The sequence below is a fragment of the Triticum aestivum genome, chromosome 1B, assembly GCF_018294505.1.
Source record: "Triticum aestivum cultivar Chinese Spring chromosome 1B, IWGSC CS RefSeq v2.1, whole genome shotgun sequence".
NCBI lineage: Eukaryota > Viridiplantae > Streptophyta > Magnoliopsida > Poales > Poaceae > Triticum > Triticum aestivum.
In genome coordinates this window covers 508,873,389-508,945,477 of record NC_057795.1, presented here as the reverse complement: position 1 = coordinate 508,945,477, position 72,089 = coordinate 508,873,389, and the positions used below count along the sequence as shown (strand labels likewise).

The following is a 72,089-nucleotide window of genomic DNA, read 5'->3' as shown; positions in this document are numbered from 1 at the left end:
CGGATTCAGAGGCTCTAAACCCGGTCAACAAAAAAAGCCATTCAAAAGAACAACTCAGGATCCGTCCAATTTGGACCTAATTCTCGACCGCTTGTGCCAGATACATGGCACCCCTGAAAAGCCAGCTAACCACACCAATAGGTACTGTTGGGTGTTCAAGCAGGCAGGCAAGTTAATTGCCGGAAACAGCGACAAGGGGCTACATAGCGACGACGAGGAAGAGACCCGACCGCTGAACAATAGAGGACAGAAGGGTTTCCTCCCACAGGTGCGGACGGTGAACATGATATATGCCACGCACATACCCAAAAGGGAGCGGAAGTGTGCACTCAGGGATGTATACGCGATGGAGCCAGTTGCCTCGAAGTTCAATCCATGGTCCTCTTGCCCGATCACCTTTGACCGAAGGGACCACCCCACCAGCATTCGCCATGGTGGGTTCGCTGCATTGGTTCTAGACCCAACCGTCGATGGATTTCATCTCACCAGAGTCCTGATGGATGGCGGTAGCAGCCTAAACCTGCTTTATCAGGACACGGTGCGCAAAATGGGCATAGACCCCTCAAGGATTAAACCTACCAAGACGACCTTTAAAGGCGTCATACCAGGTGTAGAAGCCAATTGTACAGGCTCAGTTACACTGGAAGTGGTCTTCGGATCCCCGGATAACTTCCGAAGCGAGGAGTTAATCTTCGACATAGTCCCGTTCCGCAGCGGCTATCACGCCTTGCTCGGACGTACCGTGTTCGCAAAGTTCAACACGGTGCCGCACTACGCATACCTCAAGCTCAAGATGCCAGGCCCTAGAGGAGTCATCACGGTCAACGGAAACACTGAACTCTTCCTCCGAACAGAGGAACATACAGCGGCTCTCGCGGCAAAAGTACAAAGCAGCCTTTTAAGGCAATTCTCGAGTCCGGCTGCCAAGCGGCCGGACACAGCTAAGCGTGCCCGGAGTAACCTACAACACGACCACCTGGCACGTTCCAAGCACGCGTAGCAGTGCGGCCCCAACCCCAGCCCCTGTAAAACATTAAGACAGACCCTTCGCGTACTCCATTACGCTCTGAAGATACCATGGGCATGGGGCAAGGGGCTCGACCACGATAAGCCCAGACTGCGGCTCAACCGCACCAGGGGCTCTTAAGTGTGTCGTTTCTTTTTCTTTTCCTTTTATTTTTTACCTACAAGACTCTGTACGTCAGAGGCCCTGTCCGGCAGTAGACATGCCGCACCCACGATGCAACATCCAGGGAAGGAGAAAGGCTACAACGAAAATCCAGGTGGTCTCCATCATGAGCATTAAATCTGTTTTATGCATTATTCCGTAGCCTACCCCTGGAGGGGGACATGTTAAACAGTCCCATCCCTTGCTTACCGCACCACTTGTATCGTCCTGCACTTACAACAGTTTTTATTGAATAAAGCAATGCAGCACATTTTTGCTTCCAATTGCATTTCTTTCTTACACACATGTTCATCTATGACATGTTGCATCCGTACGTTTTGGTACGGCTAAATACACCAGGGGCTTATGTTTCCCGTGTTATGGTGTGATAAGTCCGAACACTTTCACAAGTGCGGCACCCCGAACTTATAGCATTATATGCATCGGCTCCGAATCGTGTTCTTGGGTCAATAGTTGGGTTTGCCCGGCTCCCATGTTTTGGTACCTTACGTTCCGTTTTATCGGCTAAGGTAGCACTGGGAGAACCACTGCGATTGCGCCCCAGTTGAGCTGGGTTAACGCCTCAGTGGAGAAAGCTAAAACTGACCATCATGATGAGGCGAGAGCTGGTCGCTGTTCGAGAGGTTCTTTGCGAGTCCCTAAAGACTTATGCCGCTTCGAGCGAGGAGCCGGATTCTGTCCGGCCAAGGCGTGGATAGCGCCCCCAATTCGGCCTTCCGAAAAGTAGGGGCTTCGCCGAAATTTAAAATTATAGAATTCTATGGCTAAGTGAGAGTGTTCAAGCATTATAAGTCCGGTTGCCTTGTTCGTTGTGTTGAGCGCCTCCCTCGATGGACCCAAATATGGGAACAAGAGTGCCCAAATTTATCCCGAACACCCCAGCACTCGTGGCATGGGGGCTGAAGCCGACGACTTGCCATCTCTCAGATTTGATAAACAGCCGCACAGAAGGTAATATTTTAAATTAACAAGTGTTGCTTCGCGCATATGAACTTAGTTTTCAGCGCACAGGATAACAAAACGCGAGTCTACTCAAAAACTTCTTCTTTGGAGCACTCACCCGCAATAATGCGGGCGCCCTTTAGCACACTCCTATAATACATCTCGGGCGTGCGATGCTCCTTGCCCTCTGGTGGGGGGTCCATCACAAGCTTCTGGGCATCCATCTTGCCCCAGTGCACCTTTGCGCGGGCAAGGGCCCGACGTGCACCCTCGATACAGGCGGAGTGCTTGATAACTTCAACCCACGGGCACGCGTCCACCAGCCGCAGCACCAGGCTGAAGTAGCTCCCAGGCATAGCCTCCTTAGGCCACAGCCGTACTATGAGGCCCTTCATGGCCTGTTCGGCCGCCTTGTGGAGCTCGACCAGCTGCTTCAGCTGGTCGCTAAGGGGCACCGGATGTTTGGCCTCAGCATACTGAGACCAGAAGACCTTCTCCGTCGAGCTCCCCTCCTCGGCCCGGTAGAATGCGGCAGCAACGGACACGCTGCGAGGAAGATCTGCGAACGCTCCTGGAGAGCTCCGAATTCGGGTAAGCGACAGGTAATTAACACTCACATGCTTACTTTGCATGAAAAATGCCTTACCTGCTGCTATTTTCTTTACCACCTCTATCTCCTGGAGGGCCTTGTAGGCTTCGGCCTTAGCGGCTTTGGCACTCTCAAGAGCCGTTGCAAGCTCAGACTCTCGAGTCTTCGAGTCACGCTCCAGGCTCTCGTGTTTTTTCACGAGATCCTGGAGCTCTTGTTGTACCTCCGCCACCCGCGCCTCCTGTTTCTCTCGCGGAGTGCGCTCCGCAGCCGCATTGCGTTCGGCCGCGGCCACCGCCTCCTTCAGGGTCGCCACCTTGTTAGTGGCCCCTGCAATACCCCAGTTATCCTTGTCATTTTTCTTGCAACCAAATCCTTTTCTGTAAGGTACAATTTTCATAAGGTATTACTCACCTTCTTTTTCCTCGAGCTGCTTCTTGGCATGGCCGAGCTCGTTCTCGGACCGCTCGAGGTTTTCCTTCAAAGTATTGACCTCCGCAGTCAGTGCGGCAGAGGTCAGCAGCACAGCCTGCAATCCCATATTGACATATTTTCATGACTCCTGCGTTTATCTTTCTAATGATCCTCAGTCCGGCTTTTCTTTCCGAACACCGAACCGAGCATCAGGGGCTACTGTCTATGCGGTACCATTTTACATATATTGAAATTCTTACCTCAAAGCCTGTTAGAAGGCTGCTGCAGGCTTCGGTCATCCCGCTCTTGGCGAGCTGAACCTTCTGAATCACCGCACTCATAACAGTGCGGTGTTCCTCTTCGATGGAGGCGCCGTTGAGCGCCTCCAGCAAATTATCCGGCACCTCCGGTTGGACGGAGGCAGCCGGCGTCGCGGTCTTGCCCTTCTTACGAAGGGGTTGCCCACCGGACTCCGAAGCCACTATGGGTTCCGGGCTGAGTCCGGTGCAAAGTCCGGGAGTTTGTCCCGCGACACCTCCGGGGCCCTCTCCTCCTGGTGGGTCCCTTCCTGGGATCCCACCTCGGCATCATTCGCATCACGGAGGGTGGAGGCAGTTGGAAGAGAATCCATATCCGACGCCCCTAAGGACCCGCTCGACGAAGTGGGGAGATCATCCTTAGGCGGACTGCAGGGTTGTATGCGGCATTAGAAAGACATAACGTGGCGGAAAACGAAAACCTTGAAGTTATTCGGGAGTCCGGATACTTACGATCTCGCTAGAGGCTTGGCCCTTGGAGGCCAGTCCTCGTCGTCGTCACTGGCGTTGGCGGAACAGTCCGGGGGAAGAGTTTTTCCCTTCTTGGACCCTTCGGCCTCCCTTGTTGGGGAGGCCTTCCTTTTCTTCCCTCCCCCTGCTGGGGGAGAGGCTTTCTTCTTCTCCTCCTCGCCTTGGTGGGAGGAGTCGGCCTCGGATTCATCGTCCGATAGCACCTGAAAACAGGAACTCTTACGAGTCCCCGTGGCCTTCTTCTCCGGCACCACGTGGGGTGCCGGAGCCAGCAGCCCCGTTAGGCGGGCGTCACCTAGGTCCTCTAGAAATGGGGCCGGACAAATAGCCTGTGCGGCCTTCTTCAGCCAGTCCTGTTAAAGGAAAGGGAGTTTAGATCCCGCATAGAGTCAAACTATGAATAACAAGCGTCCCGTAAAGGACAATATCACTTACCTCGTCAGCTGGACGCTGCGAGCTGAATCCACGATCTTTGGTAGCGGATGCGGGAGCCTCGGCGCCTTTGAACAACACCTTCCAGACCTCTTCGTACGTAGTGTCGAAGAGCCCATTCAAAGTCTGGTGCTGCACCAGATCGAACTCCCACATATTGAAGCCCCGTCGTTGGCACGGGAGAATCTGGTGGATGAGCATGACCTGGACTACGTTGACAAGCTTGAGCTTCTTGTCCACCAGCTTTTGGACGCAGGCTTGGAGTCCGGTCAGCTCCTCCGAATCGCCCCAAATCCGGCCGCTCTCTTTCCAGGAGGTGAGCCGTGTGGGGATGTCGGATCTGAATTCGGGGCCGCTGCCCATTCGGGATCACGCGGCTCGGTGATGTAGAACCACCCCGATTGCCACCCTTGATGGTTTCCACAAAGGTGCCCTCCAGCCACGTAACATGGGACATCCTGCCCACCATGGCGCCTCCGCACTCCGCTTGGCTGCCCTTCACAACCTTCGGCTTGACACTGAAGGTCTTGAGCCACAAGACGAAGTGGGGCTGGATGCAGAGGAAGGCCTCACACATGACGATAAACGCCGAGATGTTGAGAATAAAATTCGGGGCCAGATCATGGAAATCTAGGCCGTAGTAGAACATGAGCCCCCGGACAAAGGGATGAAGTGGGAAGCCCAGTCCGCGAAGGAAATGGGGAAGGAATACTACCCTCTCATGGGGCCTGGGGGTGGGGATGAGCTCTCCCTCGTCGGGGAGCCGATGCGCGATGTCGCTGGACAAGTATCCGGCGTTGCGCAGCTTCTGGATATGCCCCTCCGTGACGGAGGAGGCCATCCACTTGCCTCCCGCTCCGGACATATTTGGAGAAGGTTGAGGTGAGATGTGCGGGCTTGGGCGCTGGAGCTCGAGTTCGCAGAGATGGATAAGCCAAGGAGGAAGAAGGCGCAGATAAAAAGGTTGGATCTTTATCCCCTTATATGGGCGGACAGAAACACGCGTCCCCACCGGCCTGGTAAAACTCGCTTATCTCCCAAGCGTCACAATCAATGGCGCGGTTGGGTTACCCACGTCCGTATTGATGGGAATCCCGGAATAAGGGGAACACGATCTCTGCTTTGACAGACGTGCCAAGGAAACCGCCTCGCTAAACGCGCTGAGGTGGAACAATAAAAACAATTCGAGTAAAGGCTTGGAAGTGGTGTGACGTCACGCCGCAAAATACGTCGGCAGATTGATCTTGTGTAATATTATTCTCTCTACGGTGGTATGTGGAATTTATTTTTGCAGAGCCGGACACTATCCTGGTGTTCACGATCTTCTATAAATTATTCGGAGGAGGAACCCGCCTTGCAATGCCGAAAACAATATGCGCGCCGGACTCATCATCATTGAAGCCTGGTTTAGGGGCTACTGAGGGAGTCCCGGACTAGGGGGTGTCCGGATAGCCGAACTATCATCATCGGCCGGACTCCAGGACTATGAAGATACAAGATTGAAGACTTCATCCCGTGTCCGGATGGGACTTTCCTTGGCGTGGAAGACTAGCTTGGCGATACGGATATTTAGATCTCCTACCATTGTAACCGACTCTGTGTAACCCTAGCCCTCTCCGGTGTCTATATAAACCGGATGGCCTTAGTCCATAGGACGAACAACAATCATACCATAGGCTAGCTTCTAGGGTTTAGCCTCCTTGATCTCGCGGTAGATCTACTCTTGTAACCCACATCATCAATATTAATCAAGCAGGACGTAGGGTTTTACCTCCATCAAGAGGGCCCGAACCTGGGTAAAAACATAGTGTCCCTCGTCTCCTGTTACCATCCGCCTAGACGCACAGTTCGGGACCCCCTACCCGAGATCCGCCGGTTTTGACACCGACACCCACCAAGGCCCCCCAAGCCCTCCGAGCATCCCGGATCTAGGATTAGGTCACCAACTGCTTCTACGCGCGCCGGCGCCTCCGCCGTCGTCGGCGACGGCCCCGGCCGGGGACCAGGAGAGCAGGGAGGAGCACCGACTGGAGAAGCCAACCCACCCAGATCAGGAACCACAGCAGACCGGGGAGGACGAAGGAGACCTGAGAAGAAGCCAGATCCACACCAACCACGCGACGGCGGCGACCAACCCGCGACCACCCAGGAGACCCCGACGGCAACGACACCGGCCTGCCCCGACCGCCCGGGGCAAACTTCCGGGAACGACCAGCCATAGGCCCCAGAGCCACCACCGGAGCCACCACCAACGGCGGGGCACACCCCTCCGAGTCGGAACCAGAGGCCGAATCCTCCAAATCACCGAGCGCCCAGAACCGTGAGCCTAGGAAGGGTGCCGACGCCAAGGGAGCCAGCGGCGAGGACGGCGAGCGCCCGGAGCAAGAGTCACAGGCCCGCCCCGCAGAGAGCAGGAGGGGGGGTGGGGGAGAGGGAGGGCCGGGGGGGCATGGCCAATGGCGGGGGAGGGGACGGAGGGGGACGAGGGGAGGGGCGGGGGGGGGGGGGGCATCCATCAGGGGTATATGGGCATAAATTGGATGTTCCATGCCCTGTCCTTTTTAAAACCTATCAACTAAAGTTCTAGAAATAATGGTGGAGTAGCAATTCCAGGAAATAATGCATAAGTCTGCCAATTTACATCATACTGCCAGAATAAAGAATGCAGACGATACAATGGATGGCATCACAACAAATGAAGCTTATGGAACATGCAAACTGGAAGGAAGAGAAGCTGTAAACTCGGCAAATTTATTTAATAACCAGTGCATAAATGAAGGAAATATGCCCTAGAGGCAATAATAAAGTTATTATTTATTTCCTTATTTCATGATAAATGTTTATTATTCATGCTAGAATTGTATTAACCGGAAACATGATACATGTGTGAATACATAGATAAACATATAGTCACTAGTATGCCTCTACTTGACTAGCTCATTAATCAAAGATGGTTATGTTTCCCAACCATAGACATGTGTTGTCATTTGATTAATGGGATCACATCATTAGGAGAATGATGTGATTGACATGACCCATTCCGTTAGCCTAGCACTTGATCGTTTAGTATGTTGCTATTGCTTTCTTCATGACTTATACATGTTCCTGTAACTATGAGATTATGCAACTCCCGTTTACCGGAGGAACACTTTGGGTGCTACCAAACGTCACAACGTAACTGGGTGATTATAAAGGAGTACTACAGGTGTCTCCAAAGGTACATGTTGGGTTGGCGTATTTTGAGATTAGGTTTTGTCACTCCGATTGTCGGAGAGGTATCTCTGGGCCCTCTCGGTAATGCACATCACTATAAGCCTTGCAAGCAATGTGACTAATGAGTTAGTTGTGGGATGATGCATTATGTAACGAGAAAAGAGACTTGCTGGTAACGAGATTGAACTAGGTATTGGATACCGACGATCGAATCTCGAGCAAGTAACATACCGATGACAAAGGGAACAACGTATGTTGTTATGCGGTTTGACCGATAAAGATCTTCGTAGAATATGTGGGAGCCAATATGGGCATCCAGGTCCCGCTATTGGTTATTGACTGGAAACATGTTTCGGTCATGTCTACATAGTTCTCGAACCCGTAGGGTCCGCACGCTTAAGGTTTCGATGACAGTTATATTATGAGTTTATGAGTTTTGATGTACCGAAGGAGTTCGGAGTCCCGGATGAGATCGGGGACATGACGAGGAGTCTCGAAATGGTCGAGACGTAAAGATCGATATATTGGACGACTATATTTGGAGTTCGGAAAGGTTCCGAGTGATTTCGGGTATTTTCGGAGTACCGGAGAGTTACGGGAATTCGCCGGGGAGTATATGGGCCTTATTGGGCCATACGGGAATAGAGGAGAGAGGCCGAAAGGAAGGAGGCACGCAGCCCCCCTCTGGTCCGAATTGGACAAGGGGTGCGGCCCCCCTTTCCTTCCTCCTCTCCCCCTCTTTCCCCCATTCTCCTACTCCAACAAGGAAGGAGGGAGTCCTACTCCCGGTGGGAGTAGGACTCCCCTTGGCACGCCCCTCCTAGGCCGGCCGGCCCCTCCCCCCTTGCTCCTTTATATACGGGGGCAGGGGGCACCTCTAGGCACAACAACACAAGTTGATCTACGGATCGTTCCTTAGCCGTGTGCGGTGCCCCCCTCCACCATATTCCACCTCGGTCATATCGTCGCGGAGTTTAGGCGAAGCCCTGCGCCGGTAGAACATCATCATCGTCACCACGCCGTCGTGCTGACGAAACTCATCCCCAAAGCTTTGCTGGATCGGAGCCCGGGGATCGTCATCGAGCTGAACGTGTGCTGAACTCGGAGGTGCCATATGTTCGGTACTTGGATCGATCAGATCGTGAAGACGTACGACTACATCAACCGCGTTGTCATAACGCTTCCGCTTATAGTCTACGAGGGTACGTGGACAACACTCTCCCCTCTCGTTGCTATGGCATCACCATGATCTTGCGTGTGCGTAGGAATTTTTTTGAAATTACTACGTTCCCCAACAGTGGCATCCGAGCCAGGTTTTATGCGTTGATGTTATATGCACGAGTAGAACACAAGTGAGTTGTGGGCGATACAAGTCATACTGCTTACCAGCATGTCATACTTTGGTTCGGCGGTATTGTGAGATGAAGCGGCCCGGACCGACATTACGCGTACGCTTACGCGAGATTGGTTTCACCGTTACGAGCACTTATGCTTAAAGGTGGCTGGCGGGTGTCTGTCTCTCTCACTTCAGCTGAATCGAGTGTGGCTACACCCGGTCCTTGCGAAGGTTAAAACAGCACTAACTTGACGAACTATCGTTGTGGTTTTGATGCGTAGGTAAGAACGGTTCTTGCTAAGCCCGTAGCAGCCACGTAAAATTTGCAACAACAAAGTAGAGGACGTCTAACTTGTTTTTGTAGGGCATGTTGTGATGTGATATGGTGAAGACGTGATGATATATTTCATTGTATGAGATGATCATGTTTTGTAACCGTAGTTATCGGCAACTGGCAGGAGCCATATGGTTGTCGCTTTATTGTATGAAATGCAAACGCCCTGTAATTGCTTTACTTTATCACTAAGCGGTAGCGATAGTCGTAGAAGCAATAGATGGCGTAACGACAACGATGCTACGATGGAGATCAAGGTGTCGCGCCGGTGACGATAGTGATCACGACGGTGCTTCGAAGATGGAGATCACAAGCACAAGATGATGATGGCCATATCATATCACTTATATTGATTGCATGTGATGTTTATCCTTTATGCATCTTATCTTGCTTTGATTGACGGTAGCATTTTAAGATGATCTCTCACTAATTATCAAGAAGTGTTCTCCCTGAGTATGCACCGTTGCGAAAGTTCTTCGTGCTGAGACACCACGTGATGATCGGGTGTGATAGGCTCTACGTTAAAATACAACGGGTGCAAAATAGTTGCACACGCGGAATACTTGGGTTAAACTTGACGAGCCTAGCATATACAGATATGGCCTCAGAACACGAAGACCGAAAGGTCGAGCGTGAATCATATAGTTGATATGATCAATATATTGATGTTCACCGTTGAAACTACTCCATCTCACGTGACAATCGGACATGGTGTAGTTGATATGGATCATGTAATCACTTAGAGGATTAGAGGGATGTCTATCTAAGTGGGATTTCTTAAGTAATATGATTAATTGAACTTAAATTTATCATGAACTTAGTCCTGGTAGTATTTTGCAAATTATGTTGTAGATCAATAGCTTGCGTTGTTGCTTTCATATGTTTATTTTGATATGTTCCTAGAGAAAATTGTGTTGAAAGATGTTAGTAGCAATGATGCGGATTGGATCCGTGATCTGAGGTTTATCCTCATTGCTGCACAGAAGAATTATGTCCTTAATGCACCGCTAGGTGACAGACCTATTGCAGGAGCAGACGCAGACGTTATGAACGTTTGGCTAGCTCAATATGATGACTACTTGATAGTTTAGTGCACCATGCTTAACGGCTTAGAATCGGGACTTCAAAGATGTTTTGAACGTCATGGACCATATGAGATGTTCCAGGAATTGAAGTTAATATTTCAAGCAAATACCCGAGTTGAGAGATATGAAGTCTCCAACAAGTTCTATAGCTAAAAGATGGAGGAGAATAGCTCAACTAGTAAGCATGTGCTCAGATTGTCTGGGTACTTCAATCACTTGAATCAAGTGGGAGTTAATCTTCCAGATAAGATAGTGATTGACAGAATTCTCTAGTCACCATCACTAAGTTACTAGAACTTCGTGATGAACTATAGTATGCAAGGGATGACGAAAACAATTCCCGAGCTCTTCGTGATGTTGAAATCGAGGAAGGTAGAAATCAAGAAAGAGCATCAAGTGTTGATGATTGACAAGACCACTAGTTTCAAGAAAAGGGCAAAGGGAAAGAAAGGGAAACTTCAAGTAGAATGGCAAACAAGTTGTCACTCCCGTGAAGAAGCCCAAAGCTGGACCTAAGCATGAAACTGTGTGCTTCTACTGCAAAGGAAATGGTCACTGGAAGTGGAACTACTCCAAATATTTGGTGGATAAGAAGGATGGCAAAGTGAACAAGGGTATATTTGATATATAGGTTATTGATGTGTGCCTTACTAGTGTTTATAGTAGCCCCTGAGTATTTGATACTTGTTCGGTTACTAAGATTAGTAACTCGAAACAGGAGTTACAGAATAAACAGAGACTAGTTGAAGGGGAAGTGACGATGAGTGTTGGAAGTAGTTCCAAGATTGATATGATCATCATCGCACACTCCCTATACTTTCGGGATTAGTGTTAAACCTAAATAAATGTTATTTGGCATTTGCGTTGAGCATGAACATGATTTGATCGTGTTTATTGCGATACGGTTATTCATTTAAAGTTAGAGAATAATTGTTATTCTATTTACATGAATAAGACCTTCGATGGTTATACACCCAATGAAAATAGTTTGTTGGAGCTCGATCATAGTGATACACATATTCATAATATTGATGCCAAAAGATGCAAAGTTAATAATGATAGTGCAACTTATTTGTGGCACTGCCGTTTGGGTCATATCGGTGTAAAGCGCATGAAGAAACTCCATAAAGATGGATTTTCGGAATCACTTGGTTATGAATCATTTGATGCTTGCGAACCGTGCCTTTTGGGCAAGATGACTAAAACTCCGTTCTCCGAAACAATGGAACAAGCTACTGACTTATTGGAAATAATACATACCGATGTATGCGATCCAATGAGTGTTGATGCTCGTGGCAAGTATCGTTATTTTCTGACCTTCACAAGATGATTTGAGCAGATATGGGTATATCTACTTGGTGAAACATAAGTCTGAAATAGTTGAAAGGTTCAAAGAATTTCAGAGTGAAGTGGAAAAATCATCGTAACAAGAAAATAAAGTTTTTGCGATCTGATCGCGGAGACGAATATTTGAGTTACGAGTTTGGTCTTCAATTAAAACAATGTGGAATAGTTTCACAGCTCACGCCACCTGGAACACCACAACGTTATGGTGTGTCCGAACGTCGTAACCGAACTTTATTGGATATGATGCGATCTATGATGTCTCTTACTGATTTACCATTATTGTTTTGGGGTTATGCATTAGAGACAGCTGCATTCACATTAAAAGGGCACCATCTAAATCCGTTGAGACGACATCGTATGAACTATGGTTTAGAAGTAAACCTAAGCTGTCGTTTCTTAAAGTTTGGAGTTGCGATGCTTATATGAAAAAGGTTTTCAACCTGATAAGCTCGAACCCCAATTGGAGAAGTGCGTCTTCATAGAATACCCAAAGGAAACTGTTGGGTACTCCTTCTATCACAAATCCAAAGGCAAAACATTCATTGCTAAGAATGGATCCTTTCTAGAGAAGGAGTTTCTCTTGAAAGAAGTGAGTGGGAGGAAAGTAGAACTTGATGAGGTAACTATACCTGCTCCCTCCTTTGAAAGTAGTTCATCACAGAAATCTGTTCCCGTGATTACTACACCAATTAGTGAGGAAGTTAATGATGATGATCATGAAACTTCAGATTAAGTTACTACAGAACCTCGTAGGTCTTACATAGTAAGATCCGCACCAGAGTGGTACGGTAATCCTGTTCTGGAAGTTATGTTACTAGACCATGACGAACCTACGAACTATGAAGAAGCGATGGTGAGCCCATATTCCGCAAAATGGCTTGAGGCCATGAGATCTGAGATAAGATCCATGTATGAAAACAAAGTATGGACTTTGATTGACTTGCCCAATGATCGGTGAGACATTGAGATTAAATGGATCTTCAAGAGGAAGACGGACGCTGATAGTGTTACTATCTACAAAGCTAGAATTGTCGCAAAAGGTTTTCGACAAGTTCAAGGTGTTGACTACAATGAGAGTTTTTCACTCGTATCTATGCTTAAGTCTGTCTGAATCATGTTAGCAATTGCCGCATTTTATGAAATCTGGCAAATGGATAAACAAAACTGCATTCCTTAATGGTTTTCTTAAAGAAGAGTTGTATATGATGCAACCAGAAGGTTTTGTCAATCCTAAAGGTGCTAACAAATTGTGCAAGCTCCAGCGATCCATCTATGGACTGGTGCAAGCATCTCGGAGTTGGAATATATGCTTTGATGAGTTGATCAAAGCATATGGTTTTACACAGACTTTTGAAGAAGTCTGTATTTACAAGAAAGTGAGTGGGAGCTGTGTAGCATTTCTAATATTATATGTGGATGACATATTGTTAATTGGAAATGATATGAAAATTCTGGATAGCATGAAAGGATACTTGAATAAGAGTTTTTCAAAGCAAGACCTCGGTGAAGCTGCTTACACATTGAGCATCAAGATCTATATAGATAGATCAAGACGCTTGATAAGATTTTTCAATGAGTACATACCTTGATAAATTTTTGAAATAGTTCAAAATGGAACAGTCAAAGAAGGAGTTCTTGCCTGTGTTACAAGGTGTGAAGTTGAGTAAGACTCAAGACCCAACCATTGCAAAAAATAGAAAGAGAATGAAAAGTCATTCCCTATGCCTCAGTCATAGGTTCTATAAAGTATGCTATGATGTGAACTAGACCTATTGTATACCTTGCTCTGTGTTTGGCAAAGGAATACAATTTTGATCTAATAAGTAGATCACTGGACATGGGTCAAGAATATCCTTAGTGAGGACTAAGGAGATGTTTCTCGATTATGAAGGTAATAAAAGAGCCCGTCATAAAAGTTACAATGATGCAAGCTTTTACACCAATCCAGATGACTCTAAGTCTCAATCTGGATACATATTGAAAGTGGGAGCAATTAGCTAGAGTAGCTTTGTGCAGAGCATTGTGGACATAGAATATTTGCGAAATACATACGGCTCCGAATATGATAGACCCGTTGACTAAGCTTCTCTCACGAGCAAAACATGATCATACCTCAGTACTCTTTTGGGTGTTAATAACATAGCGATGTGAACTAGATTATTGACTCTATTAAACCCTTTGGGTGTTGATCACATGATGATGTGAACTACGGGTATTAATCACATGCAGATGTGAATATTGGTGTTAAATCACATAGCGATGTGAACTAGATTATTGACTCTAGTGCAAGTGGAAGACTGAAGGAAATATGCCCTAGAGGCAATAATAAAGTTATTATTTATTTCCTTATTTCATGATAAATGTTTATTATTCATGCTAGAATTGTATTAACCGGAAACATGATACATGTGTGAATACATAGACAAACATATAGTCACTAGTATGCCTCTACTTGACTAGCTCATTAATCAAAGATGGTTATGTTTCCTAACCATAGACATGTGTTGTCATTTGATTAATGGGATCACATCATTAGGAGAATGATGTGATTGACATGACCCATTCCGTTAGCCTAGCACTTGATCGTTTAGTATGTTGCTATTGCTTTCTTCATGACTTATACATGTTCCTGTAACTATGAGATTATGCAACTCCCGTTTACCGGAGGAACACTTTGGGTGCTACCAAACGTCACAACGTAACTGGGTGATTATAAAGGAGTACTACAGGTGTCTCCAAAGGTACATGTTGGGTTGGCGTATTTCGAGATTAGGTTTTGTCACTCCGATTGTCGGAGAGGTATCTCTGGGCCCTCTCGGTAATGTACATCACTATAAGCCTTGCAAGCAATGTGACTAATGAGTTAGTTGCGGGATGATGCATTATGTAACGAGAAAAGAGACTTGCTGGTAACGAGATTGAACTAGGTATTGGATACCGACGATCGAATCTCGGGCAAGTAACATACCGATGACAAAGGGAACAACGTATGTTGTTATGCGGTTTGACCGATAAAGATCTTCGTAGAATATGTGGGAGCCAATATGGGCATCCAGGTCCCGCTATTGGTTATTGACTGGAAACATGTTTCGGTCATGTCTACATAGTTCTCGAACCCGTAGGGTCTGCACGCTTAAGGTTTCGATGACAGCTATATTATGAGTTTATGAGTTTTGATGTACCGAAGGAGTTTGGAGTCCCGGATGAGATCGGGGACATGACGAGGAGTCTTGAAATGGTCGATACGTAAAGATCGATATATTGGACGACTATATTCGGAGTTCGGAAAGGTTCCGAGTGATTCGGGTATTTTTCGGAGTACCGGAGAGTTACGGGAATTCGCCGGGGAGTATATGGGCCTTATTGGGCCATACGGGAATAGAGGAGAGAGGCCGAAAGGAAGGAGGCGCGCAGCCCCCCTCTGGTCCGAATTGGACAAGGGGTGCGGCCCCCTTTCCTTCCTCCTCTCCCCCTCTTTCCCCCCTTCTCCTACTCCAACAAGGAAGGAGGGAGTCCTACTCCCGGTGGGAGTAGGACTCCCCTTGGCGCGCCCCTCCTAGGCCGGCCGGCCCCTCCCCCCTTGCTCCTTTATATACGGGGGCAGGGGGCACCTCTAGGCACAACAACACAAGTTGATCTACGGATCGTTCCTTAGCCGTGTGCGGTGCCCCCCTCCACCATATTCCACCTCGGTCATATCGTTGCGGAGTTTAGGCGAAGCCCTGCGCCGGTAGAACATCGTCATCGTCACCACGCCGTCGTGCTGACGGAACTCATCCCCGAAGCTTTGCTGGATCGGAGACCGGGGATCGTCATCGAGCTGAACGTGTGCTGAACTCGGAGGTGCCGTATGTTCGGTACTTGGATCGGTCGGATCGTGAAGACGTACGACTACATCAACCGCGTTGTCATAACGCTTCCGCTTACGGTCTACGAGGGTACGTGGACAACACTCTCCCCTCTCGTTGCTATGCCATCACCATGATCTTGCGTGTACGTAGGAAATTTTTGAAATTACTACGTTCCCCAACAATATACTCTATGTCCCAGCAAACCCATGAATTCATAAGTGGATTCCATAACAACTTTCTTGCCCTTGTGTTATCTAAACCTTAATAATTATATATATATTCCAAACTAGAATATTATTGATGGATTTATATGTGAAGCAAGTTCTTATCTTTGCATTTATACTATGTCGACCTTTTGTACGTGCAACTTAAATTTGAATGAAAGAAATACTGGAGATGCCGAAACTCGCATAAATACACAACCACCCTGAGTATCGACAAGAACCATAGCTACAAAAATGAAACTCGCATAAATACACAACCACCCTGAGCATGTACAAGAATCATAGCTACAAAAACTCACATCCCTTGGGAACAACCAGCAAAAAGGCATAATTCATCGGCATGATTCGAATCCAAACACTCCCCTAGCTAGCGCGCGACGGGCGAATCCGCCGACAGAAGGCTGGGTTCAAGATGCAGATCATGGGGAATTCAGTCTAATTGACAAAAATGATGTTCTGCGAAATTTGTTGAGGGTAATAGACAGCAAAACACATGCCGAGTCGAGCATCTGTTCAATTGAACCACCAGCTATTGCTGAAACAAGATGCTGCTGGTACTCAGCCGCGCAACAACGAAGTGCTTTCGTTTGTGGAAAATTGAGAATTTGGCAGAGCGGCAACCGGAGCAGCATCCAGGGCGGATCTAGACGGCGAGCGGAATCTGAGGAGGTTGGTCGGGAACTAAGCAATCAACCACCAGAGTACTGGAAGCTGCTCGTACTTCGCCAGCCAATGCACGAAAGAGAGGAAGACGGTACGAGCGGCGCCGTTGAAGCTCCAGGGCATGGAGGAGGAGACTCGCTCTAGGGTGGTGGCAATTTGGGGGTGGACTTCTGGCGTGTTGTTCTGTGTGGGGAGGGAGGGAGGGAGATTATACCGGCGGGGAAAGGAGATACGCGGAGGCGACGATCTAGATTCCAGGGGAGACTTCACATAATTTCTATGATGTGCATAAGTATTTTCATGGGAGTTTGGATCACAATACTGCGAGCCCCCCCCCCCCCCCCTGCTTCCCTTTTGATCTCTACTCGACTTGATTGTGTGTAAAAGACACATGTCTGACCATAATGATGTTTTATAGAGGACAAAAGCATGGAAGAATCACCACGCCAAGAGGCACCAGGATTGCATGATGGTGGATCTGTAGAAGAGATTTTTTGGTGTTTGGGAGAAGTGCATCTACCACTTTAATTTTGGGAGAACTGTCATCGTATTCAAAAAGAGAAAGTGTATCTACCACTTTAATTTTGTGAGCACTGAAGTGTATTATTTCTTGCCCATAAAATGTTCTAGAAGTCCCACCATAAGCAACATATATATCCATATGGTGATACATTAGTTTTCTTCTTCATTGCCCCGCGAACATATGTTTTCCCATTGAAGAAATTTGTTATACCACATATTCAATGGAGGTACTCCAATGGGTTAAAATGACCTACAAAAGAATTCCCGATCACAACATATAAGTTTTGGCTACCCAAGCAATCACCCGTGCCCTAAACAATATTAGTGATTTATGTCTATTCCAGCTAGCACATGAGAGTTTGATTCATGCATTAATCATCATCATTATTGCATTATCTTTAGTCGTGTGTTGTTGCACCATCTTTAGATCTTTGAAGGCACTCTTAAATGCCATGATTGAAGATTTGATGATTGTTCGAATGAAATTAGATTGTTCACAAGAATTTGATATATCAGCACAATCATCATAACAGTTCACATTTGGTACACTTCAGATTTGGTATTGAATTTGGACGTCACTGCTACTATGTGAATGAAGAAGAAAAATGAAGAAGAAAAATGACATCCTAATCTTCTTCCAGCAGCCCTTCATAGTTATCGGAGCTAGGTTCCGCCATGGTGGTTGAAATTCTCTCTTCTTGGGTTGGATGAGAACTGGTCGCCGGAGCTTCAAATGGCATCACGCTAATAGTTATTGCTGCCTTCAGGTCGTGATCACTCTCCTCTTGCATCATAGGCAATTAGATATGCCCTTTCGTTGGCGAGGTTGCTGACTAGGTACTTCGGTCTTGGTGCCTGGAACTTCAAGGTTCCTCACGCTAGCGGCTACCCCCACTGTGAGATACCTCCTCGAGACCATTGCTATTGCAGTGTTGCTCTCTTGTTTCCATCGCGCCCCGAAGCGTGGATGTGTAATGATCCTTGCTTTATCAGGAGTCAGCTACTGGCCAAAATAATTGTAATTATTAGGGCAGTCCCTGGGAAAAGTGCCCCTTACACATAGATGTTCAAGCCAGGCCCCCTCACACTACTAGGAAAAGGGCTATAGATGAGATGGACACTGATGGCGCACCCGTCATGTGGAAGACACTAATGGCGCACCAGGAACATGGTGCGCCACTAGTAACAATTTTTTTTAAATTTTCCAAACATACTAATGGCGCATCATGGCTCGGTGCGCCATTACTAGTGCTAACTAGTAATGGCGCACTGGCCACACACTGCGCCGCTACTGTTGTTTATTTTTTATTCTTTTTTTGCAAAACTACTAATGGCGCACCGTGGCACAGTGCGCCATTACTAGTCTTTAAACTAGTAATGGCGCACTGGGCCATGGTGCGCCATTAGAATATATACTTTTTTTTATTTTTTTGCAAAACTTCTAATGGCGCACCAGAAGCAGGTGCGCCATTAGTAACCAGGGTCGACCCCCCGCTCTACCGGCCGCCGTCGCTGACCCCCCACACCCTCCCCCACTCCACCGCCGCCGCCCACCCACCGCACCCTCCCCCGCTCCACCGACCGCCGCCGACGACCCTCGGCCCGCACCCTCCCCCACTCAACCGCCGCCGATGACCACCCGCACCCTCCCCGGCCCGCTCCACCATCACAAATGAATGCAACTAAATTTGTAAAGAAAAAAATTTGATTATATTTTCAAATAACAAATTTGATGATATTTTTAAATAATAAATTTGATGATATTTTTTCATATTCATAAATATTTCAAATAACAAATTTGATGATATTTAAAAAAAATTATTATTGTTTTTATAAAAAATATTACTGTTATGCTTTAAACAAGTTTGAACATATTTAAACACAAATAAATATCAAACAATATTTTAAATGCATAAATACAAAAATTGGGGAGCCTGGGAATCGAACCCAGGACCTCCTAGTGTGTGTGCTGCGTGCTGACGAGTCGGGCTAGTGGGCGTGTTCTGATGGAGTGGGGGTTAGGTGGAATATAACTTGACCAGTCGGGCTAGTAAATAAAACAAAATTCTAATGGTGCACCAGGGCGAGGTGCGCCATTAGAATCGTCGTACTTATATCGCACTAGGGGGAGGTGCGCCATCAGAACCCTCCCCCCACTCCACCTATTCCCCTCGTACTGTGGCCTCCCTCCCTCCCTCGCCAGATCCACTCGACCCCAACCGTACGCCGCGCCTGCACGCCGTCGGTGACGCCGCCGCCGCTGTGGTCTTGCGCTGCCCCGCCGCCGCCGCCCCGACCCCCGCGGGACTCCACCCTTGCCGCCCCCGCGCCCCCCGAACGGTATCGGTCGAGCGCGCGCCGCTCGCTCCTCTCCTCTCCTCCACCCTCCGACGAGCGAGGGCCTCCTCCGGCCCCTGCAGCAGCCGGCGAGCACGGCCCCAACGCGCCCACCCCGCCTACCCCTGCCATCCTCCACAACCGGCCCCTGCTCTCCTTCGACCGCGGCGAGCAAGGACCCGAACGAGCTCGGACCCCGACCCCGACCGCTCCGGCGACCAGGTACCTCTCCTCCTTCCTCCTTCCTCTCTCTCTCCACCATTCCCCATTCCCTCCCTCCCTCCCCTCGACCGTGGCAGTGTAGGTCATCTGAATAAGAACCAAAGCCAATTCTTCAGTTCAAAGCCAAATAGAGACACGAGGCAGATCCCCTAAATCTACTTACTCTGGTCTTACCATTGTCAAATTTTATTTGTCTCGCTGTAAACAAGTTATGACTTGAGTGATGTTTAGGCTGGGTTTGTGGTTTCTGAACTGTATTGAAACTGACTGCTCTGAACTTGTTTAGTGAGATGATCATGTTTTTGCTGCTGTTTGGTTCTGAAGATGAGTAGCAAGTATAGTAGGAAGATGATGCATAGTAGTTTTATGTTGTTGTAGTAGTTGTAGTTGTAGATAAAGTAGCAGTATCATGTGCTACTGTTGTAGATACAGTAGTTGTAGGAACATTAGATACAATAACAAGTGTCATGTTGTTGTATTAGATACAGTAGCAGTATCATGTGCTGCTGAAGATGAGTAGTTGTAGGAAGATAATGCCCTAATGGAATGACATGAGTATTTGGCTTGCCTTTTTTTCTCTTGTAGAATTTTTTTATTGACGGTATAAACGAATCGGAGACTTGCTAGGTAGGTTCTCCTAATTAATTAGAAATGATGCATCTTGCAATTAGGGGGAATATTGCAACCTGCTGCTAAACTAGATCATGAATATGTCATTGCTTTTCAGTGAGCTCCTAAGTGTACTATTATTCATTTATGTCCTATTTTTAGCAAAGGTCATGCTGAAATTTTCCGTGAATTTTAGCATGACTTTGCTAAAAATAGGACATATGGGATACTTGCGACTAATGCATGCGCCGGGGTATCTTAGTACTTAGTTAAGTAGGATCAACTGCCCCGCCATTCTTGCTGCATTAAACCATAGGTGGCAATAGAGCCAAGTGATTAGGCCCAACTTAGAATTCTCCTTAGTATCGATAAACCCTAGATGATAAACCCAACATAGGTGGCAATAGAGCCAAGTGATTAGTGCCAAGTGATTAGGCCCAACCTTGAGTGCCTCGGCATCGATAAACCCTAAATGATGAAAACTTAACTTGGCTGCCCCAGATGCCTCGATGCCGATGAGAACCTAAATGATGTATGCTTAGGCTTTTAGGGTGCCTCGGCATCGACCCACCCTAAACGATAAAAGCTTAGCTTTTAGGATGCCTCGGTGTCGACAAACCCTAAATGATGAGACCATGATCTTGTTCCTTGACAATAACCAACTTTTTGACCAAACTTTTTTCCTATTTAGAGCGAAACATGGCCCACAACGATGAGGCTGGCGGTTTGGGTGGCAAGCAATTCTAAGAGCTATCCCAGGAGTTGGAGAAAGAACATCACCGCTATGAGGACGCTGCGGAAGACACCGATCCTGACTACACAACCCCTAGTGCCGTCGGGGATGACACCACTGATGATGGTGGCGCACGCATAGATGGCAGCCAACCGAAGAGGCAACGGAAGGACCGGCGCCCGAACGCGCTCTGCACCGTCAAGGAGGAATTTACTCAAGTGGATTCCGACGGGAATCCAACGGAGCCCAAACATATAGTCAAGGGGTACTCGGTTCAGCTCGGGTGCATTCTCCGGAGCATCGTCTCGATCAACACCGAGAACCTTAGGCATAAGGACCGAGAGAATTTGCGCAACCTCCTCTTCATGAAGCTATACGAGCGATACAAGTTCCCCGCTGAATTTGAAAACACACGCCTCTCAGGGAATAAAGTGAACAGTGCCGCCCTCACGAGGATGAGCACGACCCTGTCTACTTGGAGAAGCGCAGTGAAGAGAATGATTGAGAAAGGTGATAGTTATGAGAAGATCAAGGCGAAAAATCCTTTGATCAGCGAAGATGACTACAAGGAGTTCAAGATCAAGTGCGAGAGCAGTGCAACCTCCGAATCAAGTCAGTGGGGGAAAGAAATGCAGGAGTTGAACTTAGGGGAACACAAACTCGGTCCCGGCGGTTACAAAGTGGCGGAGCCTATATGGGACAAGGAGGACAGGAAGCATGCCGAGCAAGGCCTACCGCCCCGCTTCGACAAATACAGCAGTGACAAGCAGACCAGGAACTATGTCAGGGCCCGGTACAAGAAGGACCCGATAACAAAGGAGCTTAACACGGATCCGAAGACCAGGGCGCTTGAGCTTGTTCTAGCGAAGGAGACTGAAAGCAGTAGCGCGGGGTTGTCTCAGAGCACCCATGCTTGGGACAACACTCTAAATAGGGCGTTGAACATAATGAAAAACAAGGATAAGCTCAGTAAGCCATCTTCAGCTGGTCGTGTGGCCGGCAAAGGCTTGTCCACAAAATGGTCGTCATACTATACCGCTGGTGGGCGAAAGGAGAAAAAGACCAGCTCAGAAAGCCAGTCACGCGAGGTTCAAGAACTCAAGGCACAAGTGGCGTGGATTCCGGAGATTATCCAAGAGCAAGTGCAACAACATCTAGGATCGACGCTCACTGGCATTATGCCTACCTTGATTCATGGGCTGACGACGTGGATTGCGGGTGGCCAACAGAGGCCGCCCCGGATTCTCAGCTTCACGGCCAGCAACTCGCACAACGCGTAGGCGGCGCCATTGGTGTCTCCGGCGGCGGTATTGGTGTCTCCGACGCCGGCACGGCCGGCATTGGAGCTTAATGCACCCGGGTGTACGCCGGCCGGCACCTCGGCAGCAAGCGGCCCCTCCGCCAGTTGCACGCCCACCGTTGGTGGTGCCTCGACATTAGCCGAGCTCGACGCCATCATCACGGTAACTCATTAAGCCTCTCGGCCGAGGACTTTATCTCCTTTTGCCTTTGACTGGGCATCCCTGACGTCCTACATGTTTTCGCAGGGCGCCGCCGACGTTCCGTGCACTCTCCTACACTTCGTGAACAACGAGTTGGTCGATGTTGCCAAGGGCAAAATCGTTCAACCGGGCAACCCCGTGTTCCACGGTAAATCGATGCCACCCACCATGTATAGGGTTGAACTGGTTCGGGTGCTGCCAGGCTACGACGAGTTGTTACCTCCGATTCGACCCGCTGGGGCCAACGAAGATGATCTGATGACCCTCAGCACTTGCATAAGCTGGCCCCTGCTTTTGCCGAAGAGCCAGATTCATTTGGGGGCGGGGGACACCACCCCAAAGACAACACTGCCAGTCGTGCCGGCGCCAAGCCATGGCAAGACCGCCGCAACGCTACCGGACATGCCGGACATCCTTATGGCACAGGATCCGAACATGCATATGGCACAGGATCTGAACGACGACGACAACGACGACGGCTGTATATTTAGCAACGTCGATAAGTACTTTGCCGAACATGGGTACGATGACGAATTCTGCGGGCCTCTTTCTCAAGAACCCAACCCTACAAAAGACGACCGCGGTCTAGCTGGTATGGCGGAGAAACCCAATTGCATCAGGCGTCGTCTGGCGTTCAGTTCTCAGGAGACGCCTCCAGCTGCCGACTTCACCGAGCCTCAGATAGCCGAGGAGCCAAATATTATCAGCCCCAACACACTCAAGAAGGCGGTCTGTGAGCAGAACTCAGTCCCATTAGAACAGAAGAAGAAGGGACGGAAAAAAAAGAGTAAAAGGGTGCCAGCCAGCCGGCACCGAGTACGATCCGTGCTCAGGACGAGCCACCTTTACCTAAGGATATCTCGAGGAGGGTGCATGTGGCGGGTAGGGCGATGCTACCGACAAATATGCTCAATGCTGCAACCAGTGCTATGCAGAGTCTGCATGACAGTGTTCTTTCTTTGGAGAAGCGGCGTCTCAGAGAGAATGATGTGGCATACCCGGTTTCGTGGCCAAGGTGCCAGAGGGCAAGGGCTTTGTGGATGGCCCCATCGAGGGTACGATCGTCCTGCGGTTTGATGACATCTTTGCTATGTTTAACCTTCATCCGCTGCACTACACCCTCGTTCAGCTGTTTTCGCTGAGTATGGAGATACAGATCATTAGAGACAAGACCCCGGACATCGTGATAGTCGACCCCTTCTACATGCATGCCAAGAACTTGTGCAACGCTGGGGACCGGCATGTCGCGAGTTCTTACCTCAAAGGCGTCATTCTGGCAAACCCAGATAAGGATAACTTCCTCGTGCCTTACTTTCCCGAGTAAGTCATCCCCTAACCGCCCCGTAACATATGATTTCTTAGATTTGGATCGTTCTTTTTTTTTTCTAACATTTTGTGTTCTGTGCAGTGACACACATTGCACACTCATCCTCTTAAGCCCGAAATATTCCATGGACACGTATTTCGACCCGGACCGTGACTCTAAGATAGACTACACAAATATCAAGAAAGTTCTTGATGATGTTCTCCCCGGCTACGCCAAATCTGGAGGCACCTTCACCAAGCCAGTTCGTAGGCGGTACGGCGCGCACGTGTTTGCCCACAATACAAAGTTCTCCTGCGTCAAGCAGCCGCCTGGCGGTCAGAAGGATGCCTACTATGCCCTCCATCACTTGCGGGCAATCGTATGAGACCATCATCACCTTCTGCTACCAGATAATCTCAAAGATTGGGCCGCGAGCTTGTCGGCAATCCAGGACGCGGACATCAAACAAGAATTCTTTCGCATCCAGTCGGAGTTTGCGGAAATTATCCATCAAGATGTCCTTCGTACCTCGGGGCAGTTCTACCTCAGATATCAACCGTCCAACCGTGAGATAGACACAACGCTACAAATGCAGGCTGACAACGCCCGCGATTTCATGACCATCACAACAGACGGCGGCTTCATCCACGCTCCGGTCCCCCATGAGTCGAGTCAAAAGGAGTGATGCTATATGTAGTTCTGAAACATTGATTGGCTCATGTTGTAATTAAACTTTAATGAACTTGTATGTCTCTTTGGTTTGGACAGTCGTTCAACTTAGATGTAATCGATGCTATTTATTAGTAGGAACATGAATCGTGCTATTAATATCTTGCTTTTCTCTTCCGATCCTTTTGTTGCATACTTATATATTGCTTATGTATTGTCTGTTGCTTGGCTTGTGCATAGAGATGCCGTCGTATGTCGTGTACAAGGGTAAGGTTCCCGGAGTCTACGACGACTGGGAGGAGTGTCGGAGACAGGTTCACCGTTTCAGCGGTAACAGTTACAAAGGGTACACCACTAGGGCGGAGGCGGAATCTAGATACGCCCGCTATCTAGCGGGAGAGAGGAGGGAGCGTTGGAGGAACCGGATGAAGACCAGTTTCATCGCGATGATGCTCATTGTGATGACAGCAACTTTCTTCTATGTGATGGTAGTTTAGATGATCGATATCGACTTGTAATGTGAAGACAAACTCGCTACTCGCGGTCTTGAGACTTGTAATGTTCTATCTTTGCTTGGTCTTTTGAATTCGGAGATTAATATGATGATTTGTATTCGGAGACTAATCTTCTATTGTATTCGATGCTGTGTGGTGTTGTCTAAATTCTGTCCAATAATATATTTTGAAACCTGTGAAAATATCAGAAAAAAAATCCCTAATATTCATACTAGTGGCGCACCACACAAGACACTAGTGGCGCACTGAGATAATCACACTAATGGCGCATCACCCACTGGTGTGCCATTAGTATGCCAAAGTACATGGGTACATATGGCCCCCTCGGAGGCATTCTAATGGCGCACTGTGGGCTATACTAATGGTGTACTACCTGGTGCGCCATTAGAACACCAGATACTAATGGCGCACCAGTGATGCGCCATTAGAATTTAATTCTAATGGCGTGATGCTAGTGGCGCACCAGTAGTGCGCCATTAGAAGGCAAAACTGGTGCGCCACTAGCATGCCTTTTCCTAGTAGTGTCATGGTGTCAAGGTAAGCTGAGAGGAAAAATGAGAGCGGGACTGGATATAGACTATTGAAGTCGTACCACTCTCCATCCACGTTCTTAATGCAGAACCAATGATCCTGGAAGTGGTAGATGAAGACAGTTTCTAGTTCTAGACTTGATTTGGATGCCGCTGCAGCTCGAGAATACATGAAGATAAATTAGAGGTCCCATGCCTCTAGTACCCTCTTCAAAACCTATTAATGAAAAGAAACAGAGGTTCATGAAATGATGTGGAGTAGCAATTCCAGTGGAATGTGCTGAGCTAATAGGAAAAAAAATGAAGTTGAATAATTTTGCTAGTATACACCTTACCAATAGAATAAATAATGAATGCCACATTGCAATTGTTGTAATCATGGAAGACATCACCATGACAAGTGGCATCGGGATTGCATGATGGTGGATTTGTAGAAGAAATTTGTTGGTGTTTGGGAGAAGTGCATCTAGCACTTTAACTTTGGGAGAAGTGCCATCACGGGATTTAGAAAGATAAAGTGCATCTACCACTTTAATTTTGGGAGGAGTGCAGTGTATTATTTCTTGCCCATAAGAACTTCTAGAAGTCCCACCATAAGCAACATATATATATATATATATATATATATATATATATATATATATATATATATATATATATATATATATATATATATCCCTATGGTGATACATTGGTTTTTTTGTTCATGCCCTGCGAACATCTATATTCTCACTAAAGAAAATTGTTATACCACATATTTAGTGAATGCACACCAAGGGTTTAAACGACCTACAAAAGAATTCCTGATCACAACATAATAATTTTGAGTACCTAAGCAATCACCCGTGCCCTTAACAATGTCGGTGATTTATGTCTATTCCAGCTAGCACATGAGAGTTCTATTCATGCATTAATCATCATCATTATTGACTTATCTTTAGTCGTGTGTTGCCACACCATCTTTAGATCACTGAAGGCACTCTTAAATGCCATGATTGAAGATTTGATGATTGTTCAAATGAAATCAGATTGTTCATAAGAATTTGATATATTTGCACAATCATCATAACACCTCACATTTGGTACACTTCAGATTTGGTATTGAATTTCGACGTCACTACTACTTGTGAGATGCATTGGGATTTTCGAAGTGGAAGGGTGAAGCAATATACTAACTGATAAATATTTCCCTCAGTGAGAACCACGGTTTATCGGACCAATGGGAGAAGAATGCAAATCCTAATGAATAGTACCCGCACACACAAAAGCAAATACTTGCACCCAACACGGGCAAGAGGGGTGTCAATCCCCTTGAACTCGTCACTGGCAAGGATTAATTCTGATAGTGATAGATAGATAAAAATAAAAGTAAATAAATTTCAGCAAGGTAAGTAGACCCGGAGGCCATAGTATTCACTAGAGGCTTCTCTCTCAAAACAATAACATACTGCGAGTAGACAAATTACTGTTGGTCAATTGATAGAAAAATGCATAGTTATGAAGTTATTCATGGCAATGATCATGTATATGGGCATCACGTCCATGATAAGTAGACCGAAATAATTATGCATCTATTACTATTACTCCACTTCGAGAGCACTTCTATGCTTGCCTCTCTACGTATTACGTTCATAACAAAAAGAATAATGCATGTAATATGATGACATGATGTAGACAAAGTAAACTCAAGCAATATGAATAAAACTCTATTGTTTTACCCTTAATGGCAACAATAAAAATACATGCCTCACTACCCTTTCTGTCACTACGCAAGATTGAACCCATCACAAAGCACATCTCCCACTAACGGTAAATCAATCTAGTTGGCCAAATCAAATGGATAAATCGGAGAGAAATACAAAGCTATAATAAGCATGCATAATAAAGTTCAAAAAAGACTCAATTACTTTCAATTAATGATCTAATCATAAACCCACAATTCATCGGATACCAGCAAACACACCACAAAAAAATACATCGGATAGAACTCCAAGAAGATCGAGAACATGGTATTGAAGATCGAAGAGAGAGAAGAAGCCATCTAGCTACCAGCTATGGACTCGTAGGTATGTGGTGAACTACTCACGCATTATTGGAAGGAAGAAAGGATGATGTAGAAGACCTCTGTGATCAATTCCCCATCCGGTACAGTACCGGAAAAGGCCTCTAGATGAGATTGTGGAAGAACAAAAGCTTGCGGCGGCGGAAAAAGTGTTTCGGGTTGCTCTCTGTTGGTTTGGGAATATTTCGTAATTTACAGAGGTGGAATTAGGTCAAACAAAGTTGCATGGGACACACGAGCTCAGGGGGCGCCCCCTCGGGCGCACCGGGTGAGCTCGTCGCTCTCCCGTAGATCTTTTGGCCTCCTCCCGAACGTTCTAGTTTCCCTTCTGGTCCAGAAAAAATCACCATAAAGTTTTCATCGTGTTTGGACTTTGTTTAGTATTGATTTTTTGAAAGGCCAAAAAACAAGCAGAAAACAACAACTCGCACTGGGCACCGAGTTAATATGTTAGTCTAAAAAATGATATAAAATAGAAGCATATAAAGCATCCAAGATTGATAATATAATAGCATGAAACAATAAAAAATTATACATACGTTAGAGACCTATCAGTCACAATAATTGTTTGACACGAAAAGCCTCTTCAACATCATTCCGTGCCAAATTAACTTCGTTAGCTAGTTTCCTCCTTCAGTAATGGTATGGGAATATATAGATATATATCTAAAAGACAGTCACTTACACCACTCATGGTTTAGACCTCACATAGTATATCCTGAGCAAAAGAGAGGAACTCGAGAGCCTTCCTACAATACTCTTTGAACATGACAGAACATGCCAGATATTATACTTTGTAGCCAAAAAGATCGAAATGAGTAGGCAAACATTTCACCATCTAGAATGGCATAACATCTGAGTTGTTGAAATTGAATTTTCTTCAGTAAGATGTCTAAGCTAGTTAGCAGATATGAAATGGATGGAGTTATGAGTTAATATGACCGGACTTTAACCATCTTACACATTCAACAGTTGGTGGCTTAAGCTTGCTAGCTCTCCAAGCTCAACACTTGATTGTGTAGGCTACATGACATATTCACGAAAACATCCCCATCAAAATTTCTCGTGGATGGTGCAATAAGGGAGTGTTGATCAAAATATTGCTAGAACCCCTGGCTCGCAGTTCATATGATTCTCTTAATCTCTACACGACTCAATTGTGTAAGCCACACATGTATGGACATAAGGCAATTTTATAGAGGACGGAAACATGGAAGAATCACCATGACAACAGACACTAGGATTGCACGATGGTGGGTTTGGTAGAAGAGACTTGGGGGGGGAGTGCATCTAGCACTTTAATTTTGGGGAAAATGTCATCACGGGATTCACAAAGAGAAAGTGCATCTAGCACTTTATTCTTGGGAGCAGCGCACTATATTATTTCCCGCCCATAAGAACTTCTAGAAGTGCCATCATAAGCAACATATATATCCCTCAAGAGATACATATATATCCCATCATGTGCATGACAGTCCGAGAATCTTTTAGCTAGCTAGCTCGGGCTTCATCTGTTTCCTTTACCTATGCTTATCATCAAATGGTGACGTGATATTGCCGTGACATCTCATTTAGGATGGTAGCAATATGAATGAATGCCCGATCGATGTTGTTGGAAATTGAAATTGATGGAGGGATCTTGTCTTGTGCTTAATTGATGAGACACATATCTGTGCTTGCCTGTAACCTTGCACCTACTGGCAACTTTCACATGGCTGTGACATGTGAGCAATTGTTGAACCAGGAAATTTAAATGCGAGGAGGTAGCAGGTTCCCTCTGGGATGTGATCTCTGAACTCTGAAGTCTAAACCTTGTGGGTGCAGCTGTGTGTCCCTGTTTCCTTCATGCCATATCATGTGGATTGCACGAATGAAACGCCACTTCTAGATTAAGTGGGCTATCAGTTCAACATAACTTCCACAACTAGACAGGGTGCAGGGAGGGAGATATGCCACGATTCCCAGCTATGGAGGTGTGACAGTTTGTCCTCAGCTCATCAGCGCATTTTCTTTCTACATGACTTACATGGTCGCCTACAACTTTGCCAATTTGGCCATTTTTCGATCATTAGCAATCTATCGGATAGCTAGGATACATAGACATCCCTTTTGGGTCTTGTGCAAAGTAGCAACCAATCATCACAAACTATGAAATGAGGAAGATTGTTATTTGATTTTAATATGACATACCCACATATGCACCTGAAACGGTTGAAAGATTAGAAATGTTTTGCTATGCATTGAAAATCTTAATATCAAAAGGATAATATTAAGTGGTAAGTAAGTGGGAGTTGGCAAGAAGATGTAATAAGTGGTAACCGCACTTGTGCCACTGGCAAGCTGTGTGATGATTGCACCGCTGCTATGTATAGTACTACCTCCGTCTGGGTTTATTAGGCCCTCAGTCGAGTACTCGAATTGGTGGGTGCCTTGGTTGGTAGCCTGGTAAGCCTTCGCTGGTATTGCGTTAGTAGCCTGGTAGCATGCATGGCAAAGCGATGCTCCATGAACGCATGAATTGGCTCGGGCTGGTAATGGGCCTTGGCTGGTGAAACAGTATAAAAAGGAGTAGCTTTCTGAACAAGCACAACTTGGTCTTCTTCCTCGGTCGCCTCATGACCAAACGAGTGCATCCTTCCTCTTTGCCGCCGCTGCCTATCCCTAATTTTGTGCTCCTCCAGTGCTAAACCATATCCTATTTAGTGAGATTTGTATCATGTATCCACACAATCGTGGTAAGGGAGATATGTTCCTAACACTATATGGTTGGGTTCTGTCAACACCAGAGAGGGGAAAATCAAAACAGAGAGAAAGGGGGAAGGGGACGTGTAAGGTTGGATGAAGTACTCTGCCTGGCAGGACAACAAACATTACTCTTTTTTAACCGTTTTATTTTTATATTTCTCTACTATTGAATGGGAAATACTTTGGATCAGCTGACTGATTCCGCACGAATAATCATTCGCCTCCCAAGCTCGCGACGTGCTAGCCGCCACAATCTTAGCATAACAGGGGCAGAATAGGATAACGATCACAAGTAGAGCGTTTTGGAGGCCGAGCTCCATGGAGGCCTTAACTTTGAAAAGTTCAAAATTCTGAACTTTTCAATTTCAAAAAATTATGAAAAGATATACAAGTATACAACGATCTAATGAATATGTGTGTCAAATCTTATGATGAAATATCTTGAATTGCAAGCTACAATTTTTTTATGAACTTTGAGGATGAACAATACATATGCTGAAAAGCGATTTTTTGTGTAGTTCTCATTTTAAAGTATTTCATCATGATAATCTGCACATATGTACACTGTCTTTGGTTATGTGTGTTTTTTCAAACTTCAAAGTATGAGTATTAATTCTTCAAAAATTAAAGCCTTTGTGTGGACCTCGGCCTTCGTTTTGCATTTTCGCTAGGATCGCTGAGAGGCCCAGCATCGCAAAACCAGCCTTCACCGCCCACCTGAACTGGAGACTCCAGGCGACCACCGAGCGAGCCAACAAGAGAGGAGAGAAGCCAAGCCACCGCCATGGCAACAATGTGGCCGGCGCGGAACAAACCACACTTGCCGCCGGAGGAGGCGGCGCGGGTACTTCGATAGCTCACCCTGAGATGCTCGGTCAAGCCGCTGTGCAGCGACCCGTCCGACGGTGGCGTGGGCTGTGTCGAGGTGGCCGCTGGAGGCGACTCGCGGGAGCTCCGCAGGCTCTGCGACCTCGAGGCCAAGCCCCAGGTTGACGCCTTCTCTTTTTTCCCGGAGTTTGAACTTTTGATGTTTGATTGACTGTTGAACCTATCGATGTGTAAGCGTGTTGCGTTCTCGTGCACTGGAAAGGAGGGGATGCGACGGGGAGGAGTACATAGAGACGCAATGCTATGATGGGATAAACACATCATCGATAAGCAGCATCACACGATAAGCTTAGATTAGAGCCCTTGATGTTTTGTGCGATTATAGTTTTTTCTTCTCCAGGACGCTTGATGGAACCAATTAGTAACTTCTCACTGTGTGCAAAGCACATTAATGAGCTATGCAAGAATAAGTAACCTGGTCAAAATCAACTTGTTGCACACAACATTACGAGAAATTTGAAACCTTGTCAGAACTACTTGTTGCACACAATACGTAAAGTCCCATAGAACCACATTAGGTGGCTTGAGATTGGGGCCCTCGCGTGGATGCTCTGGACTATTCGCAATAAGCTTGTGATTCAGCGCTCCCCTCTTCGACGATCTACTGACGCTCTCTTCAAACTATCTGGTTACTTGCAGCTCTGGCGGCCGCTTAGCCGCCCGCGGGACCGGGACGCCATCTCCGCCTTCATCGCCGACCTCCGCTCGATGGCCGTCCGCCTGTCGCCGCCACCACCGCCGCCTCCGCCTGAGCCTGATTAGTCCGGCCTTGGCCCCGGCTGAGCCTGTTTCTTATTTCGTGTGTGTTTTGGGCTAGTTGAGCTGTGCCCTCAGCAGTACCTTTGGACTTATTATTGTGTGACTTGGGTGTGTGAATTCTGAACTAGTCCTTGTATGTGCTTTTGGAGGTTTGCTTTATTTATAAAGCGGGGCGAAAGCTTTTTTCGGTAAAGGTCCCATAGAAAATCTTGGTCAGCCATATGTAGCTGGTAAAAGTCCGCACTCCGTTAGTTTATGGACGTCAATAACGGCCGAAATCGTTCGGTCTCGAGAACCATGTGCCCGAACGTATTGTTCGGCGGGCGACTAGGTACCGACCGAACGATTTCATTCCATCTGGAGAACCTCCCGGCCCGAACTACCCGTTCGAGAAAACTTAGCGCTAAGGAAAAGGAAATATGGGCCAAAATAGGCCCATATGTGAACACAAGTAGAAGGACTTTATAAAGGCTGAAAAGGCATAAAAAGGACTAGAAGGAAAAATTGCCCACGTGACTATATTACAGCCATTTACTAAAATAATACCCCTCAATTTGTTTTTACTAAAACATGATACTTATATAACACATGAAAATTCCAAAAAAATGCCATTCGAGTTTGATCAAACTATTTCATAATTTGGCATGATATTTTTTTTTACAATGGCAAGGTTTACAACAAAAATGATTTCTAAGACAGCATGGCAAAAAATAAAAAATTGCCAAGGAAAAAGTTATGTTCAGAAATATGACATGGCAAAAATTACCAGGAAAAAAAATAGAATGCACAAAATACAAGTGCCATTTATTTTCTCTAGCTTACCTTTGTCGGGAGAATTGGGGGAATTGGTCGTCATTAATGGAATATATTGGCTCACCGTCGGTTCCCCTTGTTGACTGCCCGAGTGGCTGCTCAGTGCCTTTTGAAGTTATTTTTGTCTCAGTTATCTTGTTCACATGGGGAAGATAGTTGCCAAACATGTTAATACTGGTCGGTTTAAAGTTCATTAAAAAATACCACTTCATATTTCAAGGAGGATTTTTGAGAAAATGAGCATCTTAGAGTTTACATGCTGTAAATCTTTGCACTTCATCGAGCAGGAGGCTCATAGCAGGAAAAGGAGCCACAATACTTTGTTGTCCAGTAGGACTGAAGTTGAAGGAAAATTAATGATGTGTTACAGAATTCACATTACTCCATCCAAAATATGCTGCTTGGGACCCGAGGAAGAAGTTTCAAATTATGTGGTTAAGCCTGATAGAAAGTATGCATCTGACTTTGCTAGAGTTACTTTTCTTGATGAAGACTGGACTAAGCTTTTTCCGATGTTATCTCTGCTAGAACTAGATGTTATCTGTCCTAGAACAGATGAGGGTTCTTTTCCCAAACCTTGAAAACTAGTTGTATTATCGCATTTCATCTATCTTGAAAGATGGACTTTACATTGGTCCAAAGAAGTATGAATTCCTGGCCTTCTCAGCAGGTCAACTTTTTGGAAGTTCTGTTTGGATATTTGGTTCCAATGATTCCTAAAGGCCGAAGATATAAGAAAGTGGATGGGCCACTTTGAAGAAATTCGCTAGAATGGGCCAGCTGTTTAGCTCCTCCAGAAAAACGGTTGAAATCCTACCACGGGATGTGGAAGAGATTCCAGATATTGAAGTCACAACTGATGGCACTAAATACAGATTTCCTAAAGGTACTCGAAAAATCTTGAGAGGTTTGCCAAAAAAATTGCTCACCGAATTGGATTAGACCGTACTAACCCTCCAGCTTTTCAAATAATGCATGGTTGTGGTACCTACAAAGGAGTTGTTACTGTCGACCATGATTCCTTTCGTAATATTTCTCTGCGGCCTAGCATGAAGGAATTCGAATGAAAGAGCACAATGTTTAACATTACAAGTAGGAGCAAAGCCCATGCATGCTATATGAATCGTGAAATAATCTTTATCCTTTCGAATGAAAGAGCACAATGTTTAACATTACAAGTAGGAGCAAAGCCCAGGCATGCTATATGAATCGTGAAATAATCTTTCTCCTTCCGACTGTGGGAATAAGAGATGAGATATTTGAGTTAGATGAGATATTTGAGTTGACGCAGCAAGATGACATTCAACTATTAGCTAAAATGTTGACGAACAAAGAAGATGCTCTCTCTGTTATGGGGATAATAAGAGATGAGACATTTGAGTTGACGTAGCAAGATGACATTCAACTATTAGCTGAAATGTTGACGAACAAAGAAGATGCTCTCTCTGTTATGGGGATAATTGGTAGTGACGAAATGAAGACAACATCCAAAATGTTACTGCAAGGTTATGAACCAAGTTTAGAGGCTTACCTGTTGACGATTCCTAAGGCCCATCAAGATAATGTCTGACTGACATAAGAACTAGATGTAATATTCATGTCCCGAAAGGTCGTGTAAATATTGGTAGTTTGGAGGAAACATGCGAATTAAAATCTGGTCAAGTCTACATTAGAATTACAAAAAACAGAAAGGCCATAAGGATAATGGCCAGCCGTATTTTTCTAAATATAATGGGAAAGAGAAAACAGGATTTGTGGTTGGAAAAGTTGCAATATGAAAGAAATCCTTGTCTCCATCCTGGTGACATCGGAGAGAGTACTTGAAGCTTCATAATGTGAATTTAGTGTTTGTTTCAGCTCATGCATGCACCAAGAATATGCACTTCAATTTCTGGACTGCCGTTTATTCAAGGTTCTCAGATGACCAGTTTCATGCATGCACGGAGGATGACCGGTTTCATGCATGCATGGAGGATGCGAAGTTTACCTTGGTCAAAGCACTAGATTTTACACCAAACCAATCTTTCGGGGAAAGTGTTCCACTCTCACCCTCATACTTGATGAAGGTGCAACAATGTCATTTATTGTCGACAACTTACCTTTGTGAGGAGAATTGGAGGAACTGATCGTAACACTAATGGAATCTATTGGCTCATCGTTGGTTCCCCTTGTTGACTGCCTGAGTTGCTACTTAGTGCCTTTTGAGGTTATTTTCGTCTCAATTCTCTTGTTCACGTGGGGAAGATAGTTGCCAAACATGTTAATGCTGATATGTTTAAAGCTCTTTTAGAAATACCACTTCATATTTCAAGGAGGATTTTTGAGAAAATGAGCATCTTAGAGTTTACATGCTATGAATATTTGCACTTCATCCAGCAGGAGGCTCATAGCAGGAAAAGGAGCCACAATACTTTGATGTCCAGTAGGACCGAAGTTGAAGGACAATTAATGATGTGTAACAAAATTCACATTACTCCATCCAAAATATTATGCTTGGGACCTGAGGAAGAAGTTTCAAATTATGTGGTTAAGCCTCACAGTAAATCCACTTCTGACTTTGCTAGAGTTACTTTTGTTGACGAAGACTGGACTAAGCTTTTTCAGATGTTATCTCTGCTAGAACTGGACGAGGTTCTTTTCCCAACCCTTCAAATCTAGCCTATATTATCGAAATTAACTATCCTGAAAGAAGAAATTCCCATTGGTCCAAAGAACTATGAATTCCTAGCCTTCTCAGCAGGTCAACTTCATGGAAGTTCTGTTTGGATGTTTGCTTCTAATGATTCCGTGAAGGCCGAGGATATAAGAAAGTGGATGGGCCACTTTGAAGAAATTTGCTAGAATGGGCCAGCTGTTCAGCTCCTGACAAGTTGTTGAAATCCTATCACGGGATGAGGAAGAGATTCCAGATATTGAAGTCACAACTGATGGCACTAAATACATATTTTCTGATGGTATTGGGAAGATAATGAGAGATTTGCCAAAGAAATTGCTCACCGAATTGGATTAACCATACTACCGCTCCTTTAGCTTTTCAAATAAGGCATGGTAGTGGTAGCTACAAAGGAGTTGTTGCCGTCGACCATGATTCCTTTCGTAATATTTCTCTGCGGCCTAGCATGAAGAAATTCGAATCTAAGAGCACAGTGCTCGACATTACATGTTCGAGCAAATCCCAGCCATGCTATATGAATCGTGAAATTATCTTTCTCCTTTCGACTTTGGGAATAAGAGATGAGATATTTGTGTTGATGCAACAAGATGACATGCATGAATTAACTGAAATGTTGATGACCAGAGAAGCTGCTCTCTCTGTTATGGGGGAAATTGGTAGTGCCGAAACTAAGACAGCATCCAAAATGTTACTGCGAGGTTATGAACCAACTTTAGAGCCTTAACTGTTGATGATTCTTAAGGCCCATCAAGATAATGTCTGACTGACATAAGAACTAGACGTAATATTCATGTTCCGAAAGGCCGTGTACTTATTGGTTGTTTGGACGAAACAGGCGAATTAAATTATGGTAAACTGTACATCAGAATTACAAAAAACAACAAAGGATAATGGCCAAACGTGTTTTTCTAAAGATAATGGGAAAGAGAAAACAACAATTGTTGTTGGAAAAGTTGCACTATCAAAAAATCCCTCTCTCCATCCTGGTGACATCGGAGTACATGAAGTTGTATATGAAAATGGATTGTATGTTAAGAACCTGGTTAATTGTGTTGTCTTCCCTCAATGACGTGAAAGGTAATGTTGTACGTTATATTGAAACTGAAAGGCGCCCATCTAGAGTTCATATTGCCAACTTCATAATGTCAATTTAATGTTTGCTTCAGCTCATGTATGCACCAAGAATGTGCACTACAATTTCTGGGCCAGCAGTTTATTCAAGTTCTTCAGATGACCGGTTTCATGCATGCACGGTGGATGCGAAGTTTACCTGGGTGTGATCACTTGATTTTACACCTAACCAACCTTTCAAGAAGTTTTCAGCTCTAACCCTCATAATTGATGAGGTGCAACGGTGTCAGTTATTGTTGACAGCTTACCTTTGTTAGGAGAATTAGAGGAATTGGTCGCATCATTAATGGAATCTGTTGGCCCATCGTTGGTTCCCCTTGTTGACTACCCAAGTCACTGCTCAGTGCCTTTTGAAGTTATTTTTCGTCTCACTTCTCTTGTTCACATGGGGATGATAGTTGCGAAACATGTTAATGTTGATCATTTTAAAGCTCTTTAAGAAATACTAGTTCATATTTCAAGGAGGATTTTTGAGAAAATGAGCAACTTAGAATTTACATGCTATGAATCTTTGCACTTCATCCGGAAGGAGGCTCATAGCAAGAAAAGGAGCCACAATACTTTGATGTCTAGTAGGACCGAAGTTGAAGGAAAATTAATGATGTGTTACATAATTCACATTACTCCATCCAAAAGATTCTGCTTGGGACCTGAGGTAGAAGTTTCAAATTATGTGGTTAAGCCTCATAGTAAATATGCTTCTAACTTTGATAGAGTTACTTTTGTTAAGAAGACTGGACTAAGCTGTTTCCAGATGTTATCTCTTCTAGAACTAGATGAGGGTTCTTTTCCCATCCCTTGAAAACTGGCCTATATTATCGCATTTTAACTATCCTGAAAGAAGGACTTTCCGTTGGTCCAAAGAACTACGAATATCTGGCCTTCTCAGCAGGTCAGCTTCGTGGAAGTGCTTCTTGGATGTTTGCTTCTAATGATACCCTGAAGGCCGAGGATATAAGGAAGTGGATGGGCCACTTTGAAGAAATTCGCTAGAATGGGCTAGCTATTCAGCTCCTGCAGACTAACAGTTGAAATCCTACCACGGGATGTGGAAGAGATTCCAGATATTGAAGTCACAACTGATGGCACTAAATCTGGCATTGGGAAGATACTGAGAGAATTGCCAAAGAAATTGCTCACCGAATTTGATTAGACCATACTAACCCTCCTTCAGCTTTTCAAATAAGGCATGGTAGTGGTAGCTACAGAGGAGTTGTTGATGTCGACCATGATTCCTTCATAATACTTCTCTGCGGCCTACATGAAGAAATTCGAATCTAAGAGCACAATGCTTAACATTACATGTTGGAGCAAAGCCCGCCCATGCTATATGAATCATGAAATTATGTTTCTCCATTCGACTTTGGAAATAAGGGATGAGATATTTGTGTTCACGCAACAAGATGACATACACGAATTAACTGAAATGCTGACGAGCAGAGAAGCTGCTCTCTCTGTTATGGGGAAAATTGGTACTGCAGAAACAAAGACAATATCCAGAGTGTTACTGCAAAGTTATAAACCAAGTTTAGAGCCTTACCTGTTGATGATTCTTAAGGCCCATCCAGATAATGTCTGACTGAGGGTTAGTTCAGGAGACACACTTTGCCTCCCTCGCAAGCCCTAGTGTCGTGCCTCATCTACTGTCGGGAGCTTCGTAAAGGTTAGATCCCTGGAGGAGAAGAGGTCGAGAGCGTGCAGTATGAGAATAGAGGAAAGGACTATATTTTCGGCAAGAATTTCCATTCAATGGGTGAGAATCGTAGTGTCCCTTTGAGGAGGAAGATGGACTCCCCTACTAATGTTAGCAAACCTTGCCCTCTGCAACTGTGAAGAGCAAATAGTGATGATGGCATACCTTGCCCACCAAAGGAAATGGGGGGCTGCGGTGGTTCTGTCTTGGATCTCAAATGCATGTTTTTGGAGAAAATGCGTAAGAGAGGGCTGACAAAGTTGTCAGGAGTGAAATATTTGCAAAAGCAACATTTAGTAGAAGTGATGAATGCCCTTGCTTTGACCATTCGGGCAGGGTAAGAACTGCGTAAAGACAGTATGGAAGGCTGCAAATAGGAAGGACTCAAGTGATAACTATCTATATTGTCCAGTCACCATTTGTCTCCAAGATGATGACCTAATTCACTTTCAGATGCATTGGGCTAGGCAACCGTGTCGCCGAGCGCAAATTTGAGGTGGCTAATTCTTGGGATAGCGTCCATGTAGAAGTCATCTCAGGGAAGCGATGCATAGACCTGTACCAGAATCGTGATTCCTAGAGGTACAAGCTTGACATGTTCTTTGAGGACATCCGGAACTGCTACCAGTGCAGCTTTGTTGGGCCTACCGACATCTTGCTGCAGGTGAGCTGCTCACCGTGTTGCTCTGATACTTCCATTTCTTTCCTTTTTACATAATATTAGTTAGACATTACGATCACATGGTGAAGTAGAAAGCCCAAAATTTTAGATGCATTTACATCTGACATATGAGATTCATACAAGTGAGGTGAGGCAGACAATAGGTTGATATGCATTGTGTGCATACCTTGATTTAACTCGGTGGTATGGTTCGCTACTGTATTCGTGAAATGTGAGTAGAGTGGTAACTGAATTTGCATTTGTTTGTTCTCAAACTTCAGTAAAACTAGAGTATTTTTTGTTATGGACAATTTTGGGGGACAGGGGCATTTATTGCAAAAATAGATGATGTGCACCAGTGCTAGCAATTTGTTAACAATTTACTCCCTCGTTGGGGGAATCGGCCGTATCATTAATGGAATCTGTTGGCCCATCGTTGGTTCCCCTTGTTGACTGCCGAGTGCCTGCTCAGTGCCTTTTGAAGTTATTTTCGTCTCAATTCTCCTGTTCACATGGGGAAGATAGTTGCCAAGCATGTTAACGCTGATCTGTTTAAAGCTCTTTAAGAAACGCCAGTTTATATTTCAAGGAGGATTTTTGAGCAAATGAGCAAGTTAGAGTTACATGCTCAGAATCTTTGCACTTCATCCAGCAGGAGGCTCATAGCAAGAAAAGGAACCACAATACTTTGATGTCTTGTAGGACCGAAGTTGAAGGAAAATTAATGATGTGTTACAAAATTCACATTACTCCATCCAAAATATAGTACTTGAGACCTAAGGAAGAAGTTTCAAATTATGTGGTTAAGCCTGCTAGAAAGTATGCTTCTGACTTTGCTAGAGTTACTTTTGTTGACGAATACTGGACTCAGCTTTTTCTAGATGTTATCTCTACTAGAAATGGATAAGGGTTCATTTCACAAAGAAGTATGAATTCATAGCCTTCTCAGCAGGTCAACTTCGTGGAAGTCATGTTTGGATGTTTGCTTCTAATGATTCCGTCAAGGCCGGGGATATAAGAAAGTGGATGGGCCACTTGAAGAAATTTGCTAGAATGGGCCAGTTGTTCAACTCCTCCAGACAAACAGTTGAAATCCTACCACGGGATGTGGAAGAGATTCCAGATATTGAAGTCACAACTGATGGCACTAAATACATATTTTCTAATGGTATTGGGAAGATACCGAGGGATTTACCAAAGAAATTGCTCACCGAATTGGATTAGATCATACTAACCCTCCTCCAGCTTTTCAAATAAGTATGGTAGTGGTACCTACAAACGAGTTGTTGATGTCGACCATGATTCCTTTCATAATATTTCTCTGCGGCCTAGCATGAAGAAATTCGAATCTAAAATCAAAATGTTTAACATTACAAGTTGAGGCAAAGCCCAGCCAAGCTATATGAATCGTGAAATTATCTCTCTCCTTTCGACTTTGGGAATGAGAAATGAGATATTTGAGTTGATGCAACAAGATGACATGCATGAATTAGCTGAAAATATTGACAAACAAAGAAGTTGCTCTCTATGTTATGGGGAAAATTGTAGTGACAAAACGAAGATAGCATCCAAAAGGTTACTGCAAGGCTATGAACCAAGTTTAGAGCCTTACCTGTTGATTATTCTTAAGGCCTATCAAGATAATGTTTGACTGACATAAGAACTAGATGTAATATTTATGTCCCAAAAGGCCGTGAAAATATTGGTAGTTTGGACGAAACACACGAATTAAAATATGGTAAGTCTACATCAGAATTATAAAAAACAACAAAGAGCATAAGGTTAATGGTCAACCATATTTTTCTAAAGATAATGGGAAGGAGAAAACAACAATTGTTGTTGTAAAAGTTGCAATATCAATAATCCTTGTCTCCATCCTGTTGACATCGGAGTACTTGAAGTTGGATATCACAATGGATTGTATGCTAAGAACCTGGTTGATTGTGTTGTCTTCCCTCAACGAGAAAGCTAATGTTATATGTTATATTGAAACTGAAAGGCGACCATCTAGAGTTCATATTGTCAGCTTCATAATGTCAATTTAATGTTTGTTTCAGCTCATGTTTGCACTACAATTTCTGGGCCTGCAGTTTATTCAAGGTTCTCAGATGACCGGTCTCATGCATGCACGGAGGATGCGTAGTTTAGCTGGGTCAGAGAACTAGATTTTACACCAAACCAATCTTTCGGAAAGTGTTCAACTCTCACCCTCATAGTTGATGAAGGTGCAACAGTGTCATTTATTTTAGCTAGCTTACCTTTGTCAGGAGAATTGGGGGAATTGGTCGTATCATTAATGGAATCTATTGGCTCACCGTTGGTTCCCCTTGTTGACTGCCCGAGTGGTTGCTCAGTGCCTTTTGAGGTTATTTTTGTCTCAATTTTCTTGTTCACATGGGGAAGATAGTTGCCAAACATGTTAATGCTGATCTGTTTAAAGCTCATTAAGAAATACCACTTCATATTTCAAGGAGAATTTTTGAGTAAATGAGCAGCTTAGAGTTTACATGCTATGAATCTTTGCACTTCATCTAGCAGGAGGCTCATAGTAGGAAAAGGAGCCACAATTCTTTGATGTCTAGTAGGACCAAAGTTGAAGGAAAATTAATGATGTGTTACATAATTCACATTACTCCGTCCAAAATATACGGCTTGGGACCTGGCGAAGAAGTTTCAGTTTATGTGGTTAAGCCTAATGGAAAGTATGCTTCTGACTTTGCTAGTGTTATGTACTTTTGCTGATGAAGACTTGACTAAGCTTTTTCCAGATGTTAACTCTGCTAGAACTAGATGTTATCTCTGCTAGAACTGGACGAGGGTTCTTTTCCCAACCCTGGAAAACTGGTTGTATTATCGCATTTTATCTATCCTGAAAGGAGGACTTTACATTGGTCAAAAGAAGTATGAATTCTTTGCCTTCTCATTAGGTCAACTTTTTGAAGTTCTGTTTGAATCAATGTTGGGGATATCGCTTATCGGGAACTTATTGGTCGGCCCATGATAAGGGGTAAATCGACCTATTTCTCAGCATAACGGTCAACTTATCGCCATATCGGCTGATTTATCTTATCGGTCAAACAACGGTAAGCGATAAATCAGCCGATTTATCAGAATATTGGAAGATATCTGGAACAGCGATTTGAATGTTTGCTTCTAATGATTCCTGAAGGCCAAGGATATAAGAAAGTGGATGGGCCACTTTGAAGAAATTTGCTAGAATGGGTCATCTGTTCAACTCCTCCAGACAAACAGTTGAAATCATACCACGGGATGTGGAAGAGATTCTAGATATTTTAGTCACAACTGATGGCACAAAATACATATTTTCTGATGGTATTGGGAAGATCTTGAGAGATTTGCGAAAGAAATTGATCACTGAATTGGATTAGACCATACTAACCCTCCTCCAGCTTTTCAAATAAGGCATGGTAGTGGTAGCTACAAAGGAGTTGTTGCTGTCAACCATGATTCCTTGTGAAATATTTCTCTGCAGCCTAGCATGAAGGAATTTGAATCAAAGAGCACAACGTTTAACATTACAAGTTGGAGCAAAGCCCAGGCATGCTATATGAATAGTAAAATTATCTTTCTCCTTTCGACTATGGGAACAAGAGATGAGATATTTAAGTTGATGCAGCAAGATGACATTCTAAAATTAGCTGAAATGCTGACGAACAAAGAAGTTGCTCTCTCTGTTATGGGGAAAATTGGTAGTGACGAAACGAAGGCAACATCCAAAATGTTACTTCAAAGTTATGAACCAAGTTTAGAGCCTTACCTGTCGATGATTCTTAAGGCTCATCAATATAATGTCTGACTGACATAAGAACTAAATATAATATTCATGTCCGGAATGGCCGTGTAAATATTGGTAGTTTGGACGAAACAAGCGAATTAAAATATTGTCAAGTCTACATCAAAATTACACAATCAGAAAGGGCATAAGGATATGATCAGTTGTATTTTCCTAAAGATAATGGGAAAGAGAAAACAGGAATTGTTGTTGGAGAAGTTGCAATATGAAAGAAATCCTTGTCTCCATCCTAGTGACATCGGAGTACTTGAAGTTGTATATCACAATGGATTGTATGCTAAGAACCTGGTTGATTGTGTTGTCTTCCCTCAACGAGGAGGAAGGTAATGTTATATGTTATATTGAAACTGAAAGGCGACCATCTAAAGTTCATACTGTCAGCTTCATAATGTCAATTTAATGTTAGTTTTAGCTCAGGTATGCACCAAGAATAGGCACTACAATTTCTAGGCCTACAGTTTATTCAAGGTCCTCCGATGACTGGTTTCATGCATGCACAGAGGATGTGAAGTTTACTTGGGTCGGAGCACTAGATTTTACACCAAACCAATCTTTCGAGAAGTGTTCAACTCTCACCCTCATACTTGATGAAGGTGCAACAGTGTCATTTATTATCGGCAACTTACCTTTGTTAGGAAAAATGGGGGAATTGGTCGTATCATTAATGGAATCTATTGGCTCATTGTTGGTTCCCCTTGTTGACTGCCCGAGTGGCTGCTCAATGCCTTTTGAGGTTATTTTCGTCTCAATTCTCTTGTTCACATGGGTAAGATAGTTGCCAAACATGTTAATGCTGATCTGTTTAAAGCTCTTTAAGAAATACCACTTCATATTTCAAGGAGGATTTCGAGAAAATGAGCAACTTAGAGTTTGCATGCTATGAATCTTTGCACTTCATCCAAGAGGAGGGTCATAGTAGGAAAAGAAGCCACAATACTTTGATGTCCAGTAGGACGAAGTTGAAGGAAAATTAATGATGTGTTACATAATTCACATTACTCCATCCAAAATATTCTGCTTGGGACCCGAGTAAGAAGTTTCAAATTATGTGGTTAAGCCTTATAGTAAATATGTTTCTGACTGGGCTAAAGTTACTTTTGTGGAGGAAGACTAGACTAAGCTTTCTCCAGATGTTATATCTGCTAGAACTGGACAAGGGTTCTTTTCCCAACCCTTGTATTATCGCATTTTAATTATCCTGAAATAAGGACTTTAAATTGGTCCAAAGAACTATGAATTCCTGGCCTTCTCAACAGGTCAACTTCGTGGAAGTCCTGTTTGGATGTTTGCTTCTAATGATTCCCTGAAGGGCGAGAATATAAGAAAGTGGATGGGCCACTTTGAAGAAATTCGCTAGAATGGACCAGCTGTTCAGCTCCTCCAGACAAATAGTAGAAATCCTACCACAGTATGTGGAAGAGGTTCCAGATATTGAAGTCACAACTGATGGCACTAAATACATATTTTCTGATGGTATGGGGAAGATACTTAGAGATTTGCCAAATAATTGCTCACCGAATTGGATGAGCCCATACTAAACCCCCTTCAACTTTTCAAATAAGGCATGGTAGTAGTAGCTACAAAGGAATTGTTGTCGTCGACCATGATTCCTTTCATAATATTTCTCTACGGCCTAGCATGAAGAAATTCGAATCTAAGAGCATAATGTTTAACATTACATGTTGGAGCAAAGCCCAGCCATGCTATATGAATCGTGAAATTATCTTTCTCCTTTCTACTTTAGGAATAAGAGATGAGATATTTCTGTTGATGCAACAAGATGCCATGCATGAATTAGCTAAAATGTTGACGACTAGACAAGCTGCTCCCTCTGTTATGGAGAAAATTGGTAGTGCCGAAACGAAGACAACATCCAAAATGTTACTGCGAGGTTATGAACCAAGTTTAGAGCATTACCTGTTGATGATTCTTAAGGCCCATCAAGATAATATCCGACTGGCATAAGAACTAGATGTAAGAACTAGATGTAATATTCATGTTCCGGAAGGCCGTGTACTTATTGGTTGTTTAGACAAAACAGGCGAATTAAAATATGATCAAGTCTACATAAGAATTTAAAAAATAGCAAAGAGCATAAGGATAATGGTCAGCCGTATTTTTCTAAAGATAACGGGAAAGAGAAAACAAGTATTGTTGTTGGAGAAGTTGCAATATGAAAGAAATCCTTGTCTCCATCCCGGTGACAGCAGAGTACTTGAAGTTGTATATCACAATGATGTATGCTAAGAACCTGGTTGATTTTGTTGTGTTCCCTCAACGAGGAGAAAGGTAATGTAATATGTTATATTGAAACTGAAAGGCGACCATCTAGAGTTCATATTGTCAGCTTCATAATGTCAATTTCATGTTTGTTTTAGCTCATGTATGCACCAAGCATATGCGCTACAATTTCTAGGCGTGCAATTTATTCAAGGTTCTCAGATGACCGGTTTCATGCATGCACGGAGGATGCAAAGTTTACCTGGTCAGAGCACTAGATTTTACACCAAACCAATCTTTTGGGAAGTGTTCAACCATTTGAGCTTGTGGTGCCACGACCCCGATGCGACATACGCGCTACTGCCCTAGCTGTAGGTTGAGTCCAACACAGTTGCAGGCTCTATGATGATGGTGTTGGCCAATGGCTATGGTTGGAGTGCGCCCGTGCTTCACCATCATTGGCAACATTATTAGAAGGACGATCTCCTTCCACAACATTCCTCGACTTCACGTCTCTAAGGGCCACAGAAGCGGAGGCAACTCGCGCTGCCATGCGGGTTGCTCCCTTGTATTAGCTCTTTGGGTGGCAACTCAGGTGCCCATATCTGACAAGAGAACGTTGTCCCACTAGGGTTAGATCAAGAGGCACACTTTGCCTCCCTCACAAGTCCTAGTGTCGTGCCTCATTTTCTACCTGGAGCTTCTAAAGGTTAGACCCCTAGAGGAGATGTGGAGAGCGTGCAGTATGAAAATAGAGGAAATGACTATTTTTGGCAAGAGTTTACATTCAAAGGGTGAGAATTGCAGTGTCCCTTTGAAGAGTAAGATGGATTCCCCTATTGATGTTAGCAAACCTTGCCCTCTCTAACTGTGGAGAGCAAATAGTGATGGTGACATACCTTGCGCACCAAAGGAGATGGGGGGATGTGGTGGTTTTGTCTTGGATCTCAAATGCATGTTTCGGAGAAAATGCATGTTAAGTTAGAAGAGAGAGCTGATAAAGTTGTGAGGAGTTAAATATTTGCAGAAGCAACATTTAGTAGAAGTGATCAGTGCCCCTGCTTTGATCATTCGGGCAAGGTAAGAACTGACGTAAAGATGGTACCGAAGGCTGCAAATAGGAAGGACTAAAGTGATAACTACCTATTTGTCCAGTACCCACTTGTCTCCATGATGATGACCTAATTCACTTTCAGATCCATTGGGAAAAGGGTGAGCCTATTGTTGTTTATGATGTTCTTCAATCAACCTATGGTTTAAGTTGGGCGCCGATGGTTATGTGGCAGACATTGCATGAAAGAGACCAGGGCAAGGCAGAAGATGAGAAGTTGGTTGTGAGGGTAATGCATTGCCTTGATTGGTGCGAGGTGTCGAACTCTATTCCACATTTCTATTGAATGTCATAGTTGTCAATTTCTTTGATTTATTTTTGGCAGTAAGCAGTGATTGCCGTGACAATGTCCGTTGAGCAGTGCATCATTTTCCATGCAAACTAGCCGAGCGGAAAGCAGCAACTTATTTGCGCCACCATGGACCAAACAAACCTGGAGACGTGGCAATACCAGAAAAGGTGTCATGCGGTCTTGAGGTTTTGCGGGCATAGCTGGCAGTAATAGTTGTTTATCCAGCCACACTGTTGAAGATGATCATTGCACCAAAGGTGAGTCTGGTGCAGAAGCTACACGAAGATATTGAGCTTTCCAGGTGCTCATGTGTCCCAGAAGATGGACTTTAAATTTGTTTTGATCAATCCCTTGAACTGCATGTTGTAGACGAATTTGGTTGAGTGATTCTCGAAGCTCTCAAAATTACACTTGATAGTGTCGATGGTGTCGTCATTGAGATTTATGGAAGAGGCTTGGATGGTTGCGTACACGCAATCTTTGTTGGTCGTCGTGTACCCGCCACAACAAAGGTTGATGCATACTTGGCTAACAGATACGGATACACCAGCCCACATCACAAGTAGACTCACTTAATTACTCCCCCTCCCGGTCTAATCAAACATGAACTAACTTTGGTGACCAGACCACTAACCAGTCACCACCACTATCCAACACCTCATGAACATGTGGGCGTACTACTTCGAAGCAGCGAAGGTGTTGGCGACAATGGCAGTACATGACACTAGAACTATCGCCCAACCAGCCCGGGTCATTGAAGAGTGAGGTGCAACAAGTTGCTAGCCAACTTGGGTGGCATTGCCACATTTGACATGGGGGCAAAGGCTTATGGGAGATTTGGCAAGAAAGGAACAAGTGCACATTCAGGGGCAAGATTGCTAAAATGAGATTGTCGCCGTCATCAGACGAGCAATGGAGTTATGGCGACTAGCTGTAGCAAAAATGCATTGAGCCCCCTTTGAGGGATCCAACGTGAGAGATACTCTTAGTTTTCGCCAGCATATAGGGGCAAGAAAGGAACAAGTGCACATTCAGGGGATCCAACGTGAGAGATACTTTTAGTTTTCACCAGCATATAGGGGCAAGAAAGGAACAAGTGCACATTCAGGGGCCTTTTATTAGTTGTTTTCTTTCAATTAATCCTTGAGCTTCGGATCGCCACTAGGGATGGCAGTTTTGCCCATGGGTATGGGTACCCGCGGGTACCCTACCCGAAAACAGTGGGCATGGGTAAGAGTTTGAGAGATTTTTTACCCATGGGTAATGGGTATCCATACCCGCAAAATATATGGGTAGGGCATGGGTATGAAAATACACCCATGGGTAACCCAATGGATACCCACATATAGTTAACAAATGAAAATAACTCCTATGACATGTGGGGTCAACATCCAACTCCTATGGCCCAACCCTAAATCCCGTACTCCCTAAACTGGCTATAGCTCATAGGCCCATACCTAAACTGGCTATAGCTCATAGGCCCATAGGTAAATGCTCGGCACTCCTCCTACGTCGTACGCGCCTCCTCAAAACGATAAAATCTCGGCTTATCCTCACCACCAGACTCCTATTAATCTCTCGATCCCCGATTCCCACCATCGGCTCCCATTGCACTGGGTTTCCACCAGCTATTGCTCATACTCGCTTGATTCCTCCAAGAGGCTTCCCGCCGAAGGAGGCCGCATCAGTGCTATGCTGCTTGCCCGTCATCACTTGAATTTTAAACTTATCTATCTACCTTTAAAAAAATTAAATGCCATAGATGGTACCCATTGGATACCCATTGGGTATAGGATACCCGTTGGGTATGGGCATGGGTATAAATATATACCCATGGGTATTGAAGTGGGTGGGTATAGAAGGTTTCTATGGGTATGGGTTTGGGAAGAAGGTCATACCCACCCATACCCTACCCATTGCCATCCCTCGCCACCATGTTATCTCCCGCTGCTTCCTGCTAAACATCAATCAAAGCCAACAATTTGTTGGATCTTTAAAAGAACTATACTTGGGACGTCTAACCCATATCACTAACTCTAGAATCTAGCTCCGATCCCTATCCGCAAACGATGTAGAATTATGGCGGATCTACAAAGCTAGAGAGAAACGCTAAGATCATACCTTCAAGGCAAAGGTTGCGGATGTCGGTGAATAAGGCGGCACTACTAGTGTATAGCCTAGGTCAGCTCGCCGATGTCGCGGTGACAGAGGACATACTCAAGACGAAGCAAGATGTGAAGGGATCTCGTCACAAAGTGGGGACAACACAATAAAGCATGGTGTTCCAGGTAGGGTTGCGGCCACCGACATTGTATGTGGCAACACATAGCCGTGAGCGTGGATCACCAGAAAGCAAGACGATGGAGTAGACCAGCTCGAGGACCATCAAGTTGTCGCTAATGTTTTTCCTTCAAAAGAAGTGTCATGGAGCAGGTCCTTATTTAAGTGGTTATATTGCAAAAGAAAACCTACAACTGAGGGCCTAGGTCATGCTAGATACCTACATGGGCAGTCAAATGGTCAACGGTTTGTATGTCAACAAAATACGCATGATATGAGTGGCGGTGACCATAGGTGGGCCCTTCGAGTGTCTTTGATGACTGTAAATGGAGGTTTCCAGTGTACATTGACCAAAGTGCGGCCTTGAGACATGTTTGAGTATCGTAGATGCATTTTACTCAATGGAGATATAGCAACACATATTGTACCATGAGTGGCAGGTATGTGCCGGCCATGCGGAAGAACGGGCTGTGTTGCTTGGTGTTCGTGTTGTAAAGCTTGGTTGCCAAGATTAGTTTAAAGGTCCAATGATGACAATGTGTGCTGGATGCACTTCTCCCAAACCCCCGGAATCCCCTCCAAACTCATGTTGTCTTGTTCATCTCCAGCAAAGGACAACACTAAACAACCACACACCTCCAGCAGAGAGACCACAACCAGGTGCTACTCAAGTGTACCTCCCTCGCAATAATGATACTCATTGATTGTTGCAATCTTTGATTAATCCAGGGACATCTCCTAGCGCTATTCCTTCCACGCTCCCGCACTCTAAAATGGCTCATTGGTCGGGCTATGTGTTCTTCACAAAATTGAGTCAAGAAGAGATCAGGAGAGTCACTAGAGTTGTGTTGAAGAAGGATGGGAGCAATGAAGGACAGGAGGGGCAACACGGGGATGTACCATGTGATGGATAAGTCTGTGTACTAGGGTTTTTGTGGGGCTGCAGCACATGGTCCTTGTGGCAGTTAGGAGCATAAAAATCCTGGACCATAAAGGACTGGCTGTTAGGATAGAGTTCTGTTCTTGACAATCAAGGACAATTAGTTAGCATGTTAGACTAGCATCTTAGTGGCATCTTAGCAGCCTATAAATATGTATCCCCAACCCCTCAGGTTGGCATGGCATTGTGTGAGAAATAAACCAACAAAAATTGTCCCAACTCTCCTAGTGTCATCCACAACTATCAATGCTCAGGTTGAAAGGTCTAACAAGTGATATCAGAGCCTTGTTAACCTGTACCCTGAGCATTTCCTGTGAGCAGCCCAAGTCGGTAGCAGCAGCTGCTCCGTCTGCCTCTGGTTACCTTCCTCCCCCCGGACTGTCGAGCGGCAGCTCGTCTTCATCAGCCTCCTCTTCATGCAACAGCCCCCCTACAGCGAGCCATGTCTGCAGGTCGCTCTCAGCACACTGGCTACCTCGACGATGCGGCGCCGGCAGGAGGCCGAGCGCGCCGTGGCAGAGGAGCGTGAGCGAGCGGCTGTAGCAGCAGCTACGGCGGCGGCAAGGGTGTCGAGGCTGGCTGCAGCGGAGCTGGCAGCAGCCAGAGCGGAGGTAGAAGCAGCCAGGGCGGAGGTAGAAGCAGCAACAGAAGCAGAAGCAGCCCGTGAGGCTACGGCGGATGCAAAGGCACTCCGCGGCAGCCCAGGCAGCTCCAGGAGCTCCGCGCCTGCGGACAACGGCGTGGAGCTGGCAGCAGCCAGAGCGGAGGTAGAAGCAGCCAGGGCAGAGGTAGAAGCAGCAGCAGAAGCAGAATCAGCCCGTGAGGCTACGGCGGATGCAAAGGCACTCCGCGGCAGCCCAAGCAGCTCCAGCAACTCCGCGCCTGCGGACAACGGCGCCCACGCAGATCGCGCCAAAGTGGCGCAGGAGCGGACGGCGCAGTGGGCAGCCGAGCACGCCCGCGCTCCAGGTGGAGGCACTGCAACGACCAGGACCGCGGCCTCTACAAGGTCCGGACTGTGGTCAGGGATGTTGGTTCCAGTGTTGCGTGGCCTACCCTCACTAAAACCAACTACGTCGAGTGGGCCGGGATCATGAAGGTCAGGCTCCAGGTGCGGCGCATGTGGGAGGCAGTCCAGGACAGCAATGTCGACCACCTAGAGGATCGACGGGCGCTGGACGCCCTCATCGCCGCAGTCCCGCCCGAGATGCAGTTCTCGCTTTCCAACAAGCGGACTGCCAAGGAGGCTTGGGACGCCATCGCCGCAGCACGCATCGGCAGCAATCGTGCTTGCAAGTCCACCCTGCAGGCACTTCGTAAGGAGTGGGAGAACCTGGGCTTCAAGCCAGGTGAGGACGTTGATGACTTTGCTCTCTGTCTCAACACTCTGCTGCAGAAGATGGTGAAGTTTGGTGATGCCACCTACACCGAGGAGAGAGCTGTCGAGAAGCTTTTTCGGTGCATTCCCGAGAAGTACAAGCAGATGGCTCGCTCGATCGAGTCGTTGCTGGACCTCTCCACGATGACGATCGAGGAGGCGATAGGCCGTCTCAAGGTCGTCGACACCGACGAGCCACAACCCCCCTCGGGGCCCATCACCACCGGCGGGAAGCTGCTCCTAACTCGGGAGCAGTGGGATCCCAGCCTTAGTGACAGGAAGAAGGGGGAGCCTTCCTCCTCGACGGGCGGCCGCAAGCGTAGCAAGCAGCGTAAGGCGTGAAGAGGCCCCCTGGGCAGGGCACAAGGACGTGCCGAAGGTGACGCCCACGAAGGCGCCAAGGACGGCGCCGCTGGCAAGCCCAAGCCGGCACAAGACAACAGTTGCCACAACTGTGGCCGGTTTGGCCATTGGGCCAATGAGTGTCGGCAACCACGACAAAGCCAGCCTCACGTCGCACAGGCGAAGGAGGAGGAGACGGCTCTGTTCATGGCGCATGCAAGCATTGAGCTACCCTCGGCGACTCCAGTCGCAAAGGCTTTCATCCACCTCGATGAGCCAAAAGCACACGCTCTTCTCGGCGATGGCTCCAGGAAGGACAAGACTACCGGGTGGTTCCTCGACACCGGCGCCACCCACCACATGACCGGTCGAAGGGAATTCTTCGCCGAGCTCGACTCCGATGCGCGAGGCTCCGTCAAGTTCGGGGATGCCTCCGCTGTGGAGATAAAGGGCGTCGGCTCCGTCATATTCACCACCAAGACGGGAGAGCGCCGGCTGCTCATCGGTGTCTACTACATCCCCGCGCTAAGGAACTCCATCATCAGCTTGGGACAGCTGGATGAGAACAGCTCACGCGTTCTGATTGAGCATGGGGTCCTACGCATCTGGGATCGCCAGCGTCGCCTTCTCGCCAAGGTTCCCAGAGGTGAAAATCAACTCTACGTCCTTGATGTGCAGGTGGCACAACCAGTCTGTCTCGCTGTCCGTCGGGACGACGAGGCGTGGCAGTGGCATGAGCGCTTTGGGCACCTTCACTTTGAGGCCCTGAAGCGTCTAAGTGCCAAGGAGATGGTGCGAGGCCTGCCATGCCTCGACCATGTGGAGCAGTTCTGCGACATCTGCGTGCTGACGAAGCAGAGACGACTCCCCTTTCCCCAACAGGCGAGTTTTCAGGCCAAGGAGAAGCTGGAGCTCGTGCACGGAGACCTGTGCGGCCCGGTGACGCCAGCCACACCAGGAGGTCAACGCTACTTCCTGCTGCTCGTCGATGATCTCTCCCGCTACATGTGGGTGATGATCCTCGACAGTAAGGGAGAAGCGGCGGACGCCATGAGGCGCGCGCAGGTTGGTGTGGAGGCGGAGAGCGGCTGCAAAGTGTGCGTGTTGCGCACTGACAACGGCGGCGAGTTCATGGCGGCTGAATTCGCGTCGTACTGCGCCGATGAGGGCATCCAGCGCCACTACTCCGCGCCATACAACCCGCAGCAAAATGGCGTCGTCGAGCGACGCAACCAGATGGTTGTGGGGATGGCTCGGGCTCTCCTCAAGCAGAGAGGGATGTCGGCTGTCTTCTGGGGAGAGGCGGTGCTAACGGCCGTCTACATCCTCAGCCGCTCACCTACTAAGGCACTCGACGGCAGGACTCCGTACGAGGCCTGGCATGGGCGGAAGCCGGTGGTCTCTCATTTGCGGGTCTTTGGCTGCCTTGCGTTCGCCAAGGAGCTCGGCCACATCGGCAAGCTCGACGATAGGAGCACTCCGGGAGTCTTCATCGGCTACGCGGAGGGCTCAAAGGCCTACCGCATCCTCAACCCAAAGACACAACGTGTGCGCACAGCGCGAGACATCGTGTTCAACGAAGGGCGAGGGTGGCAATGGGACAAGGCGGTGGACGACGGCTCGACGTCAATGTATGACGACTTCATTGTCGAGTACGCCCACTTCAAGGAAGCTGGGGGAGCAAGCAGCTCCTCTTCGTCGGGCATGTCTACCCCGGCCCCCAAAACTACATCGACTCCGGCGCCTGCTACGCCGACGACACCGCAACCGGCAACGCCACATACTCCAGCCCCGGCGGTCACCACTCCGGGCTCGTCTTCATCAGCACCAGCTCACGCAGAGCACAACCCGATGAACTTCGCTTCCCCGCTCACTCACGACGAGGAGCGTATCGACGCGTGGCATGACGGCGAACCGTTGCGGTACCGTACGATGGATAATCTGCTCGGCGACCAGCTGGTGCCGGGACTGGTGTCACGTGATCTGGAGGCGCAGCTACAGCTCGCGTGTGAAGACGGTGAACCACGGTCCTTTGCAGAGGCCGAGAGAGACGCGGCATGGCGCGCCGCGATGCAGTTGGAGATGGATGCGGTCGAGCAAAACTGCACCTGGGAGCTCGCTGATCTCCCTCGTGGTCACCGCGCAATCACCCTTAAGTGGGTGTTCAAGCTGAAGAGGGATGGAGCCGGCGCCATCATCAAGCACAAGGCTCGCTTGGTGGCCCGAGGCTTCTTGCAGCAGGAAGGAGTCGACTTCGACGACGCTTTCGCTCCCGTGGCACAGATGGAGTCCGTGCGACTTCTCCTTGCGTTGGCTGCCCAGGAGGGCTGGCGTGTCCATCACATGGATGTCAAGTCGGCATTCCTCAACGGCGACTTGAAGGAGGAAGTCTACGTGCATCAGCCACCGGGATTTGTGATCCCCGGCCAGGAGGGCAAGGTACTCCGCCTGCGCAAGGCTCTCTATGGTCTACGGCAGGCACCTAGGGCATGGAACGCCAAGCTGGACTCCACGCTGAAGAAGATGGGCTTCGAGCAAAGCCCGCATGAGGCGGCCGTCTACCGACGGGGCAGTGGAGGAAATGCCCTGCTGGTGGGCATCTATGTTGACAACTTGGTGATCACCGGCACTAAAGATGCAGAGGTGGCGGCGTTCAAGGAAGACATGAAGGCCACCTTCCAGATGAGTGATCTGGGGCTCCTCTCCTTCTATCTTGGGATTGAGGTGCACCAGGATCACTGATCGCGCTTCGACAGTCCGCCTACGCCAAGCGCATCGTTGAGCTAGCTGGGCTCACCGACTGCCACCCAGCTCTCACTCTGATGGAGGAGAGGCTGAAACTGAGCCGTGACAGCAAGACGGAGGAAGTGGATGCTACGCAGTACCGACGCCTTGTGGGGAGCCTCCGCTACGTCGCCCACACACAGCCAGACTTGGCATTCTCCGTCGGCTATGTCAGTCGGTTCATGGAGCGACCGACGATGGAACACCAGCAGGCAGTGAAGAGGATCGTCCGCTACGTAGCAGGGACCCTCGACCACGGCCTCCACTACCCTAGGTGTCCGGGGGCGGCACACTTCGTCGGGTACAGCGACAGTGACCATGCCGGCGACATCGACACCAGCAAGAGCACGAGCGGGATCCTCTTCTTCCTCGGCAAGTGTCTCGTGAGCTGGCAATCAGTCAAGCAGCAGGTGGTGGCCCTGTCCAGCTGTGAGGCTGAGTACATAGCGGCCTCCACCGCCTGCACTCAGGCGCTCTGGCTCGCTCAACTGCTTGGTGATCTTCTCGTTCAAGACACCAGAACGGTGCAGCTCCTGGTGGACAGCAAGTCCGCCCTGGCTCTGGCAAAGAACCCCGTTTTTCACGAACGGAGCAAGCACATCCGACTGAGGTATCACTTCATCCGCAGCTGCTTGGAAGAAGGGAGCATCAAGGCGAGCTACATCAACACCACGGACCAGCTCGCAGACCTGCTCACCAAGCCCCTTGGGAGGATCAAGTTCCACGAGCTTTGCTCTAGGATCGGGATGATTCAACTCTCCCACAAGACGACGTACAAGACTTAGGGGGAGAATGATGGATAAGTCTGTGTATTAGGGTATTTGTGGGGCTGCAGCACATGGTCCTTGTGGCAGTTAGGAGGATAAAATCCTGGACCATAAAGGACTGGCTGTTAGGATAGAGTTCTGTTCTTGACCATCAAGGACAGTCAGTTAGCATCTTAGACTAGCATCTTAGACTGGCATCTTAGCAGCATCTTAGCATATGCTTGGCTGGCTAGCAGCCTATAAATATGTATCCCCAACCCCTCAGGTTGGCATGGCATTGTGTGAGAAATAAACCAACGAAAATTGTCCCAACTCTCCTAGTGTCATCCACAACTATCAATGCTCATGCTGAAAGGTCTAACACCATGAGCTACAGGAGAGAGGTAGTTATGCGGGCTTCACAACTTGAACACTGCATTACAGGGCCCTTTCTTCAGCAAGGCCGACCTCCTAGATATCGCTCCAGACCCCGATGGGCATGAGTAGGGGTCATGCTCGGCATCAAGATGTGTGCGCGGGGATTTTCGAGAAAAGAGCGAGGAGTCCCACAACGTCTACAATGACGGAGATTTCGATGTTCTACAACGTCTCCAATGACAGAGATTTCGATGCTCTGGTAAAATTTCTTCTTTGCCAGGTCTTCACAATCTTTTGTGCAGATGACATTGTTGATTTTTTCAGGGATTTTTGTAGGAAATAGGTGTTTGAGTTGAATCACTCAAACTCCACTATTTTTTGAGATATGCTTAACACGCTCTCAAACACACAAATAACCTACAAGAAGTACATACATCCAGGATCATCTTGCTTGTGCTTCTCTTGCCCATCAGCATGCTACTAAGACTCCAATGGACCTCAATGTCCACCTTCGAGCTTCTGATGGTGAGCCACTTTATGATCAGATTAGCTATTGCCATCATGTTGGGAGTCTTGCCTATCTAGCTTTCACTCATTCCATATCTCCTATATATAGTTCACATCCGGAGTCATGTCTCGTTTCCCACTCGGGTTTAACAGCTGCCTCCTTCGGTTTCTTTAGACACTCCAGTTCGTTACAGCTTCAGGCATATTCGTAAGCTACTTGGGCAGTGGTCCTTTACATCAACAATCGATTTCTGCTTATTGTGTTTTTCTTGCTGGTTCTGATTGCCTAGAAGATTAAGAAACAAGTTGCGGCTTGTCGCTCAAGTGCAGAGGTTGAGTTGTGAGCTATGGCTCTTTTGACAATATAGATGACTTGGCCATGGTAGTTGCTTGAGGATTTTGGTGTTTTGGTCAGTACACCAAAATCTTTTGTCAGGTAGTGCAAGTGCTGTCAGTATTGCGTGTGACCTTGTGAAGCATGAGCTCACCAAGCATATTGGTGTCGATGCTTCCTCCATGCGGTCCCATGTGCAAAATCAAGTGATTGTTGTACAGTATGTGCCTAGCAAGCTACACTTAGTGATTGTTTGGATATCACTATAGGACGGCCTTGTTTTTTCGGCCGGTAGAGGTGCCGACGGTGGTCTTTCGAGCTCATGTGGTTGTTGGGAATCGACGCACAAGTGCAAGCAGCTGGATGTATTCTTGCCGCCGTATACGTACATACATGCACAAGCCGACTGCTTAATTGATTCCGGTGAGATGCACGCATGGAAAACGCGTAACACAGACCAAAAGCTGAACACATAGAACGACTAAGTTATGTGTGATGAATGTATCGAACAAGGTTGAGTACATACTTGGGTTCTATGTGTGGTTCTATGTGTACATGCCACTTTTGTATCCTTCGCATCTGAATGAAATAAAACAGCGAGTTTCCGCTGGGCACAATTCCCAATTCAGATTGATGTTATAAATGTGTAGTACATTAAGTAACTTGTTGCTTGATGGCCCATACTACCATGTCACATTACACACATTTTGTAGCACTACTGTTTGACTGGACATTGATGTCAATGATATTTTTATTATTTTATTAAAACCCACTTATTGGATTTCCTCAAGTAGCTCTTACCATTTGATACCCAAAAAGGTCGCATATAAAGCTATGTAAATGAGCCTAACAGCACGAATCACTAATGCTTGATGATTTGTTTTGTCTTGGGCTTTTGGGCGTTTCGTGACAACAAAGTTAGCCTTCAAATGGAATGGAGAAAATAGGCAGCTCCACAAGAAAAGACCTTGAAATCACCAACACTGATGCAATTAAGATAATCCTTGTTCCAGTTTGGCCCTTATGCCCATTTCTGGGCTCTCCCCCTATGTGCATTTCTAGGCTCAAGTTCCTTGACCTGGTGAGGGATATACAAGGATCCGTTAAGAGTTCCTAGCAAAAAGTAAAAGGAGGAACTTCCTTTGCCGAATGCAGACCAATTGAACATGCACAAGCAGTGGAGTTATTATCCTCTTGGGTTTGGCTATGGACAATGCATTCATACAATGTTAATTTTCAGCAATCCATGGGAGTAGCTTAGTAGCCATAAGTATATCGCATTCATATAACTATATGCTTAATTTGTGTTGAGATGAAGCTGCATTTGTCTAACTATGCTTAATTCGTGTTGAGATGAAGCCACCAGTATGTCTTACTTTTTTGCAAACCGCGTATAGTTAATAACATTTAGTTAGCTTAGTAATAGCCGCGGCTTGCTACAGGGAAGTAATAAATTTTTGCTAGGGTTTGTCATACGTGTATAACTAAATAATTTCCTACAGTGTATGATCCTTAGTAGTTTCATTATTTATTGCCTTCCATATCAATTAATGATGGAGATGGATGCAAATTAGTACATGGTTCATTATTGGTATTTACTTATGAGCATACCACACACATGTGATGACGACGTTAGCTGATATTCTAATTATAGAAGCAAAGCCCGCTAATTTTACCACTTTGGCTGATAGTAATAGTTCCAAGTTATAGCGCCTTTTGGTTATTTGAAGTTTGTTCCAATTGCGCTTTTTGGCTTTGACCTTGGGAAGGACTTTCTCTTCAAATTCGGTCAATTCACTGAGAACTATAAGCTGAAGGTGGTATGCGTATGGCACTTTGTACAACCTGTTAGTGCTATTGTAAAAGTTCATATTTAGTATAGAAACTTCACAACAGCATGCGTAATCAAACTCATCCTGATCTTGAGATTTTATGAGGCGCTTTCCATCAGCAATATAGACCAGAAAAGTTTGGAATTTAACGTGTTACAGTATTTTCCGTTCAAATTTAAGTTGATGCCAAACCATTATGTGTGCAAGAAAGGTCTACCTAGTATAAATGAAGAGAATTTGATTCACATATAAATCTGTCAACAAGTAAAATATTTTGGTTCTGAATATACATAATTAATTAATTATTAAGGTGAAGATAACTCAAGAGTAAGCAAGCTTTTATGGAATCCACTTATGAAATCATGGGTTGCTGGGACATAGAGCTTATGCGCTGGTTAAAATTGATGAAAGAAATTTGCTGAGTTTATTGCTAACCTTCCTTCTAGTTTGCATGTTCCATCAGCTTCATCCATGCTTCCTTCCGGTTTGCATGTTCCCGCAGAATTATGCAAGTTTGCATTTTAGCTCTAATGATTTCCTGGAATTGGTACTCTCCACCATTATTTCTACAATCGATGCTTCTTTTAGTTGATAGGTTTTAAAGAAGTCACTAGAGGTGTGGAACCTCCAATTCATGTCCATGTGCTCCCAAGCTACATAGAAACCAATCCAGTCCTGAACTAGAAACAGCTGGCTTCATCCACCACTGGTTCTGAATAATGTCAAGCACTATGAAAGATCTCCCTGCCAGAGCGTCCTAGTTCCTAACAAGTACCAGATAGGAAGATACTCCGTTGCAAGCCTAAAACATCTTGAATGCTTTTCACAACACGCTCAAAGAACGCAATGAACTGCTGGATCGAGAACTTCAACGAAGTGTGGACTTTTACCAGCTACATATGGCTGACGACCAAGCTTTTCTATAGGAATTTGAACATTGTGTGCAACGAGTAGTTTCTTACAAGGTTTCAAATTTCTTGTTATGTTGTGTGCAACAAGTAGATTCTTAAAAGGTTTCTTATTCTTGAACACCTCACTAATGTGTTTTGCCAAAAGGATGACAGACAAACACAAATAATTTGGGGAGTTCCGTTGGAGAGTGTCTCCGTGATGAAAATAATCTACTTCCACCGATGGCTTCCCAAGATTAACCTATTGGTGGCGCACTGCTGCCCATTTGCTACTCCATTTGTCATTGTGCTGTCATAGGGTACCATCTGATATGACAATGTGTAGCCATCAACTAAAACAGAACTCCATTGTAATCTTAAATAGGGTGATTTTTTTTTCCAAGTTACACCTCTTTGCAATGGCATTGGGCTTACTTGATCTAGCTTACTCCAGTGCTTGTGTTAGCCAGCCAATTCTAGCAGAACTCAATGATGGACCTGCTCTAGATCTAGCATTTGTGTCTACAATCAACAGTTTACACGCTATTACTATGAACTAAAGCTCAAGCTCGCAGTGAGAGGTTACTAGTTGATTCCATAAGGCGTCCTGGAGCACAAATCATACTTAGAGAACACAGCAGTAGACATGAAATGCCTGCAGATAAACAAGTCGCGTCTACAAACTACATAATCGCACAAAAAACATCAAGGGCTCCAATCTAATCTTACCGTGTGATGCTGCTTGTCGATGCAGTTGACCCCATCCTAGTACTGCGTCTCCATGTACTCTTCCCCGTTTGCAACCCCTCCATCCAGCACCAGCTTCTGTGCATGACAACGCAACACGCTTACATCGATGGGTTCAGCAGTATGACGTCAGAAATTCGACCTCCCGGCAAAGAGAGAAAAGGGCGTCAACCTGGGGCTTGGCCTCGAGATCGCGGAGCCTGTTGAGCTCCGGCGAGCCGCCACCCGCTGCAACCACGGCACAGCCCGCGCCACCGTCCGACGGGTCGCTGCGCGGCGGCTTGGCCAGGCGTATCGGGGCGACGCTGTCGAAGTACCCGCATGCCTGGACCTCCACCCGCGCCGCCTCCTCCGCGGGCAACTAGTATAGGGTGATTCTATCCTCTCCTGTTGGCTCGCTCGGTGCTCACCTGAGTCTCTGATTCCGGGCTCGGCGGCGGCGGCGGCGGCGGTAGTAACTCGGTAGGGCACAATTTTTTTTAACTCGGCAGGGCACGATTGGGCAAGCGATATGCCGTGAACACGATAGTCGTTTCCTGATGGTGAAAGCGGTAATCTGTGTTTCTATAATCTGGGCAAAAACAACAAATTTAACCTGTGAACGAAACAATATCACAAAATGAACCATTGACGAAAAAATTCATCCGGCTGACTTTTTGGGTAGCGCCCAACAGTTAAGCATCATACTATACTGTGCACCTGACACGCGTGGCCATCGCCGCACTTTTTTTTTAATGAATCGTTTGAACGAAACAATATCACAAAATGAACCATTGACGAAAAAATTCATCCGGCTGACTTTTTGGGTAGCGCCCAACAGTTAAGCATCATACTATACTGTGCACCTGACACGCGTGGCCATCGCCGCACTTTTTTTTTAATGAATCGTTGGCGAATTTTTTTCACCCGACTGCCTTTTTGTATAGTGCCCGACAACTATGCGCCATACTGCACTGTGCAGCATCTGACTGACAGGCGTTGCACGCTGACTTAGCATTTTCAGGTAGCCCAAGGTGCGGCGATGGTCAGAATAGTGATTTTTGCCTATAATCCGTCCACACATAACTCTCTTCGATTCCATTTGCTTCGAAGCTCCATCTAGACATGAACAGAGACTAGTTTGGAGCACCTACAGCCGGGCGCCTCAAATTTATCTTAAATATCCGGACGGACTGCCCGGTCACGAAACTCGACCCCGACAGGCGCCTCAAATGGGCGTCAAATGCCTGGGCTGTCCGACGCCCCTCATATCCAGCCCAAATATAGAGCGGATATGGATCGGCCCGGGCGTGACCCGGTGCGTCCGCCATGTCAATCCGGTCCACCCCGACCCCACACCGTCCCCACAAATATCTCCAATCCGTAAACCCTACCTCGCTCCGATTTCGCTCCGTCTCTTCTTCTCCTCCTCCGATTTCTCCGATTCGATCCACTCTGGCGCCCATGCCGAGCTCTGACAGCCGCTCCGACTCCGACCCCGATACCGACGATGAGCTGACCCTCCACATTGCCCTCGAGAGGTCCAAGGTGGACACGGGGCAGTTTCGGATCTACCGCCTCGCCTCTCCCCGCCGGCGCAGCGAGGACACCGGCGCAGGCACCTCCCCGCCCACGTGCAGCTTTGCGAGGAGTCGTTTGTTGCTCCACGCGAGGCAGCGGTGGGTGCTAGTGCCTGCACCGCCCGCACGGATAGGCACTCAGGAATCGGAGGCGCGCGCCGCTTGCCGCGAGAGGCATCGGGCAAGGGAAACAAAGGCGGCAGAGCGGTCCGTGCGCCACCGACACGGGTTGTCGGCGGAGCCCTATGAGGACGAGTGGTTCCTCGCTTGGGTGTACCGTCGGTCGCTTGCAACGGCGGAGACGGATGCTCAGCAGCTCCTTCGGAAGAACGCCAAGGAGCTCCAGCTTCCATTGAGCAGTCAGAGCGCGAGGCGGTGGAGGTAGCGGTGGAGGCAACTCAAGTGGCGAAGCTCAAACGACAGAAAGACAGGGCCGTCCGACGGCTCAAAGGGCTGGTCGTCCTCTCCTCCTCCGACGGTGACGACCACAACGCCTCGTCCGATGACTCAGACGATCCTCCACCCGCCACCGATGCCTACAGCAGTGTCATTGACCGAAAGGAGGGCCGGCGAGGAAGTCGTGAAGATCCATCTTCTTCGCCTCAATGTCAAGTTCTTGGATGTAGTTTGAATTTGTCTGCCATATTATGTGCATTATGTGAACTTTGGCTATCTTTCAAACATCTGGTTTGTGATCTTTTGGTGAACGGATTGTGCATTTGTATGTCCGCTCATAATACACGTATTTTTTTTATCAATGTTGCATGGTTTAGTATGGATATAGGGGGGGTCAGATATGAGATACGTGGACGTGCACGACGACATTCGAGGACTGACCTGTCAGTGCCCGCGGATGCGCCCGAACGCTCCCACGAGTGTTTGAGGGGCCGAATTTTACCATGTTCGGCCGTAGATGCTCTAATAACACATAAATCACCATTCGGTAGCTAAGTCTTTGTTTTGGTTAAGTTGTGCATGACCAATATGTTCTTCTCGAACTCTCATAAGACATACCATATTGTAATTTAGAGAATCTTGTTGTCAGTGCCTAGCATTCTAAACTTTGTATCAAGCCCCTAATATGAAATCATGGCCTAGAAAAGGTGTCCACACTCAGTATGACAGTATCTCATACTCGCCGAGATAAATAGGGCCTTCTCACGGAGTCACGGTGGAGGTTGCATGGCCCTCGTTTTTTGCATCGCAGTATAGCGACGCCCCCCTCTTTGGCACCGGCGGCGTGGAAAGATGGGCGGTGGAGTTCGTCGTGGACTGGAAGAGAAGATGTGGGCAATTAGAAACCAGAGGCCGAGAGAAGAAAAGCGATGTACCCATGTAGCGAACGAACAAAACGACAAAGCGTGATGGAACTTTGGTAAGTGCCAAACACATGCAATTTACAGTGTGATGTGCGGGTTTACCAAGGAAACCAACACCCGGGTTAGGTAGGGCTCTCCCTTTTTTAGAGAGGATGAAGAATGTAAAGACATAACAAATTTATCCATGGACGGGCAGTAATACAAAAGAGAATCAATTAAAGGCATACCAATAATTACTCAGTTTCACATTTACACTGACAACTTCAGCTTTGAAATCTATGATTCACGGTTTTCGTGCCAAAGATGATGGCGTCAAGGTCTTAAATCCCAAAGTACCTCTCTAATTCCATAAAAAATTCAAAGAAATGTTATAAGGTTGTAGTTAGCAATTTTTCGTACGTGGATTGTTTCATTAATAATGTCACAATCCATTAGGTTTTTCTTTCTTATGATTCCATTGCCCATGATTTCCGATGAAATTGTTGGTCCACTCTAATCTACCATGAAAAATCTTATGTATTTGTGTGCAGAGTTGAACATCCATGCAATCATTCTATCACCAAGTTTTTCTTCCCTTGCAAAAAATAAATTCAGTTTTTCCTGAAAAAAATATCATTTTTTTTGCAAACCCGCTTATGAAAGACATTTTCATTTTGAATTTAGACAAGCTTCAAAAAAAAATGGACGGAGCGGATTATAGGATCAACGATTACCTCTTTGGCCATAAAAAGAACGACTATCGCGTTCACGGCATGTAGCTTGCCCAATTGTGCCCTACCCAGTTAAGAAAAAATTGTGCCCTACCGCCCAAACAGGGCGCCGCCGCCAGCGCAAAACCAGCCTTCTCCGCCCAGGTGACCACCGAGCGAGCCAAAAGGAGAGGAGAGAATATAAGGTTGGTTGTAATGGGAGTATCATAGGTAGAATCATGCATACCAACGCAATTTTGATGAGGTGGCAAAGAATTAAATGAAGAAAGAGAGCCTTGATTATAATATGATGATACCGTATCATATTAAATGATGTGCTATTTTGAGTCATGCATGACAATAAATGTAGTCCTATATGATACCAATATATGATACCATGCAATACGGATGTAGTATCATACACTAGTATCATATGCATGATACTAGTATATGATACTTCCCATTACAGATAAACATGCATGGCAGGGACGCGACCGGCACGGAGCGAACTGCACTTGCCGCCCGAGGAGGCGGTGCGGGTGGAGGCCAGGCGCGCAGTGCGGGTACTTCGACAACGTCGACCCGAGACGCCCGGCCAAGCCGCCGCGCAGCAACCCGTCGGACAGTAGGGCGGGCTATGCCGTGGTGGCTGCTGGAGGCGACTCATCGGAGCTTCACAAGCCCGACGACCTCGAGGCCAAGCCCCAGGTTGATGCCCTTTTCTCTCTTCTTATGTTGTTGGGATTACCGATGTTTTATTGTTGAATCATCGATCTAAGCGTGCTACATTGTCGGGTATAGAAGTTGGTGCTGGACGGGGAAGAGTACGTGGAGATGCAGCACTATGATGGGATCAACTGCATCGACAAGCAGCATCACATAGTAAGATTAGATTAGAGCCCTTGATGTTTTATGCGATTATGTAGTTTGTAGATTCAACATGTTTATCTGCAGGCATTTCATGTCTACAGCTCTGTTCTTTGAGTATGATTTTGTGCTCCAATATGCCTTATGGAATCAATTAGTAACCTCTCAGTGGATCTTGAGTTTTAGTTCATAGTAATGGCGTGTAAACTGTTGATTGTATACACGAATGCTAGATCTAGAGCAGGTCCATCATTGAGTTATGCTAGAATTGGTTGGCTAACATAAGCACTGGAGTAAGTTAGACCAAACAAGCCCAATGCCATCGCAAAATTAACAGGTGTAACTTGGAAAACAAAATTCACCCAATGTAAGATTACAATTGAGTTATGTTTAGTTGATGGCTACACATTGACATATCAGATGGTACCCTATGGCAGTGCAATGAGCCAATGACAAATGGAGTAGCAAATGAGCAACAGTGCACTACAATACAAATGACAAATGAGCAGCAATGCACCACCAATAGGCTAATCTGGGGAAGGCATCGGCAGAAGTAGATCATTTTCATCACCGAGGCACTCTCCAACAAAACTCACCAAGCTTTTTGTGTTTGTGTGTCATTGTTTTTGCAGAACATGTTAATAAGGTGTGCAAGAGTAAGAAACCTGGTCAGTATCTATTTGTTGCACACAACATTACGAGAGATTTGAAACCTTGTAAGAACCTACTCATTGCAAACAATATTAAAATTCATAAAGAAAAACTTGGTCATAACTCATCAGCCATATGTAACTGGTAGAAGTCCGCAGTAAAGTCACAAGTGGTGTGAAAAGCATTCAAGATGTTTTAGGCTAGCAGTTGAGTATCTTCCTATTCGGTATTTGTTAGGAACTTGGATATTTTTTCTAGATGTTATCTCTGCTAGAACTGGATGAGGTTCTTTTCTCGACCCTAGAAAAGTGGTTTGTATTATCTCATTTTATCCATCCTGAAAGAAGGATTTTCCCTTGGTCCAAAGAAGTATGAATTCCTGGCCTTCTCAGCAAGTCAACTTCGTGGAAGTTCTGTTTACTTGGTTGATTCTAATGATTCCGTGAAGGCCGAGGATATAAGAAAGTGGATGGGCCACTTTGAAGAAATTCGTTCAATATCTTAGTGTGTGGCTAGAGCGGGCCAGCTGTTCAGCTCCTCTAGAAAAATAATTGAAATCCTACCATGGGTTATGGAAGAGATTCCAGATATTGACGTCACCACTGATGGCACTAAATACATATTTTCTGATGGTAATGGGAAGATGTCCGAGAGATTTGCCAAAGAAATGGCTCACTATTCAGCTTTTCAAACGAGGTATGGTGGCTACAAAGGAGTTATTTCTGTCGACCCTGATTCCTTTCGTAATCTTTCTCTACGGCCTAGCATGATGAAATTCGAATCTAAGAATACAATGTTTAACACTACAAGTTGGAGCAAAGCCCAACCATGCTATATGAATTGCAAAATTATCTCTCCTTTCGACTTTTGGAATAAAAGATGAGATATTTGAGTTAATGCAGCAAGATGACATGCATGAATTAGCTGAAATGCTGACGAACAGATAAGTTGGTCTCTCTGTTCTAGGGAAAATTGATAGTGCTAAAACAAAGACGACATCGAAAATGTTACTGCAAGGTTATGAACCAAGTTTAGAGCCTTACATGTTGATGATTCTTAAGGCCCATCAAGATAATAGGCTGACTGGCATAAGAACTAGATGTAAGATTCATGTTCCGAAAGGCCATGTTCTTATTGGTTGTTTGGACGAAACAGGCGAATTAAAATATGGTCAAGTGTACATCAGAATTACAAAAAAACAGCAAAGAGCAGAAGGATAATGGTTGGCCGTACTTTTCTAAAGATAATGGGGAAATATAAAACAACAATTGTTGTTTGAAAAGTTGCAATATAAAAACAATCCTTGTCTCCATCCTAGTGACATCAGAGTACTTGAAATTGTATATGACCATGGAGCCGAGAACCTGGTTGATTGTTTTGTCTTCCCTCAAAGAAGATAAAGGTAATTGTCGTAATGTTATACTGAAACTAAAAGGCGACCATCTAGATTTCATATTGTCAGCTTCGTTTCCATGTTAGATTGATATCCGGCCATGTTACATATATAAGCCTAATAGATGGATGTTGCCAATTCTTGCTTTGTTCTTAAATTAATCTTTGCCGTTTAATAGGCATTGTCCATATCTTTCCTACTTATAAAGGTTGGAGTTGGTGGTGAGTTCACTTCTGAGACTGACAACCTTCACCAATAAAATAAAAGAACCCTTACCCACATGTGAGACTAGCAACCTTTCAAGAGATATAAATAAACAAATGCACTTATACTGTCATGTGGGACCTAAAATAAATTAACAAGTTCGCTACTACTTTTATGTGAGACCAACACTTGAAGAATGCACAAATAACAAGATGCAAAAATGTGACTCCAACTTAAAATTATGCTTAAGCCATGAGCTTAATCCTCATATTTTAGTTTCGTAGCACCGCACGAGCATTGTGATAGTATACTTTAATCTTTGATAGTCAAGCCTCATCCAAATGAATGCTCCTGAGGCGATTTGGACGAGGATCTCTATTTTATCACTTGGGATGAGAAACTGATTCTAGAGAAGGTTGATACAGTTATGGACCACACTGCCGCAAGGCCACGCATAATGGATTATGTTGTTACACTTGAGGTATATTTGTGACTGTTTATTCATTTTAATTTCTCTTCCTAGGTTTTTGCTGCTAATTTTTACTGAAGATTGTTTTATTTGACTAATATCATTTTTTATACTCTCAAATATAATCGAAATATCAGTTTTTACAACTGTAGCATTTCAATAATATTTGTTATCTCGAAGCCTTTTTCAATGATTATATTTGAGAGTATAAAAAATGATATCAATGCTTTACCGAAAAAGGCTTTACTGAGAAAATGCTTTAGGTGTTAAGTGCACACACTTAATGAAATATGTGATATAGCAACATGACCAGAGAGAACTGGCTACGAGTGTCAAACTCAGCCAAGATGGCAGAACAGCCAACACAAAACTTAGAATGCTTTGAACGAAATATATGATCACAATGCACAATTAATAACTTTCTTGGCTGGGCCAAAGGCTTGGCCAGGCTGATCATGGGAGAGTCTTAGTTTGGTCATGGGTTGAGTGTGGTTCGTCTTTTTATTGCTGTCGTGTGTCGGTTTATAGCTGGGGGGGGGGGGGGGGGGGGCTGGCTGTGTGTTTGTACCGTATCTACATTTCTTCTTAATGCAATTATATGCAACTCTCCTTCGTTTGAGATTTTTTTTTTCATTAATTTTGTTTAGAAATGTGGGTACTTATTTCAGAAAAAAAGACATTTATGCCATCCTCTAAGGGCGTTCGGTTAATCCCTTCTCCAAGGGGATTTGAGAGGTCTGAAGGGGATTGGGAGGATTTTGACTTGCAGGGGATTTAATCCCTCACTATCCCCTTCAAACCCAACACAACCAAACAATGCCTAAAGAAAACAGCTATGCATGATTGAGTTTTAAAGTGGTCTTAGCTTTAAAACGCTCTTCAGCATATGTCTCTAACATTGGTAGGGTCACAACAATTTACTAGTTAGCTCCCATAAGCAGTTCAGAGCTATCTTTTCGACAAGCAAATGTATTTTCCTCGCCTGGCACGTTTATACCTAAAATCATACCAAAACATCTGATGAACTACAGTCTATTCAGAAGTACTTTGTCGATTACATGATAACGACTCGCTCGATGCAATCTCAACTGCTCACTCGATCCACGCAGACCGTCATCCAATGAAAGTTCAGAGCCCTGACTGCCTCCAGCTAGCTGCTTTGTATTTGATGGCAGTTGACTTCGCCAAGTCAGGAGCTCCAGCTAAAATTCTCCAGTCACTGTGACCAGGGAAGTACCCCGATTTCATGGAACGGTGGGACAAACCAATGTATATCTCCAATGGAGCTCTCGGCAAGATCTACCGAGCAGCTCCGAGTCGTATGTAGAGCTCTCCTGCTCTCTTGTCCTTGGCTCAACCGAACCTCGCATTCGATCGGGACGTGGAGGTCCCTGGCTTCGAGGAATTCCTGGAATCCATAGAGTGCTACAACCTGTACGCGGAGAAGCTCATTGGACAAGAATCCACAGAGGGCCCCCAGTCCTGAGTGACTGCAGCGTCCGGCCGACCAAGTAAGTGGGAGTTGGCAAGAAGATGTAATAAGTGGTAACCGCACTTGTGCCACTGGCAAGCTGTGTGATGATTGCACCGCTGCTATGTATAGTACTACCTCCGTCCGGGTTTATTAGGCCCTCAACTTAGTGTCGAATACTCGAATTGGTGGGTGCCTTGGCTGGTAGCCTGGTAATGGGCCTTCGCTGGTATTGCGTTAGTAGCCTGGTAGCATGCATGGCAAAGCGATGCTCCGTGAACGCATGAATTGGCTCGGGCTGGTAATGGGCCTTGGCTGGTGAAGCAGGATAAAAAGGAGTAGCTTTCTGAACAAGCACAACTTGGTCTTCTTCCTCGGTCGCGTCATGACCAAACGAGTGCATCATTCCTCTTTGCCGCCGCTGCCTACCCCTAATTTTGTGCTCCTCCCGTGCTAAACCATATCATATTTAGTGAGATTTGCATCATGTATCCACATAATCGTGATAAGGGAGATATGTTCCTAACACTATATGGTTGGGTTCTGTCAACACCATAGAGGGGAAAATCAAAACAGAGAGATAGGGGAAGGGGACGTGTAAGGTTGGATGAAGTACTCTGCCTGGCAGGACAACAAACATTACTCTTTTTTAACCATTTTATTTTTATATTTCTCTACTATTGAATGGGAAATACTTTGGATCAGCTGACTGATTCTGCACGAATAATCATTCGCCTCCCAAGCTCGCGACGTGCTAGCCGCCACAATCTCAGCATAACAGGGGCATAATAGGATAACGATCACAAGTAGAGCATTTTGGAGGCCGAGCTCCATGGAGGCCTTAACTTTGAAAAGTTCAAAATTCTGAACTTTTCAATTTCAAAAAATTATGAAAAGATATACAAGTATACAACGATCTAATGAATATGTGTGTCAAATCTTATGATGAAATATCTTGAATTGCAAGCTACAATTTTTTTATGAACTTCGAGGATGAACAATACATATGCTGAAAAACGATTTTTTTGTGTAGTTCTCATTTTAAAGTATTTCATCATGATAATTTGCACATATGTACAGTCTTTGGTTATGTGTGTTTTTTCAAACTTAAAAGTACGAGTATTAATTCTTCAAAAATTAAAGCCTTTGTGTGGACCTCGGCCTTCATTTGGCATTTTCGCTAGGATCGATGAGAGGCCCAGCATCACAAAACCAGCCTTCGCCGCCCACCGGAACTGGAGACTCCAGGCGACCACCGAGCGAGCCAACAAGAGAGGAGAGAAGCCAAGCCGCCGCCATGGCAACAATGTGGCCGGCGCGGAACGAACCACACTTGCCGCCGGAGGAGGCGGCGCGGGTACTTCGATAGCGTTACCCCGAGATGCCCGGTCAAGCCGCTGTGCAGCGACCCGTCCGACGGTGGCGTGGGCTGTGCCGAGGTGGCCGCTGGAGGCGACTCGCTGGAGCTTCGCAGGCTCTGCGACCTCGAGGCCAAGCCCCAGGTTGACGCCTTCTTCTCTTTTTTCCCGGAGTTTGAATTTCTGATGTTTGATTGACTGTTGAACCGATCGATGTGTAAGCGTGTTGCGTTCTCGTGCACTGGAAAGGAGGGGATGCGACGAGGAGGAGTACATGGAGACGCAGTGCTATGATGGGATAAACACATCATCGACAAGCAGAATCACACAATAAGCTTAGATTAGAGCCCTTGATGTTTTGTGCGATTATAGTTTTTTCTGCTCCAGGACGCTTGATGGAACCAATTAGTAACTTCTCACTGTGTGCAAGAATAAGTAACCTGGTCAAAATCTACTTGTTGCACACAACATCACGAGAAATTTGAAACCTTGTCAGAACTACTTGTTGCACAAAATATGAAAAGTCCCATAGAAAATCTTGGTCAGCCATATGTAGCTGGTAAAAGTCCGCACTCCGTTGAAGTTCATTGCGTCCGCTTACTGTGGTATGAAAAGCACTCAAGATGTTTTAGGCTAGCAGTATCTTCCTATCTGATACTTTCTTTGTTCTAAATTACTCGTCGCTGAAATGGATGTATCTAGAACTAAAATACATCTAGATACATCCATACGTGCGACAAGTAATTCGGAACAGAGAGAGTACTTGTTACGTTCTGATAGGAGATCTTTCATAGTGCTTGACATTATTCAGAACCGGTGATTCTGGATGGATGAAGGAAGTTTCCAATCAAGAACTGGATCGGGGGATATCTACGCAGCTTGGGAGTATATGGGCATAAATTGGATGTTCCATGCCCCGTCCTTTTTAAAACCTATCAACTAAAGTTCTAGAAATAATGGTGGAGTAGCAATTCCAGGAAATAATGCATAAGTCTGCCAATTTACATCATACTGCCAGAATAAAGAATGCAGACGATAGCATGGATGGCATCACAACAAATGAAGCTTATGGAACATGCAAACTGGAAGGAAGAGAAGCTGTAAACTCGGCAATTTTATTTAATAACCAGTGCATAAACTCTATATCCCAGCAACCCCATGAATTCATAAGTGGATTCCATAACAACTTGCTTGCCCTTGTGTTATCTAAACCTTAATAATTATATATATTCCAAACTAGAATATTGTTGATGGATTTATATGTGAAGCAAGTTCTCATCTTTGCATTTATACTAGGTAGACCTTCCGTACGTGCAACTTAAATTTGAATGAAACAAATACTGAAGATGCCGAAACTCGCATAAATACACAACCACCCTGAGCATCGACAAGAATCATAGCTACAAAAATGTAACTCGCATAAATACACGACCACCCTGAGCATGGACAAGAATCATAGCTACGAAAACTCACATCCCTTGGGAACGACCAGCGAAAAGGCATAATTCATCGGCATGATTCGAATCCAAACACTCCCCTAGCTAGCGCGCTACGGGCGAATCCGCCAACAGAAGGTGGGGCTCCAGATGCAGAGCATGGGGAATTCAATCTAATTGACAAAAATGATGTTCTGCAAAATTTGTTGAGGGTAATAGACAGCAAAACACATGCCGAGCCGAGCATCAGTTCAATTGAACCACCAGCTATTGCTGAAACAAGATGCTGCTAGTACTCAGTCGCGCAACAACGAAGAGGCTTGTTGTTCGGTGTGGGGAGGGAGGGAGGGAGATTATACCGGCGGGGAAAGGAGATACGCGGAGGCGACGATCTAGATTCCAGGGGAGACTTCACATAATTTCTATGATGTGCATAAGTATTTTCATGGGAGTTTGGATCACAATACTGCGAGCTCCCCCCCCCCCTCCCCCATTGCTTCCCTGTTGATCTCTACTCGACTCGATTGTGTGTCAAAGACACATGTCTGACTGTGATGATGTTTTATAGAGGACAGAAGCATGGAAGAATGACCACAATAAGAGGCACCGGGATTGCATGATGGTGGATCTGTAGAAGAGATTTTTTGGTGTTTGGGAGAAGTGCATGCACCACTTTAATATTGGGAGAACTGTCATCATATTCAGAAAGAGAAAGTGTATCTACCACTTTAATTTTGGGAGCACTGAAGTGTATTATTTCTTGCCCATAAAATGTTCTAGAAGTCCCACCATAAGCAACATATATATCCATATGGTGATACATTAGTTTTCTTCTTCATTGCCCCGTGAACATATGTCTTCTCACTGAAGAAATTTGTTATACCACATATTCAATGGAGGTACTCCAATGGGTTTAAACGACCTACAAAAGAATTCCCGATCACAACATATAAGTTTTGGCTACCCAATCAATCACCAGTGCCCTAAACAATATTAGTGATTTATGTCTATTCCAGCTAGCACATGAGAGTTTGATTCATGCATTAATCATCATCATTATTGCATTATCTTTAGTCATGTGTTGTTGCACCATCTTTAGATCTCTGAAGGCACTCTTAAATGCCATGATTGAAGATTTGATGATTGTTCGAATGAAATCAGATTGTTCACAAGAATTTGATATATCAGCACAATCATCATAACAGTTCACATTTGGTACACTTCAGATTTGGTATTGAATTTGGCTGTCACTGCTACTATGTGAATGAAGAAAAACGAAAAAAATGACATCCTAATCTTC

At 45.7% G+C, this 72,089-nt stretch overlaps 9 pseudogenes; 8 read left to right on the top strand and 1 right to left on the bottom strand.

Annotated features, from left to right (window-relative positions):
- Positions 1-32,640: 32,640 nt before the first annotated feature.
- LOC123079303 (probable RNA-dependent RNA polymerase 2) lies at positions 32,641-34,443 on the top strand (annotated as a pseudogene).
- Positions 34,444-34,470: 27 nt separating this feature from the next.
- LOC123079295 (probable RNA-dependent RNA polymerase 2) lies at positions 34,471-36,362 on the top strand (annotated as a pseudogene).
- Positions 36,363-36,462: 100 nt separating this feature from the next.
- Positions 36,463-38,003, top strand: LOC123079287 (probable RNA-dependent RNA polymerase 2; annotated as a pseudogene).
- A 1,287-nt stretch (positions 38,004-39,290) lies between these two features.
- LOC123079279 (probable RNA-dependent RNA polymerase 2) lies at positions 39,291-40,750 on the top strand (annotated as a pseudogene).
- A 102-nt stretch (positions 40,751-40,852) lies between these two features.
- On the top strand, positions 40,853-42,919 carry LOC123079270 (probable RNA-dependent RNA polymerase 2; annotated as a pseudogene).
- Positions 42,920-43,354: 435 nt separating this feature from the next.
- LOC123079261 (probable RNA-dependent RNA polymerase 2) lies at positions 43,355-50,532 on the top strand (annotated as a pseudogene).
- Positions 50,533-59,251: 8,719 nt separating this feature from the next.
- On the bottom strand, positions 59,252-60,235 carry LOC123079250 (uncharacterized; annotated as a pseudogene).
- Positions 60,236-63,419: 3,184 nt separating this feature from the next.
- On the top strand, positions 63,420-63,924 carry LOC123079244 (uncharacterized; annotated as a pseudogene).
- A 78-nt stretch (positions 63,925-64,002) lies between these two features.
- Positions 64,003-66,602, top strand: LOC123079237 (probable RNA-dependent RNA polymerase 2; annotated as a pseudogene).
- The last annotated feature ends 5,487 nt before the right edge of the window (positions 66,603-72,089 follow it).